The sequence below is a fragment of the Acomys minous genome (genome assembly GCF_964271855.1).
Source record: "Acomys minous genome assembly, chromosome: 17".
NCBI classification, from domain to species: domain Eukaryota; kingdom Metazoa; phylum Chordata; class Mammalia; order Rodentia; family Muridae; genus Acomys; species Acomys minous.
The window spans coordinates 27,340,431-27,407,888 of record NC_140500.1 but is presented as its reverse complement, the minus strand read 5'-3'; the positions used below and the strand labels follow the sequence as shown (position 1 = coordinate 27,407,888).

Genomic DNA, 67,458 nt, shown 5'->3' with positions numbered 1-67,458 from the left:
AGGAATCAGAACGAGCTATGTAAATGTTGCTCAGAAATCACGTGAGGAAGAGTGAGATCTAAAAGCCGGGAAGAGACTGGATATTCAGCCAGCAAGCCTGCCTTAGAAGTAGGTGGTCCAAGACCACCCGTCAGCTTTTTGGGCTTTCCACTGGGGCATTAGAGGACATCTGGGTAAAAGACATCCCAGCAGCTGCCCAGATGTCTTCCTCTGCAATGTTGTTTCTGTGGGATGCACCTCTCAGTCACCTCAGCCATCCACCTAAACCAAGGCATTCACAGAGGACAATAGACCGGAGCCAGTTGCCTACTGTCTGCCAGCCATAGTCCCAAATATGAGTATAAAGATGCAACAGAATTCTCTCGTAGCAGACTTGGAGCACGGCACGTCTGGATTTCCAAGATGAGACAAAGTTCTCTAAGGCATAAACAGAGGAAATATAAATGGCGTTCCACAGAAATGTTAGGTACCCACGATGCCATTTGGCATCTTCAGCACTTTTAGTCTGAGCCCCACATCTACTGTGTGCCCACGCTGTACTTGACATTTCATTAACAGTTACTGAGAAGTCCTCAGAAGCCAAGTGTGGCACCTGCCTGTAGACCTAGCACTCAGGAGGCTGAGGCAGAAGAATGCTAATTTTGATGAACTACATAGTAAGTCCCAGGCCAGCCTGGATACATGCTGAAACCCTATCTCAACCAAAAAGGAAGTTCAGAGGTAGAGCCTCTGGAATGTGCCTTCTAGCCTCATGTCCAGCTATGGAAATGTTTGGGCTTAGATTTTTCCTATGGACACTTTAAATTGCATGAGGACTATGAGGAAAAGAAGGAGACCTCCTCTGCAGTTTCTGGCATCTCAGTACCAAAGACAGGGTCTAACTGAACTTGTAAGTGGATGCATTCTGATAAAGTCTTCAAAAAGAGATATAAGTGTCCCCATTAACCAAATTCAAAACCACCCACCTCACACGGCACAATGCAATCCGAGACAGATCCATTTCCATCCACTCAGGCATTTTTCCTTTTTTCCTTCTTTGCTAGCTCCACAGATGCCGGGTCTCTGTCTCTCCTGTGTTTGCTCTCTTCCTTCCTTCCTGATCATACTTCAGGCCGAGCCACGCGCCTACTCTCTACTCCTTGGGAAGTGGGCATGCCTCCGGGGCTTTCATCTGAACCTGTGAATCTTTCACAAACTCATAGTTTGGCTCTTTTATCTCCAGAGAGAAAAATGAAAATGCTGAAGATAGTCTAGGCTGCGCCAGTTTTTCTTTTATCCACTTGACACAAACAGAAGCTCAGCTGAAAATTTGCATCCATCAGATCGGCCTGTGGCCTGTAGGCAAATCTGCGGGGGAGCATTCACTGATGTGGGAATGCCCAGACCGCTGTGGGTGGCACCACCCATGGACAAATGGGTTTGTGGTGTATAGGAAGTAAGTTGAGAAAGCATGGAAAACGAGCGAGTAGGCAGCTTTCTCGGTGCCCTCAGTTTCAGTTCCTGAGTCCAGGTTCCTGTCTCAGTCACTTTTCTGACTTCCCTTAGTGATGGTCTTTGATGTGGAAGTGAAAGTCAAACAAACCCTTTCCTCTAAAAGTGGATTTTGGTCAGCGTTTTACCACAGCAACAGAAAGAAGCCACTATAGGGGATTAGGTAGCAATCCCTTTCAAGATAAAACCTTCCACCTTGAAGCCAGGCTCCTTAAAACACAGGATGTTTTAAAGGTGAAACATTCCATCCTGCAGGGAAGCTGGCTAAACTCTCGGAAGTCCCTGAAACTGGCCAGACACACCACCTTCCTCTCTAAGCAAACATAAGCAATAAGGGCTGCTAAAGACATCCTTACAAAATCTAAGCTGCCTGGAAGAGGTCACCTACGTGATCTAAAAGAGATCATCTCTAACATATTGATCTGCCTTCAAGTTGTGCAGTGAGCTCCAGTTTTCACAAGCTGTCACCCGTGTTGGGGGTAGGCTTCTGGTGATGCAGCTAGCCTTGAGTCAGTTTTGCTCCTGTAAGCAACTCCAATAAAACTCATTGGTTTTCCAAGTTGGACTTTGGTGGTATCTTTACTATTTTGATCTGTTGTCAGTTCCCTATCTGGAGTGAGGCAACATTTGTTCGGGTCTCCCCAGAAGGAGTGCTACACAACACCATGAAAGGATTGGCTCCTTCCCTTAGGATAAATTCCTCCCATTCTCTTGACCTACACACGCATGCATGCAATACAGATACATATCACAGCCTTAGTGTTTCTCTGGGACCCAATGACCACAGCAACTCTTATGAGGAAACAGTTAATTGGGGCTGGCTAACAGTTCAGAGCTTTATCCCATTATCATCATGGCAGGAAGCACGGCGGCATGCAGGCAGACATGGTGCTGGAGGAGGAGCTGAGAGTTCTACATCTGGATCAGCAGAAAGCAGGGAAAGACTGCAGCACTGGGCCTGGCTTGAATATCTAAGACCGCATAGCCCACCCCCGGTAACAGTCTCCCTCCAACAAGGCCACATCTACTCTAACAAGGCGACACCTTCAGTAATGCCACTCTCTAGGGCCTTCTGGACCTGTGGGAACCACTTTCATTCAAACCCCGACATTCCATTTCCTGGCAACCATAGGCTTATAGTATATTATAACACAAATGCATTAGTCCAACTTCAAAAGTCCCCATAGTCTATAGGAGTCTCAAGCTTGTTTAAAAGTCCAAAATCTCTTCAGAGACATATGGCAGTCTCTTAACTATAATCCCTATAAAATCAAAATGAAAAGTAGATCGCATGTTCCCAACATATAGTAGCACAGGATATACAGTACCATTTCAAAGGGGAGGAAAAAGAACACAGTGAGGAAACCCTGGACCAAAGCGAGACCGAAAACCAGCTGGGCAAGCTCCAAACTCCGCATCGCCCTGTCTGATGTCTAAGCGCTCTTCAGTTCTCCAAGTCCTTTCAGCTTTGTTGACTGCAACACATTTCTTTTTCTCGATCTGGGTTCACTCCGTGTTAGCAGCTCTCCTCGGCAGATATCCTATGGCTCTGGCATTTCCAACAGCTTGGAATCCCCAAAGCAATCCCAACTTCACTTTCACAGCTTCACACAATGGCTTCTCTGGGCTTCCATGTAGTGACACCTCTGACATATTCCTGGCCTGGGTGGCTTTCCTTAGTTAGGGAGGGAGATTTCATAACCCCTTTATTTTATCCTTGACTCAAAAGCCAGAACCACATGGCTTAAGCTGCCAAGTTCTACTGCTTGCTGGGACAGGATCATAGATCCTGCGATCGAATACATCTTCACCAACTCTCTGTTTTCCATGGTTTCTTTCACTGCCTAAGCTTCTGTTCTGGAACTTGCTCTGTAGACCAGGCTGGCCGTGAACTCAGAGATCCAATGACCTCTGCTCTCCAAGTGCTAGAATTAAAGGTGTGCACCACCACCCCTGGCCATAAACTTTTCTTTAATTCTTTTTTCATTTTTTCTTTAATTACTTTTCACAAGTTAGAAGCATAGTTGGGTGAGGCCTTGCTCTGAAGTCACCGCTCCTTTTATTTCATTTAGTATCAGGCTTTTCTTAAGTCTGTTTATGCTTTCTGGTGCCCCTCTTTCTCCTCAAACTGTGCATTTTGTATTTTGGCCTTGCTCAGCTTGTTCTTTTTTATTACAGGTCTGCATTAGACTGGCCACCAACAACCATAGGATACAGTCAACACTAGGCTGTTTTGAAATCTCCTCTGCAAACACAGTTAATCCAAAACTCTTCAATTTAGCCTCAGGCAGGCAGACTTTTTGGAGAGGGGCAAAAAAGTAGCCACATTCTTGACCAAAATATTAGAAGAATGATCTCTAGGCCAAATACTAATATTCTTTTCCCCTGAAACATCTTGAGGCAGGCCTCCACAGTTCAAACTACCCTAAGCACCGTCTTCCACGTTCCTACTAGGGTAGCCCATTAAGTCCTACTTAAAATGTCCAATCATTTTTCTAGTTTGAAGTGTCAAAGTGTTCCATATTCCTCCAAACAAACACATGGTCCAGCCTATAACATAATACCCAACTCCTGGTACCACTGTCTATCTTAATTAAGGTTTCTATTGCTGTAAAAAAAAAAAAAGATGCTATGACCACAGCAAACTCTCTCTCTCTCTCTCTCTCTCTCTCTCTCTCTCTCTCTCTCTCTCTCTCTCTCTTCTTTTTCTGATACGAGGTTTCTCTGTGTAGTCCTGGTTATCCTGGAACTTGCTTTGCAGACCAAGCTGGTCTCAAACTCAGAGATCCATCTGCCTCTGCTTCCTGAATGCTGGGATTAAAGTCATACACCACCAGCATGGTGCAGTGGCCCATGCTTGTAATCCCAGAACTCTGGGAGACAAAGGCCTTAAAGTAAGTCCAAGACAGCCATGGTTACATGGAGAAACCCTGCCTCAAAAAGCAAACAAACAAATAAAAGGCATGCAAACAAATAATAGACCTAGCCCAGCAACTCTTATAAGAAAAACATTTAACTGGGGCTGGCTTATAATTCAGAGGTTTAGTCTACTATCATCGTGGACAGAAGCATGGTGGATTGCAGGCAAACATGATGCTGGCAAGGTGGCTGATAATTCTACGTCTGAGTCAGCAAGCAGCAGGAAGAGCCTGAACTACTGGGCCTGGCCTGAACATGGAACCTCAAAGGCCACCTCTAGTAACACTCTCCGTCCAACAAAGCCACACCTACTCATGTTAGACTGATGTATTTTGATGCTGATTAATAAAAGGCCATCACACCTGGGCAGAGAAAATGGGTTAGGTGTGGCTAGGTTCCTCGGGCTTGGGGAGACAGAGAGAATCTTGGGAAGAAGGGAGACTGGAGGAAAGGAGAAGAGAGAAGAAGAAGACTATCATGGGTTAGGAGGAGAAGCACGTGGCTAGTGTGGATGGAGGATTTGGCCCAGATGAAGAGCGTTAACAAGTATATGGGATTATGGATGGGAGGTAGCTTGGTAGAAATTATTAGAAGCAGATGGCATGGGATTGGGACAGGTAGTTTAGAGGATTAATATCTGCCCTGCCCCAGGTTAACTAAGGCTATTTTAAAATATAACAGTTATCTGTCTTGATTGATTGCTAACGGGTTAGAAATTACTGTTGTAATATTAATTATAGGCCTAATGATAAACATTGTTAGGCCATACTGGTAAATTAACAACAACATACTCCAACAAGGCCACACCCACTCTAGCAAGGCCACACCCACTCTAACAAAGCCACACCTCCAATTATGCCACTCTTTATAAGCCTATGGGGACCATTTTTATTCAAACCACCACACACAGGCACACACACATACAAATTTAAATCTAGAGTCAACATGTGAGAGAAAAATGTATGGTATTTCTCTAAGTTTGGCTTATTTCCTTTCCAATAAAGCCATAATTTCAACTTCTTTGCAGCTGACTAGAACCCTGTCATGTTTAGTTATTCATTCAATTATTATTATTATTATTATTATTATTATTATTATTATTATTATTATTATTTGTAGTAGTAGTAGTTTATGGTTTTTTGAGACAGGGTTTCTCTGTGTAATAGTCCTGGCTGACCTGGACTTGCTTTATAGATCAGCCTGGCTTTGAACTCACAGAGATCCTCCTGCCTCTGCTCTGTTGGAATTACGGCATGCGCCACAATGCCAGCTCCCTGTCATGTTTATGTGTCATAAAAACTCACTCTTTAATTGTATACAGCTGAATAAAGAGGGGCGTTTACTATATACAATATAAATGTCCTTCTGAGGGATTGTTGAAGGATATTGGATCACATTGTGAACCCTGAGTTTATAAACTGAAAAAAACTGTTTCTTGTGGTATGGCCAGCCCTAGCACACACCTTTAATCCAAGAGCTAAATGAAGTCAAACATATGTCAAGAGGTGGAGCAAGTGACCTTGAAAGGGAGTGAACATAAGTAAACATAAAGGAGGGACACTGAATTAAGGGTATTTGAGACAGCATCGAGAAGAAGAAAGGGACATCATTTTCCTTCTGGGACATCATTGGTTGGTCATAGGAAGGTCAATTGGGTGCTTTATCTGCCTCTCGGAGCTAGTAGGCGTTCACCCCAATATCTGGCTCTTGAGTCTATTGGTAAAAATACAACACTTGGGATTTTCTTTCTTTATAACAAGAATGAATGGATAATGAAAATGTCACACACACACACACACACACACACACACACACACACACACACACACACACTGGAATACTATTCTGCTGAAAAAGAAAAATGTTCCATGTCCTCTCTCATCTGAAGTTCTTAGCTCCAAATCCTCAGATGTGACTATACAACATGGAGTAAGTGCAAGAACTAGGAAAGGGAAAGAGATTGTGGGAGGAGGAGGAGAAGGGGAGGAACACCAAAGAAGGGAGTAGCAGGATAGGGATGAAGTTAGGAAAGAGATGGGAAGTGAAGGAGGGATACTTTCTTAGTTAGGGTTTTATTGTCACGACAACAGCAACGCTTACAAAGGAAGACATTTCACTGGGGCTGGCCTACAGTTCAGAGGTTTAGCCCGTTATTATCACGGCAGGAAGCATGGCAGCCCGCAGACAGACATAGTGCTGGAGAAGGAGCTGAGAGTTCTACACACAGATCAGCAGGCAGCAAGAAGGGACAGGCACACTGGGCCTGGCTTGAGCATTTGAAACCTCAAAGCCCACCCCCCAGTGACACACTTCCTCTAACAAGGCCACACCTCCTAATAGAGGCACTCCTTATGGGCCTACAGGGGCCATTACCCTTCAACCCACAGCAGGGGTGGGTGAGAGAGGCCAGTTTCAGTACAAGGCATGAGGATCCTCCTTTTGAGCTGTTGGTCAGACGATTCCAAGAGAATCTCCAAACAATATAGGCTGTTTTTGTCCCCCTTGGCTGTCTCTCCAAGGCTGAAGGCAAGTTCCTATATCTAAAGACACCACACATTTAAGACACAGGACTTGGAGGAAGAATGGAAGTGGATCTGTCTCAAAGGCCTCCTGACTGGTTTTCATAATACCAGAAGGTGCTACCTAAACTGCCAAGGGAGGAAAGCATTCAGTAGTGTTATCTAGCTGTGATGCCAATGAACCACAATAATGGTCAATGTAGCAAAGTATCCCTAAAGGTGCAATAGTGATACTTACGTCTGCGCAGTAACCAACTGCCGTTTAATAGAACTTAAGACCTGCTGAAAAGGAGGGAAGTCATGTCTGGTACTGACAACCTAGCCAACCACTGGTAGCTAATGAGGTCATAGATCATATAGGAGAGCCTACAACTGTCACGTCCCTTAACCAGTGTAATTCCTAACTTCATTCTAATTACTTACCCTTCTGCTCACAGATGCATGAATCTCTCATCTTTCACCAAGGAGGCTGTTTTGGCAACAGATGGAGAGCATTGCAGAAAGCTACAACTAGTCAAAATGCAGAGAACTGACTGTGAGGGGGTTACATCTATGACGTAGCCCCTCCTCCCAAAGCTCAGGGCAAGTTGCAGAAGAGGGAGTGGAAAGATTGCAAGATCCTGAGGACTAGGGTATCCGCTGGAAGACTGAGTCTCCCAGATATGTCAGGGAGGCCACACCCATGAAATCTCAACAATATGGCAGCTTAAACAAGACCTGGATGATGACAACACCAGCTGACATGCCAGCGTGGATGGGTGAAATCACACAGGGCCTCAGGCTGCTGAGAGAGGGAGAATGAGTTTACCCAGAGAATGTACATCCTAAATGGTTATCAAGCCCACATGGTCAAGTCCTGAAAATATGCAAGCAACACTAAACGGACTCAGTGGTCGAATTTATATATTTATTTGCTTATATATTTATTTGTTACATACTATACATATGTATGTAACAGTAATAATTAAAGAATAAGAGGCCATGTATTTGACACACCTCCTCCAACAAAGCCACATCTCCTTTAACAAGGTTCACCCATTCCAACAAGGCCACACCTCCCAATTCTGCCCGAACAGTTCCACTAGGTGGGGACCCAAGCACTCTAACATATGAGCTTATGGATGCCATCTCATTGAAACCACCACTGAGCTTTTAAGACTAGATTAGAAAACACATTGTTAGCTACATTTGGGAGGTTTTAAAAGACGGTCCTTTCAAATAACTTTCCCTGTGGAGTTAAACTTGACTGCAAAAATGTTCTTTTCCAAGTAGAGGAATTTTAATTCAATAACACAGCTACTTTGGCTGGGAGACAGACAGGACTTTAGCACACACCTTTAATCCCTCTGGCTGGAATACAGGCACACTCTTAGTATGCACCTTTAATCCCAAACAATGAAGGTAAATTTAGTTTGTAGAAAGGGAGCAGTGAGGTTGGAGTTCATTTGTGTGTGAGTCAGGACAGGTCGGCAGAGGCAGTTGAAGACAGAGAATGAGAAGGAGCCAGAAGATTAGGACAAACTGCTAAGAGTTAATTTGAGGCCAAGCACAGCAATTCAGTCAGAAGCAGAGAGAAAACAGTTTGACTCAGTCAGCTTGGAGAAGAGTTTGAGTCAGAACAGCCAGCCAGAGTTCAGGAGTAGCTAGAAAGGGTAAGCTTATTCAGAAGTCAGTCTCAGAGGCAGAAAACATTGTGGGCCTAGATTGGATTGTATGGTGGTTAGAAGCTTCCAGGACTAGGCCTCAGTTAAACAGATAGAGGCAATTACTTCAGGTGAATAAAAGTTACTTTAACATTTCTGCTCTGTGATATCAGCCCTGAAACTTACCTACCCTTAACTCCCTTTTAAATATTTTTTTTTTTCTGAGTGTGAGTGTTTTGTCAGCACGTATGTCTGCGCACGTTGTGCTTGGTTTGTGTCTGCACAGGCCAGAAGAGGCCACCAGATCCCCTGGGTTAGAGTTACAGGTGGTTGTAAGCTACCATGTGGGTGCTGAGGACTGAGCTAGGATCCTCAGCAAGAGTTGCAAGTGCTCTTAACCGCTGAGCCATCTCTCCAGCCTCCAGTCTTGAAATCGTTTCTTTTTAAAGGATTTATTTATTTATAATGTATACAGTATTCTGCCTGTATGTATGCCTACAGGCCAGAAGAGGGCACCAGATCTCATTATAGATGGTTGTGAGCCACCATGTGGTTGCTCGGAATTGAACTGAGGACCTTTGGAAGAACAGACAGTGCTTCTAACCTCTGAGTCAGCACTTTAGCCCCAGGCTTGAAATCTTTAACAAGGAGAATCAAGTGGACCAGTGATAATTAATACTAAGTAGAGCCTCAGCTGTTTGGGAGGTTCCAGAGGACTTCTCCACACACGGGCAGGTTGAAATTACTCTGCAAGGACCTTTGCTTTCTGCATCATCACATGTTAGGCAGATACTAGTTAAGGAGGGGAAATGACAGGAGCAGAACTAATGAAAAGCTCTAGTAGGTTTTCCTAAACTATTACCTACACTTCTGCAATGTGCCTCCAAGGCAGAACTAGACAAATGTTCAAACCTGCACTTACAGCCTAGGATGATTAATCAGCTTGATTTGATCAGGGGTCAACTAAGAGATACGCTGCTTGTGGATGAAGCTGTGGGCTAGGTGGCACCAGTGTAAAGAGGTCTAAGGGGAAATCAGTACTGCACCTACCTGTCTGCCTTCGCTTCTTACTGGTGAGAGCACTGATCTTGTTGCTGTCTTCTGCTGACATTGGACCTAGGTTCTTTTATGTTTTGTTTTCGAGACAGGGTTTCTCTCTGTAGCCTTAGCTGTCCTGCACTTGCTTTATAGACCAGGCTGGCCTCAAACTCACAGCAATCCTCCTGCCTCTGCCTCCCTGAGTGCTGAGATTAAAGGTGTGTGCCACCACGCCTGGCTTTGGAGCCGGGTTCTTCAGATTTTCTAAATCAAATAAAGACCCACAGCAGTTCCAAGCATTCTCCAGGCCTTCACTGTCAGATCTAGCCTCGTGGAATGAACGGCTGCTGGGGGCTCAGCCTCTCCGTGTGAAGACAGCCATCGTTGGACTACACAACCCGTACCATGTAAGCTGATCTAATATCTCCCCCATTGTATTTGTTCTGTTTCTCTAGAGAACCCTAATGCATTTCCTAGGGGCTTCTCATAGCCAGCACTCCATTCTGCTGCTGCAGAAACCAAGATGGTGGGAAAGTTTTTTTTTTTAATTTATATATTCACTTTACATCCCGACCTTAGCCCCCCTCCCTCCTGTCCTCCCAGTTCCTCCCTCCCACCCTCTTCCCCCTATTCACCCCCTTGTCCTCGGAAAGGGAGCCCCTCCCCCAACCCACCCCAGCACATCAAGTTGCATCCAGACTGAGCTCCTTCTCATCCACTGAGGCCAGGCCCGGCAGCCTGACGAGGGCGAAATGATTGAAAGCAGGCAGCACAGTCCATGTCATAGACAGCACCCGCTCAACTCACTAGGGGACCCACATGAAGATCAAACTGCCCATCGGGTATATATGTGTAGGGACCTAGGTCCAGTCCACGCGTGCTCTTTGGTTGGTGCTTCTGTCTCTGTGAACCCCTACGGGTCTAAGTTAGTTGACTCTGTTGGTCTTCTTACAGTGTTCTTGCCCTTACAGGTCCTTCTGTCCTTCCCTCCCAGTCTTTCACAGGACTCCTAAGCTCCACCTAATGCTTGACTGTGAGTCTCAGTATCTGATTCCATCAGTTGCTGGGTGGGGCCTCTCAGAGAGTGGTTAAGTTGGGCTTCTGTCTATCAACATAGCGGAGTATCATTGATAGTGTCAGGGGTTCCCCCCCCCCCATGGGGTGGGTCTCAGGTTGGGCCGCAAATCTCGGACCCAAAGAAGCTAAGTAACAAGGAGGTCCCAAGGGAGGCCATCTTTGACTCTCACTCACCTGGGGAAATAGAATAGACAGTGGAAGAAGAAGAAGCAGAGAGAGAACTGGAAAGGAGAGGGTGTGGGGAGGGAAACGAGGGGACGCTGTAGGGAGAGCAGGGAGGGGAAGCTCGAGGGCCTGCAGAGAAAAGGGAAACACCTGTGTACCTCATCGAGCTTTGCCTACAGCTGCTCTTTCTCATTACCCTCTTCTCCCGCCTTCCCACTCCCGGGTCAGCTAATTTCTCATGAGATTCTGTTGCTCTCTCCTGCTTACGTTGCCTTTCGTCATGGCAGCGTGGAGTCCTGCCTCTCCGATGGCCCTCAAGGAAAGGAACCTGGCAACACCCTACTTCACTTAGCCTACTCTCTGACCTCACTCCAGGGTATCAGCTCCACCACACAAGAGATCTGACTTACTGCTTATTGGTGGATGAACAAGTCAAGCCAGGTGTGGTGGCGCACGCCTTTAATCCTAGCACTCGGGAGGCAGAGGCAGGTGGATCGCTGTGAGTTTGAGGCCAGCCTGGGCTACAAAGCGAGTCCAGGACAGCCAAGCCTATACACAGAGAAATCCTGTCTCTGGGGAAAAAAAACCACTCGAGTTAGATGTTACCAAGTAGGCTATGTCACAGCAATTTAAGCTCCCCTTTAGAATGTAGTCCTCTACCAGAGACAACGTCAGTCCACGTGGCTGATAGCACATATGTTGAGGTGGTCTTTTTGTGTACTGTGTAAAGCTTGTCTCTGTATTATTCAAATGCTGAATTCTGTACCAGCAGAGACCTGATTACAGGCCAGACTTTGGTATTGTTACTTTTTGTCTGCATCATACTTTGTAAACACTCCCTCCAACACCTTCTGATTGGTTTAATAGATGACTGGCCAGTGGCTGAGGCAGGAGAGAAAGGCAGGACATTGTCAGAGATCGGAACTCTGGGAAGTAACCTGAGGCAGACAGTCACAGGGGAAGAGAAAGTGCCAGGACTAAGATTGAGAGGTAACAGGCCACGTGGCAGAACACAGATTAATATAAAGGGTTAATTAAAGTTATAAGAGCTAGCTCGGAACAAGCCTAAGCTAAGGCCAAGCTTTCATAATGAATAAAAAGTCTCTGTGTCATTATTGGGATCTGGTGGTTCAAAACAGCCCCATTATAACTGACATCCCAATGGTTATACATATACAACCTGTCAACTAGCTAGCCCGGGAAACAAACACAGAGAAGAGACAGGAAATATGGTTTTGGAGTGCACGCATGGCTTTAGATGTTCATGACTTTGTACTTGACTTAGAGTGCCACCACAATGGCCAGAGCATTAAGTGGCTTTTACACTTCTATTTCCCAGAAAAAGGACTATTTCAAAGAAGGAGGACTCTGCCAAAAGGGGTTATGTTGAAGCTAAACAAACACACAACAAAAATGGCAGTAGCAAACTATTACACTAACAAAGAGACTTACCGAAAGCAACGGCTAAGGCCAAGTAACTCCACAGAGGATGAACCTCTAGTGGGATTCAAGGAGGAATCATAAAACACACATTTAGACTCAGAAGAGGAAGAATAAGGGAAAATCTGACGGTCTTTTAGATAACGTGAGGTGCCCCCCAAGGGAGTGGCATGGTAGCACCAGATGGTTTGAGATAGATATTAGCTACATTCTCCATCAGCTTCCTCACAGTGGACCCTGAATGAAGGCAGGCACGCCATGAGGACCTGGGTCTGGCCCCGCTCACTGTGGAGTGGTCTGGGAGTCTGCATGTGCTGCAAAGACATGGCTTACAACAAGATCCTGCCCAGGTGGCTGAACTGTCCTGGATGTGGCCAGCCAGCGGCAGGAAGATTCTTACCTCTAAACAAGATGCTGGGGACAAGATAATGATAGTCAAGTTACGGAAGAAAACCAGTTCCATCCCAGTATGCTCTCAAATTATCTAAAGAGTCTGAAGGTTAAAATGTGCTTGTTGGTGGATCTGACAAATACTTCAGGGTTCTAGGAAAGAAGTGACATAGAAAAAAGCAGGAATCAAGTTGATCAAACTTCAATGTAAAGGAATGATGAATGCCCTACTACTGAGAACACTCATACGTCTGTGTTTAATAACAGAAGCCCACCTGAACTTCACCCATGGCTTGAACCAGACTGGCTTCCTATGTGTGCCTTTTTGGTGGAGAAAATGGGTTGGAACATCGAAGCAGCAGTTGCTACATTTGTGCCAGCCAGACCAGCAGGAATCTATAAGGATGATTATTTGAAGAAACTTTTTTTCCCCAATGATTTATTTATTATTATGTATACAATGGTCTGCCTGCATGTACACCTGCACGCCAGAAGAGGGCATCAGATCATATTATAGATGGTTGAGAGCCACCATGTGGTTGCTGGGAATCGAACTCAGGACCTCTGGAAGAGCAGTCAGTGCTCTTAACCTCTGAGCCATCTCTCCAGGCCCTGAAGAAACTTTTTCATCACTATAGTGATATAGAAGAAAGCACCACCTTCACTTGTATTGCAAGATTGATGTTTTGAGGATGATGATGATGAAGAAGATGAGGATGAAGATGGAAAAAAAAAGGACAAAGGTCAAGGGGCTCCTTTGGTAAAAGGAGAAAATAATGATTAAAACTGGGTGCTGTTTTCTTGGAAGGCATAACTATTAAAGGTGTAACTCAGGTAATAATTCAACCAAAGTCAGGAGCAGTACAGTAGAAATGTCATCAGTTCTGTGCCTGGGAAGGGTCTGGGTTCCCTGGAGCACAAGAAGAGAAGAGGTAAGAGAAATATTATACTTGTAGAACAGAAGCCATACAGAGTAAGCTGGAAAGCAGACAGTGCTCATTACATGATGGTGACTGATGGCACGAATGAAGTTTTTATGATTGACAGATAATTCAGTGTTTCACGCTTCAAATCTGGAATTTCCGTTTCGTAAAGATCTCCACATGCACCGGGGAAATAATCATTGATAAAGTAAATGGACAGGCCATTCCAAAATATTTTGATAAACAACATAAGTAAATTCAACACACAACCAGTTGGAGATGGCAATTTTAATAATCATCTAAGGATACTGAATGTGAAATTATAAGTTTACAACATGAAAAAAAACGAAGACTGGGCCAGTTGACAAAACGCAGGAATCATTCAATTTTTTTTTGACAGTATTTCAAGAAAGCTCCTGGAAGGAAATTTTGCCAAAGAAATTGGCCACGAAATGGATGGACTTAATTTTCAGCCTATTGGGAAATACAAACTGGTCAATGTGGTGACATTTTGAGACGGAAACCTCCCAGTCTGGACTCTGTGCACTTTCGACTTAGGATAACAAGAATGGGAGAAGAAGGGCTGCTTCCACAGGATGCTGGCCTTCTCTGTTGGAGGTTATGAAAGACCCTTTGCACAAATCAAGGTGACAAAAGAACTAAAACAGTATGGACAACCAGATTATAGAATGCAATTTTGAGAACAGCCAGGTGTTCATGAGACAAAGAATGGGCAAAGGTTTCCCAAACGCCTACGACACAGCCGTGGCTGTGTGCAATAGCATCTCCAACCCTGTTGTCACCAAGGAGACGCTGTCTGAGTTCATTGACAGATAGATGTGCAACAGCTGCCCATGGACAGATGCGAAAGCATCCCCTGCACCGTGACACAGAGCTCATGCTACACCCACCGCCCAAGAGACTACACCGGCTGACCTAGTCCCTGCCTCTGACCTCATGCTCAGGGGGAAAGAAGAGTGAGAACGCTGTTGCCTCATTTTCTCAGCCAGAGAAATTAAAGAGACATGTGTGGCTTGGTACTGGCACGTGTGTTTTAAGGAATGACAGGTAGCCAGGCTGTATATATTTGGTACATTTGGCTTCTTAGAACTACAGTACATCCTGGACTTAAACATTTTATTTATACCTGATAAATTCAGCCTTACCTGATGGAGTCCGCAGACTGAAGTATCCAAAGGTTTGAACCAGGTTGAGGTCAATGAAATAGAGGTCTTGTTTGTATATGAACAGATAGCTTTACATTTTATTCACAACTAGCAATCAGAAACTGTGAGCACACAGAGCTTTTTAGAAGTTAGATTTTATTATTTTCCTATTAAAAATGTAGGCAGTGGCGTTAGACCCTTTCACTATCACTTATCATGGATTTCCTATATTTCTGAATTTTCTATATTCTGAACAATTACAAGGCCAATATTATGCACATTAAACAGTTTGGTCTGGATATATCATTTTAAGAAGGGAAGGTTTTGTTTTGTTTTGTTTTTGTTTTTGTGAAGGTGGGATGAAAAAGTAAAACAGTAACTTAGCTCTATCTTTTTAAAAAAATATTTTTTATTAATTTATTCATATTAAGCTCCATCTTTTTTTTTGTGTGAGTTGTGCCCTTTCTCTATAAACTACTTTGAGTATTTTACCATTTTTCCTGTTCGAACCACAGTGTCAGATGTGTGGTGATCCCATCCTGGCAGTGGTTCTGAGTCACCTTGTAGCACTTACATACAGAACCCCAGGTCCTTCACGTGCTGCTGTCCTGGGAACATTGCTTCTTTCACACACCTTCTGCTTTACCTCCGTGGGATCATCACACACCACTCACTGTGATCTCTGGGAGCACTATCAAACCCAAATGGTGTTGTGTCACTTCCCTCAAGCAATGCATCAGAAACAATGGCAGCTTACTCCTCTGGTTAGAAGGTAATGTCAACTGAAGGAGGGGTTGTCTCTAGGAAGAATACAGCAAAGGCACTGCAGTGGCTAAACGTGGGTGAAGTGAAGATGTTGCCCACACTGCTATAGATGCACCCATGTTGGGAGACAGTATCTTGGTGAACACTGCTACAGATGCCCCCCTGTTGGGAGACAGTATCTTGGTGAACACTGCTACAGTTGCACCCGTGTTGGGAGACAGTATCTGGTTGATGGAGCTGTGTTATAGTGTTTACTATACATAGTAGGCTAAATGGCAGCTAATGACTCTTGCCATTGTAAGAAACTGTTCTGATTAGTTTGTGGGGAACACAGAACAAGCTACTAGCAAGCAGCTTAATGTATTTATTTTTAGAGACATTTTTTTTGTCGTTCTTTTATTAAAGTGATTTATTCAGACTACATCTCAATTATTATACCCTCACTTGTATCTTCTCATTGTTGCCCCCCTCTTTCACCCTACCCCCCTCCCTGAGGCGTGTGACAGAAGGGGACCTCCTCCTCCACCATATGATCATAGCCTACCAGGTCTCATCTGGGTAAAGACACAGGTTTTAGGTGTATGTATTTAGAACAGATTGTCATGATCTGAGTTTTATATATGTATAAGCATATATGGGAAAGTATATGCAACCCTGTATATATTCTTGTACTGATTCAACCACAAGTGAAAACTCAAATGTGTTCCTAGCAGGCTAAGTTTCCGATGGATCACCTAAATGTGGTCAACATGGACCAGATCCTTCTAAACCCAGGAAAGGATTGGACTGAGGCAAGATGAAAACATCCAAAAAGACATGGTTTCTCCAGGCCTAAGTCCTCTGTGACAAAGATGAAAACACTCAGACACTTAAAGGGACCTTAATATTTTTTATTAACGAAGTTGACAGTTTTCAAGATAAATAGCTTCATTATGAAATATCAAAGATGTTGTTTTTCCACTTCCCAACTGAAAACTGGTTATTATATTCAAGCTGTAGAATGTACTCCTTCCTCCCTTACCATTCGCTACGTCATCTGTTATGGGCATCCTGGTACAGGGCAGAGCTGGTGAGGTCACAGTAGCTAGAGTGGCCTCAGGCTGTGGTCTCCCTCCTTACTGCCTGCCTCCGTTCCTTGCAATGCCACTACAGCAAGATGTGTCTCTGGTCAAGTCTCCCACGCCTAGGCTTCAGCTGAGAGGTCTCATTGGACAGGACTTGTAATCTGACATGTCCCCACAGCTGCAAAATCATCTCGTCCCTTGCCACCACACATGATGCCGTGGTCCCCAAGATAAACTGCAATTTTTCTTAAATGTTCACTGCATTTGTTTCCCTAACACTGGAATTGAAGCTTATCTCAAGAGGGCTACTGGCCTTGCTACAGGGCATGGCCATGTGCACAATTAACCATTCTCTACATACAAAATAGGGTTTCTTATGACCTTTCCTAAGATATTCCATCCTGTGGATGGTAGCTCCCCAGTGAAATGGGGATTTCTTTGAAACTCAGCAAAGGTACGGCAGCAAGAGGGACTTCCCGCGCATGCTGGGAGCAGAGGCCAGGGTGGCCAACCTGCACACTGAAGAGTGGGGCCCAGGAGCCTGCTCCTCATGAGCTTCCTCCCTATATGTTGTTCACAGCCAGAGAAGTAGAGAGGCCCCAAGCCTTCCCCTCCAGCCCAGGGGAAGCGGAGTATGCTATGTAAACATGCTTGAAGAGGTGATGGGCCCTGGTTCTGTCTGCCTGGGAGGGGATGCTTTCTTTATACAGTGGTAAGTATGCTTCCCTCCAGTTCTTTGACATACGTAAAAGTTACCTAGGACCTGCACTCCGACATATTTAGCTAGTTCTCTACCCCAAATAAGCTGGCCACATGGCGAACAAGAGAGGAAAGAATTCATGGGAGATGGTATTTTTTTTTTAAAGGGGAAAAAACAGACAGAGACACACGACCCTCACAGAGTCTACGCCCTTCGGAAGCTTCGGCATTCTATTTCCTTCTTTCCAGCTGTTACGGTCCAGACTGCAGCAGGAGAAAGCGAGGGTTGGCAAGCCGGCCTGGCCTGGAGTCTGGCCTTGAAGGGTGAGGCAGTCACTGGGTGAGAACATGTGAAGTCTGTGAGTACACACACGTGCGCACTGGAAATGACTCAGCACACGTGGTCACAAACCAGACTAGAGCTAACTAGGGTTCGCCACTGCCCCTGGATGGAGGAGCTGACTGGCCTCGGGGAGCTCGTGGGATCCCAAATACCAAGGCTAAAAAACAGAAGTAGCAGCTCTGTGAAGCTTTGCAAGGGGCTAAGAACAGTTTTCTCCACTTTCTGTGACGTCTGTTCATGATTATGCAGATTAAAAATGTTAATAACCAAGAGATTACTGAGGTTTCAGGCAATTAATAGCTAAGAATTCCAGAGAACTATCAACCCTGGCCACTGCTTTGTTCTAAGGAAGGTCACCTGCTGCAGGGAGGAAGCCAGTCAGTCCCCCAAACACAGGGTTGACTACTGTACCACACACATCAGTAACATCCACCAAGAGCCACGTGCCCTTCTCTATTGCTCTTCTACCATTACTACAGAATTCTGTTACATTTTTACTATATGCAGAAACGTTTCAAAGTCAGCATCCTGATTTTTTCAACCAGGAAGTTAAAGAGAAAAAATTGACACATTTTATGATTCATCATTTATTTACACAACTGAAAACGATTTCCTTAGTCACCTTGATTACAAAAACAAATCAACAAGGTATGGTTTAATCGCCTTAAATGGATCTTACAAACTTTAATGTCTGACAGATTGCTACTTCACACTCAGTAATATTTATACGTGGTAATTTCTGCATATACGTAGATGAAAAATCTGTCTGATAGCGCTAACAAGTATGGGTACTTTTACAAGTATGGGTACTTTTATATCTCAGGAACAGACAGACAAGTGGTTATTGTTAATTTCCCACAGATGAGCCAGCTACTTAGACTTGGAGCTCTCAGCCCTTGAGAGCTTAGTTTCTGTAGCAAGTCACTATGTAGGCATGTTGAATAATCTGAATTTATCCTTATTTTTCATTTAATAAAACTATCATTAAGCACATCTGAAAAACAAAAGGGTCCCATGACTAGAGAGATTTATTTAAAAAAACGTATCACAGTGTATTTGAAAAAAAAAAATGGCCTAAACTAAAGCCATAGTATATGCCTAAATAAGCATTTTTCATCTTTCTGTCTCGTCTGGCTGTGTGTGCACACAAATACCACATGGACTCCGTAAGGCTCTATCTGGTATACTTATCGGAGCATTCTCACCCACATAAAATGCCACAATTTTATTGTTTGTGAAATGCCCATAAAATAAGAGTATTTTACTATGACTATTTAAAAGTTCTATCACAGTGCTTCAAGTCTGGAGACCAGGCAGTGTTTTGGTAATGTGACCTTTTCCTGGAAAGTGACAGCCCAGAGACTTTGAAGAGCCTTCCCCCTAAAACCTTAGAGGAGTGTGGAGCCTCGTCTGTGGCTACAAACCGTCAGCACACAAAGACAAGATCCATACATGAGTGATTCTTGGAACGGAAGAAACCAAAACACGTGCCCTAGCAGCATAAACGACAAACAGGAAGAGTTGATCCATGTGCCTTTCACATGAGCTCTATAAGAGCCAAAACCTTGCTCTCTCACCTCAGTCGTTATCAGGGCAACTTCTAATACAAGCAGCTGAACTGTCCTTCCCTCTGGGGGTGAGTTAACAGGGTACCAATTAAAGTGAGACAGACCCACCTGTGCGCGTGCTCGGGCGATGCGGAGGATGGGCACACTCTTTGGTGGTGGGGTGTACTGGAGGATGGTGTGCTGGGGGGAGGGCAGCATTTGTGGCTTGAGGCCTCCACTGCCAGCAATTCTGGGCCTGAAGGCCATGTCACTCCACATGTCCCTTTCTTTACTCTATCCTGGTCAGGTAGCAGACACTCAGTGCGGAACGTGTGAGAAGGGTACAGAGAGCTCACGGGGTGGGGGGGGGGGAATACGTCTCGTGGGGCCACTTTTTTCAAGCTGCCTTCGGCATAGCAAGGGTTAACACCAAGAATCTCCATTGTGCTAAATCTAAGAGCCATTTAACCACGACTGAAACAAAACATTTCCTTAAGAAAAGGCTACATGTTAAAAAAAAAAAAAACACTAAAAATCTATATTGAGGATGTCACATGCTGAGCCAAGGACTACTTTGAGGCTCCCTTCTCCGCTCCAGCCCTGGTGGGCTTGGATGCAACTACTCAGATCCTTACTGAGCTTTCATTCTAAACAAGGACAGGTCATCCTGGCCAGGTTTTTCAACTGATGTTGTTTGTATGTGTGCTTCATGTTGAGAAACGTACGTGTGTGTGTGTGTGTGTGTGTGTGTGTGTGTGTGTGTGTGTGTGTGTGTGAGGTTTTTATCAACCAGTAAAACCAAACAGTTCAGGTACAATTTCTCATACAAGTGGTGAATGGTAGACTGTGCACATGTCAACACAGAGCTCGTGGTGGCTACTGATGAACAGACCAACAGAGGTGCTACCCAATGTTTAAAGGGAATGCGGACCTAACCAGAGACTAGGAGAACCCACCCAGTGGGGCAGGCGCGCTAGGAGGGGGGAGGACCACAGGGAGGGAGGGAGGACCACCAGCTACTGGAAGTAAAACCACTTTGGAAACCAGCTAAAACAAACTACAGTAAACAAGTCTGCCCCCTGGGGCTGGTCTTGGCCAGTGTGATGTGCACAAAGGGGCCGGTGGGCTTGGTGCTCTTGGCATGTTTCTTCCCCTTGGGAGTCCATTACCGTTCACAAAGAAATGTTAGCTATCAAATGTGTCCATTAATTTTGCCGCTGAGGGTGAAACCATCCAGTTAGCATATACACTATCATTTGCATATCTTGGGAACCCAGTGCTAGTGCCATCGGCTCTCGTGAGTGGTACAGGACTCTCTCCAGGCCAGTTCGGGTCTGACATGCCTAAAAATGAAAACAGATCATTTGTTCTGCACTGAAGAACTCAAGACTTCATGTGCAGACAGTAAGGCCTTGGCAAAACTCCCTTTGACGGTTAAACCAACTTGTGCTATCAGTGCCAATTACATTAATGGTTCTGCATCCTAGGTTTCCAAAAACACTCTTCTACTTTGGGCAATTCTCACGTGCTCCTGTAAAGGTTAATTTAGCGGACACTACCAATCGCAACCGTCTATGAGTTTCCAGTCTCAAATCTGAAATAGATCTGGTGACCCGCTTGGCTGTTCTCCTAGGACAGTGTCAAGTATCAGCAAATGGCTGCACTAGAAGTTTCTTTAAGGTAGAAGTTGTTTATCTGTCTGTCGCTCCAGCTACAATGGAGGAGGGAGGCTTCCTTTCCCACAGGGGGCACACACAGGCTGCCCTGAAGTGCTGTCAGTACTCATGGCGTGTAGCACTACACCCAAAGCCAATGAGGACCCCGTGACTCAGGAAGCATGCAGAGAGAACCTACCTTAGCTCGAAAGTGCTTGACAACTCCAAGACTTCAAAAAGGATCAATGATGAAGTTAGGAAGCGGAAAAAATTTCAAGTATTTAATCCAAGACAAAGAAGGAGTTTTGGCAAGAACCGTATTTACTGTCCATTGCAAGGCCACAGCACCACAGACTACGTTCTTTCAGAAAGCATTGGCTCAGTGTTTAGCACTGGCTTTGTAAGTGACAACATCGTAATGGGGGTGGGTGGGGGGTGGGGGGTAGGGTGCAAAGGATGTGAAGGCAGCAGCCTGGTGTCTGCCCGAGGCCCATGTGGTTTCCCCGCAGCCCCACACTGCATGGCGGTAGACAAGTAGCTAGGAGCGGGAGTATGGAAGGCTTTCGTGAGGCACACGCCAGCCTAGGAGCAGCTTGGGTGTCCCCCCCTAGCTACGTTAGCACTGCAAGCTGAGGGGATGCCAGCTTCCCTTTGCTAAATTTAATCCCTCCCCAGACCAGGTAAATTAAACTAAGTAACGAAGTCAGAAGTACTGTTGAGTTGCTTCCCAATGTCCCCTGAGAATTCTGCTATAATCTGCTTCTCCCGTGTCATCTTAAGTTGCTGGGCCGTGTGGTAATGACACTTAATGTTTCACATCCTTTTAGAAAGACATAGCTGCAAAAATGCCTGAATGTAAACTGGATGCAAAGTCAACATATTTACAAAGAAAAGGGTTCAGAATAGGCTTTGGTTTCGTTAGGATCAGAAACACTCTTAGAAAGCATTACAGAGAGCTGGGGTAGTGCAGAGGGGACAGCGTTGCTAGAATCTAGTAAATGCATGTGAAATTCTACCATAGAGTTTGTTTTCAATCCATGTGGAAGGGAGGGAGCGCGGGAGGGGAGCACTGTTACAGTCCACCAGGGGCGTCTCCTCCTCTGAGAGGCCATCGTCATAAAGCAGTGAGTCCGAAGGGGTGGATGCAGCCAGGTCCAGGTAGTCCTGCAACAGAGAGAGCGAGAGAGAGAGATGGCCAGTCACCTTGGACCCTGTGCCATTCCTAAACACACTCAGGGCCCCTTGATGTTCACGGGGCAGAGCATCTGGCTGGACCCTGCCCTGTACTAGCTATCTCTTGGCCTCTCCGTTAAGACCACAACCCTCCGTCAGGGAGGATGGCACTGAGGTACACCACTGGGGCTCCTGACTCCAACCAAGAGCAGGGGGCTAGGGAAGCGGCTTCTTTGTATGATCCTGGGCCTGAATGCGCTTGCTGCGGTCACACTACGCTTGCAGAAGCGCAGTGTGCCAAGTGGTAGAGTCAACCCAATGGGTGCAGCAGGACCTCTGCTGTCTGGGAGGATTACGCCAGGGCAGATACTCCCATGCACAGCAGACGTCAGGTGCCTGCTGCTGCACCGCTTAACTATGTAGCCAGTTCCACTGTTATCCTGGCTGTTTTCACAACACTGCCAATTTGACATCTCTTGTTACTTCTGCCCAGGACAGGCCTGTACCACAGATCTTGAAGAATTTTCTCAAGAAACAACGAAACTGCTGATGTATTCAAGGCTGTTCCCCACTTTCTCATCTGTCAGACTCAGGGTATCAATTTTATGTTGAGGTCCTTGATCCATCTGGAGTTGAGTTTTGTGCAGGGTGATGAAGCATGGCCCTGTTTGGATTCTTCTACATGCAGCCATCCAATTTGACCAACATCATTTGTTGAAGACTTTTCCCCCAGTGTATTTCTGGTTTCCTTTTCAAAAAATCAGGAGTCGGTAGGTGTGTGGGTTTATGCTGGGCCTTCAATGGGATTCCACTGATCAACAGGTCCACTTTTGCTCCAATACCATCACTATTAACTTTGCAGTACAAGTTCAAACAGGGGATTGTGAGAACTCTAGAAGTTTTTATTGGTCAGGATTGGTGTGTGTGTGTGTGTGTATGCGTGTTTTCATATGAAGCCAAAAAAACCAGCCTTTCAAGATCTGTGAAGAACTGTGCTGTTATTTTGCTGGGGATTGCACTGGATCTGTAGATCGCTACCACTATATTAATTCTACTTATCCATGAGCATGGGAGGTCTTCCCGTCTTCTGATACCTTCTTCAGATATTTTCCTTCAATGTCCTGAAGTTTTTATCATCAGTTTTTCACTTGCTTTTTTAAAGGTACCCTCAAGATATTTTACATTATTTGATGCTATTGTGAAAGGTGTTGTTTCCCTGATTTCTTTCTTAGTCAGTTTGTCATGTGTGCATAGGAGGGCTACTGATTTTTGTGGGTTAACTTTCAATCTCGCGACTTTGCTGAAAGTGTTTGTCAGCTGTAGGAGTTTCCTGGTGTGATGTTTCGGTCACTGGTGCATACGATCGTTCCACCTGCACATCCAGGTCCTTTGGCTTCTCCCTCTCCCACTTGCATCCTTCTGGTCTCCTTCAGTTGTCTTATTGCTCTAGCTAAGACTTCATGTACTATATTGAACAAATACAGAGAGAGGTGATAACGCTGTCTTGTTCCTTATTTTAGTGGAATTGCTTCAAGTTTCTCTCTACTGAAGCTGATGTTGGCTACGGGCTTGCTGTAGGCTGCCTTTACTATGTGCTGAGGTATGTCTCTCCTATGCCTGATTACTCCAGGACTTTTATCATGAAGAGGTGTTGGACCTTGTCAGAGGTCTTTTCTCCATCTAATGAGATAGATGCTCGTTTGGTTTTTGTCTTTCAGTTTGTTTATACAGTGGACTACATTTGCCCATGCTGAACCATGATTTCTGGGATGAGACCTCCTCGTCGTGGTGCACGCTCTTTTTGATGTGCTCTCGGCTTCAGCTTCCAAGTATTCTATTGAGAATTTCTGCACCTGTGCTTATAAGGGAAACCGGTCTGTAGTTCTGACTCTTTGTTGGATCTTTACATGTTTTAGGTTATCAGGGTAATTGTGGCCTCACAAAATGAATTGGGCAATGTTAATTCTGTTTCTATTTTGAATAATAATTTGAGCAGTATTAGAATCAATTCTTCTTTGAAAGTTTAGTAGAATTATCTTCTAAATAAAACCAACTGGCCCTGGGCCTTCTTTGGTTGGGAGGTTTTCAATGACTGTTTCTATTTCACTAGGGGTTACAAGTCTGTTTAAACGGTCTGATCTTGATTTAACTATAGCAGGTGGCATAACTGAGAAAAGTATCCATTTATTTTAATTTTTCCAATTTAGTGAAGTATAGGCTTTTAAAGAGTGTCATTATGATTCCTAGACTTCCTCGGTGTCTATTGTTATGTCCTCCTTTTCACCTCCAATTTTGTTAACTTAGATAGTCTCCCTCGCCCCCTTCGAGCTAATCTCTAAAATACTTCCTTAACTATCAGCACGGGCGCTAAGATAACAATTAACAAATGGGATGAACTGAGAAGCTTCTGCACAGCCAATGACACTGTCATTCAGACAGAGCAGCAGCCTACAGAACGGGAAGATTTTTTTTACAAACTACACATCTGATAAAAGGCTAATATCTAACATTTATAAATAAGCAAACCCCCTGCATATCAAGAAAACAACCCAATTAAAAATGGGTACAGATCTAAACAGGATTTTCGAAAGATGAAACTCAAATGGCTGAGAGAAATGTTCAACACCCAATAGTCAACAGGGAAATGCAAATCAAAACTTCTTTGAGATTTCATCTTGCACCTGTCAGAATGGCTAAGACCACAAATGACAGCTCATGCTGGTGAGGGTGTGGAATAAGGAGAACACCCACCCATCACTGGTGGGAGTGCAGAGTTGTACAGTCACTATAGAAACCACTGTGGCCGTTCCTTGGGAAGATGGAAACTAATCTATCTAAACATCCGTCTACACCACCCTTGGGCACACACACAAAGGATGCTTCATCCTACTACAGAGACACATGCTCAACCATGTCCATTGCTGCTCTATTCATAACAGCCAGAAATTCAGAAATTGGATACAACCCAGATGTCCCTCAACAGATGAATGGATTTTTTTAAAAAAAAGTGGCACGTTTGCATAATGAAATATTCCTCAGCCATTAAAAGAAATCAAAATCATGAAATTTGCAGGTAAATGGATTGAACTAGAAAAAAAAATCATCCTGAGTTAGGTAACCCAGATCCCAGAAAGATAAATATTGGCACATTAGTCACTTATATGTGGATGTTAGCTGTTAAGTCAATAGTAACCAAGCTAAAATCCACAGAACCACAGAGGTTAGGTATAGAGTAGAGACTCTGGGGACAGACAGATCTCTCTAGGAAGGGGAAATAAGAGTAGTTATGGATAGGCAAGGGTGGGGGCTGGACCAGGAGGATCAAATGGGGGAAACGGAGGGAAGAGTAGGGAATACAGGAGAGGAGCTGAAATGAAGGACCGCTAGAGGGGCGCCATGGAAACCACACCTATGCATCTATATGAAGGTAGTATAAGTGAAACTACCATATAATGGGGGAGATGGAGCCCCAGGTGGACATCTTTTGTCATCAACTGAAGCTTCCAGTACTGGGAATGGGTTACATCCAATCTTGTTGGCCAAAGGGGTCCCATGGGAACCCCCGAACAACCCAGGCTGTTGCCAAGGCTACAGGCTGCTCTTCGCACAGTGTCGGCAAGGCTCTGCTGCTTAAGACAACTCAAGCTGGTGCCTGCCTAGTGCTTTCTCCCCTAGATGCTAGTGCTCCTGATACCAGAAGGTGCTCTGCACACTACCAAAGGAGAAACATAAACACCAAGCCAGCTACATAGGTCTTCCATCTACAGTTGTGTTCTCCTAGCAAGGATGCTAATGTAATGGTGGCAACAAAGCTTGCAGAAATAACCAACCAATATCTGACTTAACTAAAGTGACCAAGAACCTGAGACTAGATAGCCCTGGGACCTAGGGGAAAGCCAAATACTACTCTTCTATTAAAGGAATGTAGCAATAAAATGACCCCGAGGACAGTGTGCTATAGTCATAGGTCAGTGCCTTGCTTAGCCATCATCAGAGAAGCTTCCTCCTGCAGTAGATGGGAACAGATACAGAGACCCACAGCCAGACAATATGCAAAGAGAGAGAGAGAGAGAGAGAAATCTTGGAACACTCAACCCCAAGTGGGACGTCTCCATCAAATCCTTCCCTTCAGGGTTCAGAGAATCCTGTGAAAGAGGAGGCAGAAAGAGTGTAAGAGTCAGAGGGGATGGAGGACACCAAGGAAATGGGGCCTTCTAAACAAAGAGACTGAAACACAGGATCTACACCGGTCTGCACTAGGTGGGGTCCTAGAACTGAAAGGAGAAAGGACGTTAAGTGCCCATCCCTAACCCAGAAGCTATCTCCAACTAACGAGCATTTGCAAATGAAAATTTAGTTTTTTCAAGGGAGTCTAGCTAAAGAAACAACTACCCAAGGGTAGGCTGCATGCCTAGCAGAAGATGTCCAACAGATGATGGACCCACCCACATCTTTGGAGGCTCCTTGTTGTGCCAGAATGAATACATATATAATATATATGTATAATATATTATATATATATAATGTATTTTTTTGTCTTGTGTTATGAGATTCCTGAGTGTGTGAACAAATGTATTTCTGTTTCCCGTGATTTTTCTTTGGCTATTTTCCTTTTGTTTGTTTTGTCCTACTCTGATTTATCTTATTACATTTTATTTCACTTTATTATTTTCCCTTTGATGCCTATTTGTTTTCTGACAAGAGACAGAAAGGAGGTGGGTGTGGATGAGAGGGGAGTTGGAGAGGAACGGAGGAAAGCTGGAAGGGAAAATCATAATCAGAATATATTGTATGAAAAAAACCCTATTTTTGGCCGGGCACGGTGGTGAAGGCCTTTAATCACAGCACTCAGGAGGCAGAGGCAGGTGGATCAACGTGAGTTCGAGGTCAGCCTGGTCTACCCAAAAGCAAGTCCAGGACAGCCAAGGCTACAAGGAGAAACCCTGTCTCAAAAAAACCAAATAACCAAGAAGAGACTTGATACCCTATGAGCATATACAGGGGGAAGAGGTTCCTCTCAGTCACAGTCATAGGGGAAGGAACTAAGGGGAAAATGGGAGGGAGGGAAGAATGGGAGGATACAAGGGATGGGATAACAATTGAGATGTAGTATGAATAAATTAATAAAAACATTTTTAAAAAACCAAATTAATAAATACATAAACAAAGAAATAGAAAAAAGGGAAAAACCTATATTCAATAAAAGAAAAGGAAAAAAACAAAACTACTAAGTTTATTGTTTTTAGCTTGTTATTGTGAGAATGTACGTGTATGACTGTGGTGTATGTGCACATCTGCGTGGGTGCATGACACATGAGGATGACATGCTGTTCGGCTACTCTTCACGTTGGTCCTTCAAGACAGGGTCTGCCATTGAATCTGGAGCTGGTTCTCGGCAAGTCCCAGGAATCCTCCTGTGTCTGTCCTTGGCCTTCACAGCACTAGCCACACTTGGCTTTTTACATAGGTGCTGGGCTTTGAACTTAGGTCCTTATGATTGTGCAGCCGGGGCTCTTATTGGCTAAGTCATCTCTTCAACAACAAAGCGCTACATTTTATCCCTGGGAGCCTGCACTGTGTACTCTTTTGGAATCTGAAGGAAGGGGAACTTTTAGAACTTTTATTAAAGATGAAGACAAGGCTTCTGTGGAAATAGGTGTGACTAGGGACGGCTGTTCGGTCATGTTTACCCGTCTCCCTAACATCCGGAGCAAACAGTTGCTCAATAAATATTAGGCAAAAATTATTCATCCGTCTCACCAAGGCACAGAGGCCGACTATACCCATGTGTTTTGTTTGGCTGACACCAGTGTCTACATGAGCAGTCAACTAAAACTGGGGGACAACACGAACTTCTTAAAATTCAGAAGACTCCTCTTCCTGCAGGTCACGTGTCGACGGCATGATGCCCTTGGAGGGACACTCACGTTCCTGGGTGCCAGAGCGCCAATTCCAGTCACTGTCCACCTCCAGGTACCTCGGAGCGTACGCATTTAGGACACGTGCTTCGACTCTACTTCCCAACACTCCCATTCCATTATTGCAAAGGCTTCGCTTTGGTTCTGAAATACTCTCCAGTACTTGCCTGTGAAGACCTAGTAGCTGAAGAAAGCTAGAAACCAAGATGCTTCCGCTATTGGAAGGCCCAAGAGGACTGGCTTGCGGGGAGCGATACCGTGTGCTGCCTGCCCTGGGGATAGCGTAGCCATCCCATCTGGCCTTCAGTGGGAACACAGAGAACCCCAGGGCTACCGTCCCATGGGGAGCCTTTGGTAGGGACTTTGGGACTCACTCTGCTCTGGACCATCATCTTCTCCAGATCCTTGCTGATGTCAGCAAATACTGGCCTCTTGTCTGGCTCCTGCTTCCAGCACTGCAGCATCAGGCGGTACCTGGGGGGGGGGGGGAAGAGCAGAGGCAAGTGGTGATGCCTTGGGCAGGGACGCCACACCCAAGGTGCCTCTAAAAGGCCACTGTCTCATCTCCAGGCTCTTCCCAAACCATTTGCAAGGCTGAGCTTCAGAGTTGGACCCAAGGGCTGGACACTGACACTGTGGCCCAGCCCCCTCTGGTGGCATTCTCTCCAGAGGGGTTCACTGTTCTTTCCTTAGGCCAACGTGAGTGAACAGTGTTTATTTAGACCCTGCACCCACTATGGTGGCTGAGTAGGAAGCAAAATCCTTAAAGTCTGTAGAAAGGAGGAGCTGACTGAAGACTCTCAGGGGTGGAAACAAACACAATGTCTGGTTACTATACTTTCTGATTGGATGTGAGGGAATTCCAAGCCTGGTTCTGTAATCCTAGTCAAAATCCCACCTCTCCCCACCCGCCCATACACATTCACACACATCAATGCATCAGTTTTCACCCTCCCATCCAAGGTTCAGCAAACACCATGGAAGAGGAGGCAGAACAAATGTAAGGTCTAGAGGACAGGGAGGAGCGCCATCTTCTGGTCTTGACATGGCTGTTACACTCATGAACGCATATAGCTGTAGTTACCTACACATGACCAGTAAGATTAAGATGGCCCAAATTCTGGCACATATGGGGCAGATGACCTCTAGGCCCCAGCCCTTACTGAGGGGCTACTGGCAGTGGATAGTTGCTGTGGGAGGGAGACTCATTCTCCTCAGAGAGTGTGGCCACTGAGAAGATTCCCATGTTGCAGTGGATGACTTCTATACCAGTGCATGCATGGGTATGTCTGGTCTTAGCTGGTCTTTATGGATTATCCAGAAATAAGGCATGAAGTTGGGAGGAAGACGTGTGGCAGGGATGTGGGGAGCTGGGGGATGGAAACGGGGTTAGGTATGATCGTGTTCCATTCCATACTTCGATGGGATTCTCAAGAATTTAAAAGCTTAAAAATCAAGTTTATGCTGGGTGTGGTGGCATACATCTTTAATCCCAGCACTCAGGGAGGCAGAGGCAGGCAGATTGCTGTGAGCTCAAGGCCAGCCTGGTCTACAAAGAGAGGCAAGGACAGGCAAGGCTACACAGAGAAACCCTGTCTCTGGAAGAAAGAAAAGAGAAGAGAAGAGCCAGGCATGGTGGCACACGCCTTTAATCCCAGTACCTGGGAGGCAGAGGCAGTCGGATCTCTGTGAGTTTGAGGCTAACCTGGTCTACAGAGTGAGTTCCAAGACCGTTAGGACTGTTATACAGAGAAACCCTGACTTGAAAAAAAAAAAAAAAAGAAAGAGAGAGAGAGAGAGAGAGAGAGAGAGAGAAAGAAAGGAAAACAACAAAACTAAAAAAAACAAAAACAAAAAACAAAACAAAACACCAAGCTTACGTGGTTACCATTCTTTCCTCTGTCCTGAACCTCTGCTTTCGCAGGAGCTGGGCGTGGCCAAGGAATCTGGGGGCTGTGACATAGCTGCTATGTTGGTGACTGACTGCCAGCCCCACGCTCAAGGAGGCATCTTCCCAGCCTGATGGGCCTCACCTTGCTCTCAGGTAGGCACTGGCTATGGCATGGATGTACCAGCACATCTCTATCCATCTCTGTCTCTTTAACCTGGTCTCTGGACCATCTCATTAGCTGTCTAGTGCAAAGCACAATGTCTCTGACACTGGCTGAGGCTGTGTGTCTGTCCCCCTTTTCTACCTTACTTCCTGAGCACTTGCCTTCCCACACATTTTACAGGAGGCCTTGGGTGCTTGCCAGTTCCATCAACTCTCAGAAGTTGCTAGGAAGCCCACCAGCCCTCACAGGGCCAGGGGTTGTTGATGGCCGTCTGGGCTCAGCCCCGTCACTCCCCATCACCCGGCTTATGCAGAGTTGGTGGCACAGGGCTCTTGGGAATGGGAAAAGAATGCTGAGTGTTTTGCTTCCCGTCCGGGGCCAGGGTATGAGTGCCCGGGGCTGGCTGGGCAGGTAAAGGCCACTCACATTTCCTCGCTGCAGTTGTCAGGCCTCTCCATCCTGTGGCCCGTCTTCAGAAGGTTGAAGAGTCGTTCAGGGGGAATTCCGGGGTAGGGGTTGCCTCCAAGGGTCACGATCTCCCATAGCAATACCCCAAAGGACCACCTGTGGCAAGGGAGGGAACCAGTAAGCAACTTCTTGGCCCCTGAAGCCTCTTGGTGGACCCCAGATGTCTAAGTCCATAACTAACCTCACCAGGAGCCAGCACCCAAACGGATGATGTGCAAGGATTTTCGCCTGGCTCTGCTGTACAGGCAGGTGAATAACGGAGCTGGGCAAGCGCCACCTGCCGACCTGGACCAGACCCTGGGATAATCAAGTCCTTCCTAAGCTGCTGCCATTGGAGCAATGGACACTTAAAGAGCTGACATCCTACCAACAGAACTCAGGCTGTGATGTGAAAGTTTTGCAGTCTTTTTTTTTTTTTTTTTTTTTTTTTTGGTTTTTTGGGGCAGGGTTTCTCTGTGTAGCCTTGGCTGTCCTGGACTTGCATTGTAGACCGGGCTGGCCTCGAACTCACATCGATCCACCTGTCTCTGCCTCCCAAGTGCTGGGATTAAAGGCATGCATCACCATGCCCAGCAAGTCCTCGAACTTTTATAGAAAATATTTACTAATAAGAGGACATTATGGATGGGAATAAAAATATAACTAAACATATATACCATCCAGTGATAATGTATGTATAGGCACACCACAGAAGGTATGTGAAGGGTCACCAGGAGGGAGGGACCTAGTGTGATTCAAGGCTGTTCGTCTCCTAGTATATTTTCTTTGCATTTTCCAATTCTTATAAGTCAACTTTATGTTATCAGAAAACCGCTGTTTAAAACTGTTTAAGAAAGAACTCTATCTTCATAGCTCGCTCTATTCAAGATCTGTACGTCTGCAGACTGCAGAACACTTCAGAAGCAAATATTTTGTCTTTAGCAAAGCAAGTCATGTTTTGTCATCTGTGTGCAAAACCAAGTATGAGCTCCAATCTTTTTTTTTTTTTTTTTAGGATTTATTTCTTTATTTTATGTATATATATGAGAGCTCTATCTGCATGTACACCTACAGGCCAGAAGAGGGCATCAGATCACATTACAGATGGTTTTGAGCCACCATGCGGTTGCCTGGAATTGAACTCAGGACCTCTGGAAGAGCAGACAGTGCTCTTAACCCCTGAGCCACCTCTCTAGTCCTAGTCTCCCATCTTTTAAGCACTTTGGGATACAGCAGTCCACAAACTCATATAAGGCTATTGGCAGTGGAGCGGCCCCTGTAGCCAGGTAAACATCACAGGCCACCCTGTCTGAGTCATAGTTCTTCTGGCACTCACGGAAGAGGAGTCCTACCCAGTGGAGAGGAAGGAGGTGTGGAAGAATAGGCAGGCAGTGGGCTATGGCTGCCCCACCCCTCGCCTGACTTCTACACAGTCCACTGTGGTTGGCCGACCTGCTGCCTGGGCCCAGCCATTTGCTGCATGAATGGCTGCTGACCTCTTAGCCTGGGCTCGCTGTGGAGGACTAACATTGCAGACAGGTACTTGGAACTAGCAGTTCCAAGAGAAGGGCATCATGGTCCAACCCTCCCACACCCTAGGATGGCAACTCCTGTACTTACACATCACTTTGAGTGGTATAGATGTGATCAAAAAGGGACTCGATCGCCATCCATTTGACAGGAATCCGGCCCTAGGGGTGGTGGAAGAAGGCATCAGTAACCAAGGTAGTCAGTCACGTCCTCTTAACTACAGCTCTAGAGGGAACGTGGGGTACCGTCTCTCAGGGACAGACCAGCTGTCCACATGCTTGAAGGGGCCACAGCTCCAGCCTGAACCTTTGGCTTTGTTAAGATTCTACAGGGTAATGACTCACAGACACGGAGGGCAACTTTCTATGCGCCACAGCCCTGCAAAGAAGAAACCTAAGAAATCCACTTACGGTAAAACTGCCAGGGCTCTGAGGCACTCTGGGTGGGAACAACAGTGCTCCCTCAGGGCAGAGCCAAGAACTAGCCCTGCAAGGTAACTTTCTTTCTAGTACCCCAAGAACACATCTGAGAAGCCTTGAAGGAAGAAAATGTTTGTGTACCAAAGCTGAATTTCCCTTCTCTCAGGGTTTCCCCCAGCATCTCAGAAGGAGCACCCTCTCCCCTCCCCCCACCCAGCAGCAGTGCAGGCACCTGTTCTTACAAATCCTTTCCAACAACAGAACGGACAATTTTAACAGGCATGTCCTGTTCTTTAACATCACCATTTGCCCCAGATGGCTCAACGAGGAAGTCTTCCCCCTGCCCCCCCAAGACAGCGTTTCTCTGTGTAGCCCTGGCTGTCCTGGACTTACTTTGTAGACCAGGCTGGCCTTGAACTCACAACAATCCGCCTGCCTCTGCCTCCCAAGTGCTGGGATTAAAGGCCTGTGCAACCACGCCCAGCCCGAATTTATCACTTTTAAAAGCACATATTCGCAGTCATTTCTATTTGCTTGAACACGTTTCCTTGTGCTTATGTCCTTAATGATGTATGATTGTGCTCCTGACAATACTGTCTGTGGAGCCCTGAGTCAGGCCTCCCTGAAAGATATGTATATGCACGTGTGTGTGTGTGTGTGTGTGTGTGTGTGTGTGTGTGTGTGTAGAAGGATCTGTCACACCCTCTGCCTTGTGGCACAGCAGCCCCTTCTACTTCCTTTATGCAGTTCTGAGATCTGCTATCACCACAGAAAGCACAGAACACACAAACACAGCACTCATATCCTGTGGTGACCCTTACAGCAAAGCTATGCGTGTGCTGCCTCAAATGCCTCAGCCATCAGGAGCCCCCTGAGCACTCCCATGAACTTCTTCTGCCTGTGTTGTCAGTTGGGGCCTTCAGGAGAGCAGACGCCAGGAGACAAGGCAAGGCAGTCACCATGGGAACAGGATGATGTCAGTGAGTCAGATGTCCACAATATTGCTCGGATTTGGAGGAATGTCTCAAGACCCCTCAAGTGCATCCCTGGGCTCAGTTTTACCCAGAGATCCCAGTTAGACTCCTATGTAAAGCAACAAGTCAAGGACCATCACCCATACAGGCCACTTCACCTTCCTAGGAGCAGAGGAGCAGTTACACAGCCGGGTACCATGCAACTCAGAGGAACGGTGGAGAGACTAGTTCTATGGTATGGGGAGGTCTTGCAAGGTGACTAAAACAAAAACAAAAACCAACAAAAAACCCCAAACAAACAAACAAACAACACAACACCAGGGACCTCAGGAAGATCATATACAGGAAAGCTAGTCCTAGACACCCAGCATGGGATAGATTTCTGCTTTTCCGGCCATTCTAAGGGTACCAACCCTCCCCTGTCCACATAGCTGTGAGCCCACTGCCCCTCCTGGAGGGGACTCACTACCACCCTCGTGGCCTGGTGGTACCTTGCTTTTCTTCACATACGAATCTTCTTCATAAACATCTCGGGACAGCCCAAAGTCAGAAATCTTCATCTTCCGTCCTTCAGCCACCAAGATGTTCCTGGCAGCCAAGTCCCGATGTACAAGCTGCCGAAAGAAAGCAGCAAGACCCCATCAGAAGCCATGGTAGGCAGGGGCTGAGATGGGCACCAGGGGGCATTACGGCGCCTGCGGCTCTCACCTTCATCTCAGCCAAGTACTGCATACCCCTTGAGATCTGCCAGGCGAAGGAGATGAGGTCACCCATGGTCAGTACCCGCTCATCCGGGTGGTCTAGAGAGCTGGAGTTGCGGCTGCCTCCGCTGCCCACGTAGCCAGGCCCAATCTTGCGGCTGTCGCGGAGGAACCCACGCAGGGAGCCATATTTGGCATACTCCACAATGAGAAGAAGTGGCCCTGGGGACAGAGAGAGGCATCCCTGGGCATGGGGTCAGGCCAGCCACGGTAAGGGGAAGCTGCAGGCTCTGTCACTCCACGAGCAAGTGGGAAGGTGCGGCCCTGCTTTGGGCAGCTAGCAGTCAAGGCTCTATGGATCACAAAGCTATGGAAGGCCAACTCACTCCTGGCCCACACTGACTATGTGGGCATCAGCTCCCTTTCAGGTACAGGAAAGCTTTCCCCATGGTGCCCCAGTGGGTGGACACTGCTCTCGGCCTTACTCTGTGAGCTACCATGCCGTAGACTAGGATTTTATACCCTTTTCCATCCTTGATCTGCAGAGGGAAAATCTACAATGGCAGGAAGGCCTGTGCACATCTCACACCTCAGTCTTGGCCTTAGCCTGGCTCTGCAGCAGTCCATCTCCTGGAACTTGCCTGCCCTCAACGATTCCTAGGGGGTGCAGTCAGGCCTAGAGCAAGAGAGCAAGAGAGTGCGCGCGAGAGAGCGCGAGCGAGAGAAAGAACGTGCTCGAGAGCAAGACAGACAGAGAGACAGACTTGATAATGGTCCTTCCCAGCAGGGCTGGGTTTGGGGGTCACCTGTGGGTAACAGCATACTCATTATTCTGTAGGCCCCCAGGATGCATTCATTTTCAGAGCTCCCCACAGTTGGTGCTAACAGACCTGTGCTCAGGAGGCCCAAGGAGTGCTACTAACACAAACCTCTGCGAGGTGTGCCTGCTCAGCTAGCAGACACAGACACTCCACACCAGGAGCGGAACCAGAGCCCTGCTTCCAGAAAGGAGAATTAAGCGGAGTGGGAGAAGGACAGCAAAGGGCAGACGAGGGATCCCAGCCTCGCGCTGGCAGTCGCCCGCCCAGCCACCCTGGCATCTGGCTGGCCTTACTTACCATCCTGGCTGCAGGCCCCGTACAGCTTGATGACATGTGGGTGGTTGACTTGTTTCAGGAGGTTGAACTCAGAGAGCAGGTCTCGTAATTCACTCTGGGAGGCGTTTTCTGAAACCCAGCACAGAGAGCCTGGATTTGCCTCAGCCCTTGGGCTTCCCTTGTGACCACGTTGAGTAGGGAACAGACTGCCTCACAGACATGGCCTAGATTTACATGGAGGTGCTCAGCACCCAACTGGTTAAGGCTCCTGACAGTCCTCAGTGTCAAGTCAACAATGGCTTCATGTACCCCTGGGTAAAAGCCTACAGAGCGACGTCCGTGTTAACAGGGTCACCGCTTGTACAGACGGCAGTGCATCTCTTTAGCTGCTCCGTTCAGCAGGGGAAAACCTACAGAGACTCTCTCCTTTAAAAAAAAAAGTCTTTCCAGAAGGACAGTGGTCTTGCCTATATCCCCAAACACTTGCTTAGACAGCTAGGTCTTGCAGAAAGTTGAGGACCCTACCCTGAGCCCAGGTCTTCCATTCCACTGTCTGCCTGACACCAGCGTGGAGTCCTGCGGCCTAACGCGTCTACTGTGTGCTTGGAACTTATGCTCAGTTACTGTGAGATCCTGCATGAACGCACCAGAGTGAAGGCAGCGTTAGCATTCTGCAGCACACCACACACACCAGGCCTGCGTTTTCCCAGTGAGGTAGAGGCCATACTTCCTTTGAGTGCCTAATTCCATCTGGCACACCGTGAAGGTGACCCGCTTTTACCCAAGTCATAGGAAAGCATATTCTGAGGGCAGCCGGGCTGGCTCTAGCTCTCATTAGGTACTTGAATACGAAGGTACACAAAGTGTCAGACATGTAGCCATCCTGGTTGGCTAGCTAGTGGTGACACGCTGTTGCCTCTGGTCTGCAGACTGGTGTGGGATGAAGGACGGGCATAGTTGGGAGACAGGTCTAGACAGACCAGGAGTCTGAGGGTTGAACCTTGTGTGAGGGTCTGGGGAGGTACCAGGAGCACTCTTCGCTGTAGTCCCTAACCACAGCACTAGGACGCAGCTGGGCACCAGCAGTTCTTCACTGCAGTCTGGCGGCGGCCACAGGGCCCTCAGCTCATGAGGCTGGAAACATGACCACAGTGAGGGCTACCCACCCAGGACAGCCACAGCCTCTGGCCGGAGTCACACCCCTGTATAAGAAAGGTCTGACTGCACGGTGAGAGCCAGACCAAGAGCTTGACTGGACACAGGAGCAGAGAAGACTCGGGGATCACTAGGATGGGGGGGGCCAGTTCTTACGGACAGGGTCTCTTCACTAGGACCCCAGAAGCCTCACGGATTAAGGGAATGAATGGAGCAGATGGGGTGCTGACAACTATCAGTTTAACCCTAAAGGGCTTTAAAACTTTATAAGGCCTGGGCTCTTCCCTGACACAGTGCAGAAGCGGTACCCAGAATCTTCTACCGTCACCATGCGTCTTGAGGGACACTGCTGCGCGTCCATGGGGGTGCTCGGATTGCAGCCATCACAGAACAGCATTGGGGGCTCTTAGGGGGGAGGTCTCATCAAAGGAGGGTCGCAGCCACCCACAGCCGTGGGCCCTGGAGGTACCTTTCAGCATTTTCACGGCCACCGTGGTGTACCCTGCCCGGCCTTTGAGACGGAAAGCTGTGGCCTTGACGACCTTCCCAAACTCGCCTTCTCCCAGGGTTTTCCCCAGGACCAAGTTCTTCCGCGGGAACTCCCACTTCGGATCCTCCTACATTGGAGGAGAGACGGGGGCCATTAGCAGAGCTGAGGGGAAACTTGCAAGGGGCAAAGTTGAGCAAGAAAGTAAGGTATTAAATACTAACATTTAATACCTTACTGCCCTGACAAGGACCAGCATGCAGGGAGCTGGCCATTACCCAAGCCACACCTAGCATCGCACCGCTCATCCACTGGGAATGCAAAGAGACCTTAAGTGAGGCTTGGGGGGCGGAGGGCCTAGACTCAGTTCTTGACCCCAACCCTCTGCCCCACGCGCCACTGTGCCAAACAACTCAGGACCAGTCAGGCTCAAGTTCTGAGCCTCAAGGCCAGCTGGGTCCAAAAGGGCTGCTTGTGCTGACTAGACAGCAGCCCAGACCCAAGTTTTCTCTGACCCCACCCACCCAGGGGCCCCTAAAGGGCTGAATGGGCACCCACAGCTCAGGATAACTGTCAGCCCAGAATTTCCCCACAGTGGAAACACTCAAGAGCAATCTCCCTGTGCAGCTGCCTGCAAAGAGAGGCACCTCTGCTGGGGCCTGGTGGCGCACGTCATTAATCCCAGCATTCGGGAGGCAGAGGCAGGCGGATTGCTGTGAGTTCAAGGGCAGCCTGGTGTACAAAGCGAGTCCAGGACAGCCAAGGCTACACAGGGAAACCCTGTCTCAAAAACAAAACAAAACAAAACAAAAAACAAAAAACAAAAAAAGAGAAAGGCACCTCTGACTCCTGGGGAAATGCCCACCCTGAAGCATGAGGTAGATGCCCCTCTATGGCCTGGCCTCTGCACCCCATTTTGCTACACCCTAGCTCCAGCTCTGGTTGGCAAATTGCCTTCCCAGCATCCCACTTGAGTCCCTTCCACGTATCAGGCCTAATCACTGCCATTCTGGATACATCCCCAGACTCTCAGCAGGCAGGTACAATCCTGCAAGGAGCCTACCCTGCGGTGCTGGGACCACACTGGATGCCCATTAACCCATGTGTCCTGACATTTCTGTCTGCAAGGCTCTTTCAGGCTTCCCTAACCACAAAGCTGGCCCAGTGAGCCCACATGGGCCCAGGTCAAAGGTCATCCTCTGACACATACACACATCCATGGCATGTGGGGATAGCCTCCTTGGAGCACACAACCACACATTCTAGCTGACCTGGGTGTTTTCTAAAGCTTCTGGGTGTGAAGAAAGCTTGGGCATCCCTAGTGTCACAACCCTACTGCCACACCGCTATTGTGGGCATTAGAAACATATCTGAGGCATTTACCAGAGATATGCTAAGTGCGTGAAACTGGTATAAACCTGCTCCTTTAAAATTCTAAGAAAAACCAATATCCTTACTGTTTCGCTTGCTTTGTTTCAGCCTCATCTGGCCTTGAACTTGTGATCTTCCTGCCTGATTTTCCCAAGTGCTGGTATGACAGGAATGGACCGCAGTACGTTTTCTCTCCCTCCCTCCCTCCCTCCCTCCCTCCCTCCCTCCCTCCCTCCCTCCCTCCCTCTCTCTCTCTCTCTCTCCCTCCCTTTTCTTTTTTTGGTTTTTGAAGACAAGGTTTCTCTGTGTAGCCTTGGCTGTCCTAGACTTGCTTTGTAGACCAGGCGCACAGCAATTTACCTGCCTCTGCCTCCTGAGTGCTGGGATTAAAGGCGTGCGCCACCACACCTGGCAATTCTCCATGTTTTATGTCAGGGACCTCAGGGTAAGTGGTGAGTCGTGGGCTTGCATCTGGAGCTGGTGGGTATAGCTTGAGGGTGCCAGGTTGACTCTGAGAATGGTACGTCTTTACCCTTGGGGACATTAGTATAGTCTTGCTATGCAGCCCCTTGTGCTATCTGGGTTACGGACAGCTCTGGCGGCTTACTCTAGGAGCCTGCTGTAGGTCCCAGCTGCTGCCCGGGACAGGGACCACACACTAGGAAACAGCAGTGGCACATCTAGGGGAGGGGAGGGTTGGGTGTCACTCACATAGGCCCTGGGGGAAGCAGGCCTTCTTAGCCACCTAAGGCCACCTCGCAGCCTGAAACAGAGACGGCAGAGGGCCACGGCCACTGTACTGCCACAGGTGTCCACATCCCAGCTCCTCCACGGAAACCTGTGGCTTACCCTGCTCATACCCCCTTGTCTCAGAACACTGTCCCCTAGCTGAGCCCAGAGCATCCTGGCTTCCGAATCCTGGAGGGATGAGAGCAGGATGGGGAAGAGGTGGCATCTACGTGGACATGAAGGCCAGAAGGCAGGCATGGCAAGGCCAGACAAGCCCAGGACTGGAAGGCTTCGGTGGCAGCACCCAGGGAAAGGTCCGTCCACCTGTGGAGTGGCTGGGGCTTTCCTCTGCACCCTCAGTGCCTCCTCCCTCCATGCCGGGGTACTTGCCCTGTACACTGCTGCTGCCCTGAACTCTGGACACCAGCACTTCATCATGATCCCCATACTCTCTGCCCGCCCCCATCCCCTGCCCCTGCCCCCCTCCCCCCGACCTCCAGCCATCCCACTTCTCAATAGAGATGCCTGATGAAATGCCATGGAACACTGGGCCTCTTCTACTGTTCCTACACTGGGATAAAACACGTGTGTGTGTGTGTGTGTGTGTGTGTGTGTGTGTGTGTGTGTGTGTGTGCGCGCGCGCATGCGCATGTAGGACTTGCTGCTCCCATCCCTTGGGGCTTCTGCTCACACCTCCCCCTACTATGTAGGGCCCAGCCCATTCTCCCTGGGAGCTCAAGGCCTTACACCTCATCTAAATCAGTCCCCGCCACTTCCTGGACAGGTTCCCTTCACAGTTCATCTTCCCACCGGAAGGTGACTGTCTGAGGGCAGGAATGTCCCTGCTCTTGGCCCTATGCGGCAGGAGATATAGGCAATGCCGTATTGACCACCTGGGGACACCCCGAGTAGCAAAGCAAGCCTGTGTGGCCAGGTATCCCCCACCACTGTCCACCTACCTCTTGGGGCCCCTTACCGGGATCTTGAGAGACTCCACAGAGACTTGGTTCTCCATGGAATCCAGTGAGGGCCGGCGGGTGCCCGAAGAGGAATAGCTGATTGGGAAGCCCTGGGCCGGCCTGCAGAAGGTCATTTCCGCTGAGGCGATGGGTGGCTTGTGCGCATGCTTGTGGTAGCAGAAGAACATGGTCAGCATGACAGAGATGACTAAGCAGCAGACGATCACGATCATGACCACTGTGCGGCACAGCTCATCGCACAGTGGGCCTGTGGTGGGGGCACGGGGACAGGTGTCAGCAGCCTTGCAGGTCCTGCACCGTGGCGGTCCAAGATGGCACTGACCACCAGGTACAGGTACTGCTGTGCTGCCTCTCCTAGACAACTGTTCACTCTCCTCTCAAGACAGAAACAGTGGCGCACTGTGGCCTGAGCACACTGCCTGGGTCAGATAGCAGAGGCAGTGTGCCAGCTGCATCAACTGTAGCCCTAGTCATGATTGTATGAACGGGTAACAGGCCCCGAGGGGCAGAGGAGCCTCCTGGCATCTATCTGCCTCCCCATAGTCTCTTCCCTTGGTGGATCTCACAAATGTTACTTTAAACTCTCTTGAGGGTTTGGGGAGTTCAGGGAGCCTGCCCAAGGTGTGGAGCACCCCTTTACCCTGACTATCCTCTGGCTCGCAGAAGCACTTCTTTTCGTCAGGGAAACAGTTGCAGACGCCATAGCCAGCTTTGATCCCCCGACGCTCCCCCGGTTCGTGGCCCCCAACAATGCTGCCACCTGAAACAGAAGCAGCCTATTCAGTCTCCTGGTGTGGCCTGACATATCCGAGTCCTCCGATTGTGACTCAAGCCAAGTGAAGGGCAGAAGCCTCAGCAGCACTTCCACCTGGGCAGGGGGATTAACACGATGCTTGGGTCAGCCTATTGTTACGCATTTGTTTTCTTTGGCGCTGAGGTTGAGCCCACAGCCCTCTGTAAGCTAAGCTCACGCACAGGCATGAAGCAATGCCCTAGGCCAGCATAATGTATCCAAATGGACAGATGTAGCTCCACACCAAGTACAGGCAGGGACTAGGGTTTTCCAAGCTGTCTGCTGCTACTAGCTCCCTTGCCTCTGCCCTTCCCTGTACACTGATAAAAATGCATCACCGCAGGCCTAGGGTGGGCTTACGGGGGAGACAGTCCTGGGGGCAGATGTTGACATCCCGGCTCTCCACAGCATCACAGTGGCCATCCGGGCAGGTCCTGGTACTGGGTGAGCAGGTGGAGAAGTTCCTGGTGATGCCTGTGATGGAGCACACAAGCAGGCTGTTACCCCGACACGGGCAAATTCCACCATGGTCAGTCTGATTCTGTCATGGTCCTCTGGCCAACCCTGCCTCTCTAGGGACAGGGAAATGAGGGACCACATGAGAGTGACAACTACACACACCTGAGATACCACCCGAGGAATGGTGAGACAAGGGGGTCCCCCCCTGAAGGGCTGATGTGCAGCCTCAGGACTGCAGATAGCGTTCCTTTCAGGAGGCCACTTAAAGGCAAGGATCTGTTTAAAGCTAAGCAATGGGAGCCTTCAAGGGCTAGGCACACCCGCAGGGTGGCAGTCACACCTCCTGGCTGTGACTTTCCAGAAGAAAAACTGTCCCCTGTACATCCCAGCTGGCACAGGCCCTTCCAAACCTAGAGTAAATCCAACTGAGGGGCCTGAAGAATCAAGGTGGCAAGAGCCCTGTGACCCCAATGCCCTGTCTTCTCTGCTGATACTGGTTCCGCAGGAGGGACAAGGCTCAGAAGACAAGAATTAGGGAAGCTCACTGCAGGGACCTTGTAGGAACCCTTATCAAGTGGCCACCCTCACTCCTGACAGCAGCCAGCACGGCCCCCCCTCCACCCCCCACCTTCCCAGCCTACCTTTGCCATCTCCTTGACGCCACTCGCACCTGCCGGTTGGAGAGCCTAGGCCACCACACTCCTCACACTCGGGTCGTCTCTTGTTGACTGCACAGGACTTGGGGCAGCCCACTTCTTCAGCAATGGCTGGGAGTGACAAACAAGCCAAGGTCACCAGGGGCTGCTTGTGGGCCTAGTCTCCAGACCTCCCCCCCCCCCCCCCCCCGTGGTCAAAGCGTGACAACAGTTCCCCTGCCTCTGTAGTGAGGCTCTATGGGTCCTGGGCTAACTAGAGAGAACTGTATGAACCAGAGCCAGAAGCAGATACTCATCATCCCACTGTCTGAGAAGCAGACCAAGACAAGAAGGGTAAGAGGGTGACCACGACATAGGACACATAGGATGCTGGTCGCACCAGAGTTTCAGAGACACGGCAAACACGCGTTCTCTGTGGTCGTTCACAATGTCCCTGCCCCTTCTGTGGAGCCCGACACTCACATGTCCCCTCCACTGTAACGAACAATGAAGCCTGGGCCTGCCTGCGGGTCGGCCGGTCAGTGGCCACCACAGTGTACTGAAGCTCGGTACATTCAGGGCGCCGCAGGGCCTCCGTGTCGTTTACAAATAGGGTCCCCGAGGTGTCCTCGGCTGAGGTGACCACACCCAGGGCACTGCAGTTGGTGGCGGAGGGCTGCAACTTGTACTGGATGTTGATGCCGCTGAAGTCCTGACAGTTGTCCACACAGACCTTCCCGATCTGGGGGAGGGGGGGTGTGAGGGATGGGGAGGAAGGAGAGGATGAGGAGCATGGCACCCGTACCCCTTAGCCAGTAGCTGGAGAGGTTCTTGGGTGGACCAAGTTGCCGGCTGCTCCTCAAGTACCCTGGATGGCAGCCTGTCTCAATGCCCAGTGTTCTTAGAACCTACAAGCCCACCTGCCTGGCCAGCCTTTGGCTTAAGGGCATCAACTCACCAGACAGACACATCCATTGGGAGTCACATTGTGACAGCCATAATCCCTGCGTGTCTCTCCCGACTGTTAAGAGCACTGTACTCTAGCTGTGTGACTGCAATGTCATTTGCCCACCCTTGAGGTCAAGAGGCCTCTTTAGGGGTTCTGGAAAGAGAACCCTTCTGGGGATGCCTGACTCGGGAGCCATCTTCTGGACTTTTACCTTTCAGCTACTCCAGTGAGCTAGGGCTGCTGAGCGCTGCAGAAGTGGTCATGGCTGCAAATCCCTGTCTATAGGTAAAAATAGACCTACAGGCCAGCCTCCTAAGACCCAGGGCAGGGCTAGGCATGTCCCCCACAAACCACACTGACACCCCAACAAACAAGCCTCCTATCTGCTTCACTTTCCCCTACAAAGAACGGCCATTTCCATCTGCTCAGAGGATCCTTAAAACCATCCAAGGCCCGGTGTGGTGGCGCACACCTGTAATCCCAGCACTCAAGGAGGTAGAGGCAAGGGGATCGCTGTGAGTTCGAGGCCAGCCTGGTCTACAAAGCAAGTCCAGGACAGCCAGTGCTACACAGAGAAACCCTGTCTCGAAAAACAACCAAACGCAAGCCCCAAAACCAATCCAAGGTCCCTGACCTCACTGTGGTCTTCAAAGACTATGGAGACAGTAAGAAACTAGTCACACCTCAAGGACAGTGACTGGGGCTTCTGAGTCTGTTAAATGCAGGTGGCTCTGCCTCCAATGGATGCCTCTAACGCCACCTCAGGCCCTGGCTTTCTCTTCCCTCTCCTGACCCCAGAGAAGGGCCAAGGGACACAGGTGAGGTCCCTTATTGTGCTGGCGACAGGAGTAATTGGGGATCTGGAGCTGACTGTAAGAACTGGAAAGACCACAGGGACAAGAGGAGACAGTCCTAAACACGCACCCTGAAGACGGATCAGCCTGCCACCGTCAGTTAAGCCATACACACCAACCCGCAAATAAACCCAGAACGTGCTGGAGAAAAACCGAGTTAGAACTGCAGCGCATGCGCTCACTGCTGGTTAAGGGGTGGGTGAGGGACAAATCCACCTCACTCCTCACCTGTAATGAACACCACGGCTCACTTCCCGCTCCTCTGATTTTCCTTTACTTTAGGAGTGCTGAGGGTAGAGCCTGGTGTCTGCTAGGAAAGTTCTACACCACAGACGGAGCCATGGCCCTGGTCTCTTGCTTTTCCATTTCAATTAAGACAAATACAAACATTACACTCTTATTAGCTTCTCCAGCAAACAAACTTATAAAAGTAGGTGTGACCCCCACCCTCTTCCCATGGGGCTCTTCTGCTAACGACAGTCTGCGGTGTGCTCGGAATCTCCCCGATAAAAACTTGTGCTTGTGGCCTGATGGAGTCACCGGAGAAGAATGGTTCCTCAAACCTCTTTCCCCACTGAACAAGTCCACCAGGAACACCTTTCCAAGTAGGCAAGTAGGCTTTGTGTTAGTGGGAAAATATTTTATCAAAGAGATCAAGAGAGGAAATGGGTAAAAATGGAGGAGGTTGCTCCAGGAACTCAGAAGGGGCTAGGAGCCCTGTCAGAAATGTACAAATGGGCTCAAGGATTCACCCTGGAACCTTTCCTGGCCCCACCTGTGCAAACTCTGCACTGGGTGGGCTAGGGAAGAGGTGCCACCTCCCCACAGCCCTGCCTGCAGTCTTGGGACCCCCTCTACCCTCAATCCGGGCAGAGGGGCCACAGGCTCACCTGGGCGTAACGGCGGGCCCTTCTGTTCACTGGGAAGGAGTAGGAACTGCGGAGGTTCAGGGTGACAGGCAGCACAGACACGTTGAAATGGAGGAGGAGGACGCCCGTCCCAGGCCCCTGGAAGTCCGAGTCATTGACCAGGACCGCCAGCTGCAGGGTCCGGCTCTCTGAGATGGGGAGGGTCCGGTTGAGAACCAGCTCTGTAGGTGAGCACACAAGGAGACAAAGGCAGTCACTCAGCTTCAGTAGCATGCTCTATGCCACATGCTACACACCCACTCCAACATACAACCCTGCACACACATGCAGCTTTCAAATATGTGCCTAGGTAATAGGCCTGGTGGGCAGTCTTACAGTACTACTGGTCATTTAAAAGCTGGACACTCTACTGAGCTGTATCTCGTGTGTGTGTATACATGTGTGTGTGTGTGTGTTTTGGAGACAGGAGGTACACATGGTATGTGTTTATATATAGGATACCACGTCCTGTGATTTGATAGTTATACAGAGTATATGTATATTTATGAGTGTAGTGTGCTATGCAGGTATGGACTGTGTGAGTGGTGTATTTATTTAATGGTGTATCTGCATGTGTGTGTGTGTATGTGTGTAGAATTAGCATGTGTAAATGGGTTTGTGTACAGGGTGTTTGTGTAGTATTTGTATACACAGATTGTATGTGGCTGGGATGGGTGTGCTCAGTCAGGTATATTTAGGTGTGTATGGAATATGTGTATAGTGTATGAGGTTTTCATGTGGTATGTGTGGCGTGTGTGTGTGTGGCGTGTGTGTGTGGCGTGTGTGTGTGGGGGGGTGTACTGAGCATCCTGAAGCTCTGAGAAGACATCACATCGCTGGCTCCTTACTGTAATTGTGCACGGTTGCCCGCACGGAGTTGTTGTTGGCCTGGGCCATCGTCTCATTGGGTGAGTGCTCTACCCGGAAGGTCTGCTGGGCCCAGGGGTCCCCTGAGAGAAGTGCGCTTGTGTAGCGTCTCACCAGCTCCCCAGATGCTGGCACCACATCTGCATCAAACACTTGCAGAGTGGCCACCACAGTGCCCTGCAAGCAGCAGACAGTGCCATTAGCACAGGCATAGTCAGAACACCACAGGCCCTAGCACAGCCTAGAACTGTCCCAAGTGTGTATGTCGTCAGAACCATCCCTAGGTGCAGATGATCTGAATTGAATGTTTGTCCCCAGGGCCTCAGTAAGAGTTGTGAGCAAAGCCACAGGGCCTCTGCAGTCACTTCTCTGGTTGCCCAATCAGACATTGTCTCCCTTCCCCAGAGTCTCACTCCCTAGGAATCCTGTGTCTGGTTCCCCTAGGAGCAGGCTGCAGAGCGACCTGATGCCCAGCAGGTGGCAGCAGCACACCACCAAGGCTGGTCAGAAGAGCAGCCTGGGTGAGGGCATCCTCCTTACAGAATTATCCCCCAGTCTCCTGACTGCTTCAGAGACTCTTGTGACAGGTTGCCTCGCTGCCAGAGTGAAAGAGTAACCCCCTTTTTTGCCAGGTCAGGTGAGCCAGAATGTTCTCCCCGATGCTCCCCCCTGGGAGCCTTGGCCTGATTACAAAGCACCCCCCACCCTCCCAGGCTCAGGCCTTCACAGTCAGAGCCCAGTGCAGGGCTGGCTATCTGGCTGGCAGTCAGCCAAACAGACAAGACAAAAAGGACAAGTCGAACGCCATGTGACCAGATGGCTAGCGGAACAGCAAAACAGATTACGTATAAACCACCGACGGAGACAAACACCGAACAGGCACCAGGACGAGACAGACAGACAAGCGCACGCGTGGACAAACCTCTTTCCGCTTGAACTCCACCAGAGCACTGGCGGTGTCCACGCCTCCGGAGAAGGTGGGTGCCGAGTCGTCCTCATCATACACCGTCACTGGGAAGGACATGGTCACCTTCTCCTCCTTAGCACTAGTGTTCACGATGCACTCCGCCTCCAACACATACTTCTCCTGAAGCTCCCGGTCAAGGGCCCAGCGAGTGCTCACCTCTAGGTCTCGGTTGCAATGGAAGGGCAGGTTCTCCCCTGTCACCAAGCAGAAGGGAATCCCGCATGACTGCCAGGTCGGGGGTGGGGGGGAGTGGGGGGGGGGAGTGGGGGGGTAGCCTGCCTCCTTTATGGTTCTACCCAGAGCGGAGGGCAGAATGGAGGAGGACTCAGCAGTAAGGGGTCCGGCACCCTAGTGCCTGGCTGTCCCTCTCTGGCTCTGTGGAAACGGAACTCAATAATCCAACTGTAGGCTGCTTGAGGCTTATGTTTTCTAGTCTGTGTCTGTGTCTGTGTGTGTGTGTGTGTGTGTGTGTGTGTGTGGCTGGAGCCCTCATTTACGCACTTGGGCAGACATGTAGCGACAGAGTCAACAGAGTCAGGTCTCTGCAGTGGGCTGGGTGGGGGAGGGGGCACAGGAAAGTAGCAGCTATAGGTGGGAGAGTCAGCTCCAGGTACAAGCTGGCTTAGGAATGTCAGCTTTTTTTTTTTTTTTTTTTTTTAAATCACAGCCAGTAGTTTTTGCTCATTTTAGACAACGTGAGAGAAACATTCCAGTTCTGTGACTTGAAAACAAATACTGGACATCCGGGGTAGGAGACTGACTTTATTAAAACAGTTGTTTCTCTATGTGGTATCTGCACTCCTTCTGTCTACCTCCCGGGGGTGTGCCCTGAGATGGCTCTCTTGGGGTTTCTTCTACAGCAGACAGGACATCAAAGGGTGAGGTCCACTTGTCCAGGAGGGCCAGCTCCCCAGCAAGATCTGCCGTGCTTGTTGTCACTAGCAGGGTCCTTGGAACTGGGCTCAGCACCTCAGAGCCAGTTCAGGATGAGTCAGGCCATCCGGGTCTCTGTAGGAGTATGCCAGGCGGTTCCCTGACTCCATGCCAGCCCATCCTCCTACTCAGGGGTCCCTCCTGGTACCACATACCTCCCTAATTCACCCTGACCCTGAACCATGCCCAACACAGGAATCCAACTAAGCCCTATTAGACGCAAGTGGAGACTTCTCCTACCCCCGGACCCCCACCTTCCACCGCTCCCCCTGTTCCAGGGAACGAAGCCCTCAAGTGTCTCCTGACATGACTAGCCTCTACCTGTTGCCCTCTGCTCCTCCCAGTGGCTAACTGCATTCCAGCCACAAAAGGTCCTACTTTAGAACCCTCTGGGGCTAGAGCCATTTGCCACCAACCCACCTTGTTTCATGGCCGGCCACCTTTCTGTTCTCTCGGCTTCTCTTTGCTCCGAATTCCTTCCAGAAGCCATCCAGCTTCCCTGACACACTCGTGGACCCTATCCCCTAGATGGCCGGAGGCTCCAGGCACCACAAGATGCCACACTGATTGCTTACAGTTGTAGCCTAAGCTCCTTCAATGGTGTCTGGCTAATGACAGACACGCAAGAGGTATCTCTGGAATATTGAACGGTGGCAGAAAGGACCTGTGGCTCATCCTAAGGGCTTACGGCACTACGCCTGCTGTGCAGCGAGACAAAGGAACAGCCCCGCGAAGCTGGAACTCACCTTCCAAGAGCCTGTAGACCACACTGATGTTGGGGCAAAGGAACTTGACAGGCAACAGGTGAAACTGATAGAAGGTGCCAGGGGGCCTGTTCTCCCTGATGCGGAAGGACAGGCCTGACTCCGGGAGGCAGAGATCCCGGGACCTGAGGGTGCTACAAGCTGGGAAGGAGTCATTGATGAAGGAGAAGTAAACTCGGGCACAGCCTGGCCAATGGCATTCACCCTCTCGCTGGGCTGTGGACCCCAGGAAGACCTGGAGGAAGATGGTGAGCAAGGGGAAGCCGCCATCTGTAGAGAAGAGAAGGAGACAGCCTCTTTTCAGGCAAGAGTGAAGAGGAAGGGCCAGGAATGCCAGGGCCCAGCATGGTCCTCAGGCCTCAGCTGCTGCCTGCCCACCTCTGCTGCAGGGCGCTGAGGCCTAGAGGTCAGCGGCCCTCTTCTCTGCTTCTCTTGTCTTTTGGGTTTCTGTTCAAAAGGCGCTTCCTGACAGAACTGCTCAGGCCCTGGGGCTAATGTTCCTGGTCCCTCCAGGTGTGTAACCTCATAGTGTAGTTCCTGCAGGCTCCTGGCCAGCAGCACTCCCTGCCTTCTAATCATAAAGTGCTTCCCCCTCCCCACGCCCCCCCCTCACAGGCACACCCCTTGCACAGACTTCATTAACTTGCAGAGGAAGACTTTTTTCACTTAAGTTTTACCGCTGAGGCAACCACATCCTAGTTTAGTGCAGTCCAGCGCTGACTTGAGGCAGGCATTCCCCAAGACCTCCACCTTAGGCCCTGCTGGCTGGTGGCGACAGGGTTCTGTTTGCCTTCCCTTAGCCTACACTGCATGACAGCGATCCCACTACAGTTAGTGTTCTCTGAACAAACTTTCCGGATGGCTGTGTGCCTCTCCTGACTGGAACAGGCAGTGCCCAAATACTAAGTGGTGTAGGTCCTCAGGGAACTACAGCTTCACAGCACATCCTACCCTGGCCTCCCGCCAAGGGATTCGCATTCCTCAGTTTCCCAATATGGCTCAGGAGAAAGAACATATACGAAAAACAAGGCACATCTCAGAGCACTTCCTCCAGGAGCTGTGTAGACCAGTGGTTCTCAGCCTCCCTGATGCTGAGACCCTTTAATACAGTTCCTTGTGTTGTGGTGCCCTCCAACCATAAAATTCTTCCGTTGCTACTTTGTAACTCTAATGTTGCTACTGTAACAAACTGTAACATAAGTAAAATATCTGATAATGCATCCCGGTCCTGGGCGTCTCTGGGCGTCTCGACCCACATGGAAGGGAACTGCTCATCTCGGACAGCCTCCCATCTTACCATCCTGGCTGTGCTTGTCTGACAGGTCAGTTACTTTACACACTCTAAGGATGCTGCTCACTCTGTATTCACAGGATTCTACGCTGCCTCTTACTTGTGGGCAGGAACTTAAGGATGAGTGAGGCCCCTCGCCTCAGAGGTGGTATTGGGAGGTGTGTCACCACCTCATGTCACACAAGCCACTCAGGTCTTCATTCTCCCCACCAGGGCTAACATCCTATGTTGCCTTGACTACAGCTCCAACCTTAGCTTTGTGCTGCTGGCTTGGCTGGGTCTCCATGTGCTCTGCCTCTGTCCTGGACACCCCAGCCAGCCTGTTGCAGATGGGGAGACATGCTTCCTGGGACCTGGTAGTCTTTAGCAAGTTGAAGGTCACTAGCTAAATTAACCCCGTAGGGTTATCCCTGCCCCCTCAGAATCTCTCACACAACTTGCACACCCTTATCTCCCCATTGCACATAGACTCTGCTCCACAGAAAGGGGGAGGGGGAGGGCGCCAAATCATTTGCATCATTCTCCCAATAGCCTCAGGAGGTCCAGAAGTAATTAGTGCCCCCCAAATCACGTGGGTCCCCCCCATTGGGCTGGATACAAAGCAGCTGCCTTCGTCCTGTGCCTTACACACCCTTGCCCACAGCAGCCATCTCAAACCTCAGACTGGCAGCTGAGACCAGGGCAGCTGGAGGGCTAGGCCAAGGTAGAGTGGGGATGGGGTACCAGGCCATTAGCTTACTGCGGATGCTGAGCTGTTCCCAGGAACTGTGGTCCAGGCTCTGGTTGAGGTAGAGAAGGCCAGTGTCCTCGTGGATACGGATCCAGTTATTCTCGTGCAGCCGCGTGCGGTAGACGCCGTAGAGGTACTGGCCCAGGCGGAAGCGAGGCACTTCTCCAGGGGCATCCCGTAGGGCGTGGACATAGAGCAGCGGTGTGCCAGCTGGCTGGTCCACGTACAGCTTCTCCCAGTAAGCATCCCTTGAGAAGTAGAGGCCCAGTGGGGCTGCAGGAGACATGAGAGCATGAGTGGGGGTGGGAGAGGCAGCTCCTTCATGGACAAGACAAACAAAAACAAAATTCTAATCTTAGCAAGAACTTCTCGCCTCTAGTCCAAAGGATATTAGCATGGCTTAACATAACCCCATTACAGCAAAGAGAAAAAGATGGACCACCGCTACTCATGCTTGCCCAGATGGCCTCACAGACATCCGGTCCAGCTGAAGCAGTCAGGCAGAACTGGGTTCTCAACGGGTTTCAGGTGATTAATCGGGGCTGTTAGGTAGGTATAGGTGGAAGGGAGCTTAGGGCGATATAAATAACCTGTGTCCGTATGAGACAGATCATGTGGGCATGATCCAGTTCCTAACACTGCACAGCTAAGATGGATGCTTTCCAATCTGTGATGGCCCATCTTGGCTGTCCACTTCGTTGATTAGCAAGCACCTCAGAGCTTAGTGATGCACACATACTCTGCGTGTGTCTGTCAGGGCATCTCCAGAGAGGTTCGACTGAGGGGGAGGGCAGGGGGGAGGCGAATCATCGCTGAATGTGGGCTGCACTGTCCCATACGTAGGCTGCGGCCTGGATGGCTTCCCAGGAGAACGAATGAGAGCCAGGACTCAGTCTCTGCTTCCTGTGCCCACCATGATGTGGACTGTCCTGCGCCATCACGCCCTTCCAGCCAAGATGGACTTAAACCAGGGCCCAAACTGTTTCTCTCCTTTAAGTTGGTCCTATACATTCATTTGGTCACAGCTATGGAAACTACCACCAGGCAATGCGACTTCCATCTAAAAGGATGATGTACCAATTAGAGAGGGCTGCAGGTGTTGGCCTTGGCTAAAGCTCATTCTGCTGTACTGCTGGCTTTGTATACGCCCTATACTTTTTATGATAATATTTTAAATAGTAAGAGCTCTTCAGAAGTCTTGTGCACACTAGCGATCAGAATGTGAAAAATAGTTATGGGTGCTCCAGAAAACATGCGGGTCTATCAAATGACTGATCACATATTCCCCCAATAGGATCCAGAAGTTGCATCTCTCAGTATCATCCCCAAAAACTTAAATCCCAAAGACATTTATACATCCATCTCACAGTAGCACCAATCACAACAGCCAACGTTGGAGGCATCTTTACTGCATATGGGTGAATGGGAACACAGAATGTGCAATGGACAGCACAGGCATCTTCCAGCTTTAATTTGAAGTGAAAAATATTCTGATGCTGTGCTGGCCAGTTTTATGTCCATTTGAACCAGCTATAGTCATCTGAGAGGAGGAAATCTCAGTAGAGAAAGTTCCTCCGTAAGAACTTGGCTGAAGGCAAGCCTTAGGGCATTTTCTTAATTAGTGATTAATGGGAGAGGTCCCAGTCCATTGTGGGTACCACTCCTGGGCTGGTGGTCCTGGGTTCTAAAAGAAAGCAGGCTGAGCATGCCACCAGGAGCAACACTGTAAGTAAGCATCCTCCTCCATGACCTCTGCATCAGCTCTTGCCTCCAGGTTCTTGCCCTGTTGGGAGTGCCTGTCCTGACTTCCTCCAATGACTGACTACGGTGTAGAAGTGTGTGCCAAACAAACCCTTTGCTCGCCCCAACTTGTTTTTGGTCAGGGTGTTCCATCATAGCAACAGTAACCCCAACTAGCGCAAAAGGGGCTGGAGACATGGCTCAGCAGTTAAGTGTTGTTTCTTGTCAGGCACATAGTCACAGCGACAAGAAGACAACACAGACCTAAGCTGCTTGCTCTGAGTCACTTGACTGTGGGCACAGGTGGAGGCCAGTGGGGCTTTCCTAGGAAGCATGGAACAGGTGACAGTGTCAGCCAGGTCAGGGGTAGCCTGGTCTGGGGGACAGAGAGGGCTGAAGAAGATGTTAAGTTCAGGAAAGAGAGAGCCAGAAAAGGCAGACGCTAATAATTAAGTCTAGCTTCTCAGGGCTAAGAGACCATGACTGCAGAAGGCCTGTCAGAAGTGACAGGTTGCACCAGCTTGTGGATTCCAGGCAAGACCATGGACTAAACCTGGGGTGACAAAGTGCACCGTATTTGATAGAGTGGGAGCACTGGCTTGGGCAAGGGCTATACATTCTTTGTTGGGAGCAAAATTCAGCTGATGGACATGATGTTCTAAGAACACTGGCATCATCTCCATCCCCACACCTGTATCTCCACTGTCTACCAGCATCATCAGCACCATAACCACCATCACAGTCTTAACCATCACTTTCATATTCTCTACAGATAACTAGCATCACCTGCAGAGCCATCTTCAGAGTCTGCACACAGTAGTACAGCTTCAAGTCTGGACCCCTACCGGTGTACAACAAAGGATTCAGTGTTTGGGACCGCCTTAGTCACCTGTCTTACTGGGCCTCCACAGTAGAGTGGCTAGTAGCCTTGAAGAGCTGCTGCACAGAAGAGGAGACACAGTGTGGGGTGGGGCTGCTCCTGGCTGGAGAGGCTCTGCTCCCCCTGCATAGGCAGGCATGGGACTCACATGTCTCATCTCCTGAGCTTGCGCTGTAGGACATCACCTCTCATAATCACGTTGGTACTGCTTCCAGGGCTCAGCCCTCAAGTCTCAGAGCACCATCTACATTTCCCTGCTTTGGGTTGGGGCCGGGATCTACTGCCCAGCTGAATTTAGGGGTTAATTGGGCACTGGACTAGCCAGAGCCCCGAACTGTCCTCTATACACAAACCTTCTTCTTCTTCTTCTTCAAAGAACATGGGCACCAGGCTTTACCCAGAATGCACTGCGGCTACCACCTGCATTTCCATGCCCACCCAGACCAGCTGCAGTGGCGCCTCCCTGAGATGAAGGATGCTCCCACCCAAATGTGATTTCCCAGCTGCTACAGACTTAATCTCGGGTCTTGCTGGCAGTTCCTTCCGGTTGCTATACAAAGGAAACTGCCAATTAGGTAACAATTAATTTCTTTCCTTGGGCAAAGCCTGGCCACCCAAGTGGCCTGTGGGTAAGCGTGTATGAGTGACCAGGCCCCTTTGACTCACGGGCTCTCTCTAGTGCTTTGTAGCCCCGGTTATCTAACTGCTGCAGCAACTGGGCCAAGGCACTAGCGTCTCTGACCCTGATGACTCAGGACTGTGCAGCTGTTCTCCACACAGCCAGCAGAGCACTATGACTCAGACCACGGCTCCACGCTGAGTGACCACCCCACATACCTCAAGCTCCATTTTGACACTCCGTTCCAGCACTCTGTGTCACCTTCAATATCCACCAATGGGATTTCCAACCTGCTGTTTTAAGCACGTCGGAAACACTTAGTGGACATTAGGCTTCCTCTCTCACTGAACAATAAACGGAGACAGAAAGTGGCCCGAGGCCACGGAGAGTGATTTAGGACTCAGCCAGAGTCTGGCCCACGATCCTTGTTCAGTGACAGCTGTTCATATAGTGCTTTGGAGAAACGAGGTCACAGAGTCCCAGGACTAAGGGTCATCCACTTATATGCCTGCTCCAGGCTGAAAATGGCACTGTCAAGATTCACCCATGCCTTCCCAGTTTCTCCTCAAAAAGGCTGATGGCCCTGCAAGTTTCTTTGGCATTTATAAGCTGGCTCTTTAATATTTCAGTGAGATGGAGTCGGGGCAGGAGACCCAAAACAGACGGAGAGCTCAGAATGCTGAAGCCAGGTGGAGTGTGTGCGGGACAGGGTGGGGGTGGGGTTCCAACACATAAGGAGCACCCACAGGTCCAGAAGCCATTGTTGGACTCTCATGAGCCCAACTCATTGGACAGAGTGAGGACTGACTGAACACTGTAGAGTCCTCCCTCTTATGGCCACAAGGTCCCGGTCCCACTGAACATGTCAGACGGTGGAGGCTGTGGTCAGATACGGAGCCCTTCCTGCTTCTGTATGGGTGCCTCACCTGTAACCTACAACTTGTACAGAAAGAAGGACAGCCCCTGAGGGAGGTGTGCCCACATGTGACAGTCCTGCAGTGTGGCTCTGTGTGCCCATACTGTGAAGATCTGCCCTGGGCCAGGGAGAAGGTATTAAATCAGTTGGCCATCCATTGTGTCCAGACCGAAGGTGCTGCAGCAGCAGGAAGGAGGCCACTGTAGTCTGTGGAGCAGAAGCAGCGGCCGTTTCTTGGGATGGGGGTGTGAACTGGCTGGTTTTGAGTCAACTTGAGCCAAGCTAGAGTCATCAGAGAGGAAGGAGCCTAAGTTGAGACAATGCCTCCGTGAGATCCAGATCATTTTCTTAATGGTCTATGTGATCAATAGAGGAGGCCCCAGCCCACTGTGGTGGTGCCACCCCTAGGCTGGTGGTCCTGGGTTTTGGAAGAAAGCAGCCTGAGGAAGTGAGCCAGGAAGCAGCACCCCTCCATGGCCTCTGCATCAGCTCCTGTCCCCAGGTTCCAGCCCTGCTTGAGTTCCTGTCCTGACTTCCTCTAATGATGGAGCTTGATCTGGAAGCAGAACTCGAATAAACCCTTTCCTCTCCAACTTGCTTTTTGGTCATGGTGTTTCATCACAGTGATAGAAACACTAACTAAGACAGTGTGGGCAAATAAAGAAGTCCCAAGCATCTGCTCTGGAGGGATAAAAGCTGGGAACCTCACAGGAGCCCTTTCTGGCCCCATAAGGACCCGGAGCCAAACACACTGCAAGCCTGCAGTCCCTGGTACGGCAGAGCAGGCCAGTGCTTGAGGCCCATCACTCCCTCATACCTGGACCTTGGACCCTGTTATCTGTGGTTGCAAACCTTGAGCACAGATGCAGGAGGGAGGCCGTTGCCTCCGTACAGGCTACCGTCCCTGCAATATGGCTCTGGCCGGCAGCATGACATCACGGCAGCAATTACTGTAATCAACTTAGACCAATCGGCCCGGTTATTTTTAGTCTAGCTGGAAGCAGAGCAAGAGGGCAGCCCCGGCTTCCCAGCCTGCCAGTCAGTTCTCTTGTTGGGTGTGGGATGGGTCACTGGTCTCCAGCATCCTTTCTCAGGGAGGTCCCAGGACATCTGCTCCTGCCCTAGCTGCGATGTCTTTGTGAAACATGTGCGCTCGGTGACATATGCAAGAGTCCCAGTCTCCTGAGAAATGCAGACACTCAGTTGGCAGTGGAGACTCAACGTCTATCCGTACAAGGACATCACTGTCTTCTCCAGAAGACTCCCCTCAACTGACTGATGCTACAGGATGAAGTAGCCTCTCAGCCAAGCCTGCAGGGATGACTGGTCCAAGGCATTGAATTTAAAAATGGCCAAAGGTGTTCAACCCCGAGAAAGGTATTTGTATTACAGTCTCCAAGGTTCAGGAACACTGTGGAAGAGCAGAAGAGCTGGAAGAAAGGGAGAAGGGCCCAGAACTGTTATCCTCAGGGCATCACACAGCCACTGTTCCCTGCATGAGCTCACCGCAGCTGCGCATGCCCACACTGGAACTGCACAAGCCTACATGTCAAGAGCCAATCATGGGGTGGGCTCAAGGGGCCCTAGGCGTCCCTGTTGAGTAAATTATTGGTTCTGATTGGTTCTCAGAGAGACAAAGTTCCTGTGGTAAGCCCACAAACTCCAATGGGTAGCTCTAAACCCACGACCTCACAGAGTGTCCTGGTTAAAATCATTTCATCACAGAAACAAAACAAAAAGACAAAAAAGTCTGGGAAAGGGACCTGTGGAGGGTTGTGGTGACAGGGGTGGGTAGGAGAAAAGAGACGGTAGTGTGTTAGTAAACAGAATGCGCTTATAAGCATCTTAATACAAACAATGGTCAAAGGCACAGACTCTTGTCCAATAATACACACAACTGGCCAGTTAGTGTGTAAACAGATGCTCATTTAGTCTTAGAACTAGATCACTACTAATCTCCAGGGGAAACTCAAACCAAAACCACAATGAAATACCACTCTGAGCCCACTGGGAAGGCTGGGATGTGAAAACAGGAACTGGTTAAAGGGTTTGAGAAGGTGTGGGTGAAATGTAACCTTTGCTCACAGAGGCTGAAACTGACGCTGCCTAGGAAAACTGAAAACAAGTCTTAAACAGGAGGCTTCAGAGGTCAAGCCCGGAAACATTGTTCCCGGTGGAACAAAAACACCTCCGGATCAAGGGAATGGATACATAAAGTCGGCCGGTCCAAAGAAGAGTTGTTATTCACTCTTAAGAGACGGGCATCCTGGCATGCGCTACCATGAAAATAAACTCCACAAACACTGCACTGTTTACATGAAACGCCCCAGAATGGTTAAATCCAGAGATGGACGTCCACTGGCGGTGACCAGAGACAGGGGCATGGAAAATGGGGTACAACCGTGTGGAGTGGGTATCCTTTGGGGGGGGCGTAATGAGAGTGTGATGTCACTATAGAGGTGCCACCTGGACACCTTGGGATAGCCTAAATGCTACTGCATTTTTCTCTTAAAAATATTTACCCATGTCAGTTTCATTTAAAACGTTTTTTTCAAAAGACAATTTCAACAAACCTTCACTTCCGTTACCCACAGCTGTGGGGCCCAACACAGGCTCCTGCAGAGCCACCCAGGAAAATGGGCAGAGAGACCCACTAGGAAAAGCTAGTGACAGGCTCTGAGCTTGTCAGTTTAGAGTGTGTGTGTGTGTGTTTGAGAGGGGGGATTTGAAACAGGCTAGAGTGATCTGGTAAGAGAAAAACCTCAACTGAGAAAATGCCACCCTCACATTGGCCTGTAGGCAAGTCTGTGAGGGAAATTTCTTGATTGACAATTGAGGGGAAAGGACCCATTCCACTGTGTGTGGCGTCATCCCTAGAGATATGGTCCTAGATTGTACCTGAGCCATATAGAAAGCAGAGCATCTGCTGCCCACTACTGCAGATACAGGCTGACATGGCTAGGGAAGAAAACGCCTAAAATGTACCTCAGTGCAGACTTTCTAAGGCCATGTGGCCATGGACCTATTGTATTAATCTTTTGCAAAAGTGACCTCCAGCTGAGCACCTGTGCTGAGTCAGAAGCCAGGTAGGGCCCTCATGAGGTCAAAGCCCACTCAAACCTGCCTTGCCTGCGAGGTAAGTAGCTCCCAGAACCACTGCTGCTTGGATGGGGGTGGGGTGGGGCTGAGATCCACTCCTGCCTTCTACCATGCTGCGAATGCCCCCAAGTAAAAAGGTAGAGGAGCACAAAGCAAGAGTGGAGAAGACAAAGCCCCAGGTCCCCCAGAATCAGCCCTATCTCTTCTAATCACACTGGCCAAATGTCTAAGGAACTTAGTGAAGCCTTCCACCATTCACCATGAAGCCCACAGCTTGCTCTCTTATCCACTCATAGCACATATTTCCCCAGCATTTTCTGGTTTCTTAAGTTTCAAGACATCAAAAAAATCCCCTCTTAGCCAGGCGGTGGTGGCGCACACCTTTAATCCCAGCACTTGGGAGGCAGAGGCAGGCGGATCGCTGTGAGTTCGAGGCCAGCCTGGTCTACAAAGTGAGTCCAGGATAGTCAAGGCTGCACAGAGAAACCCTGTCTTGAAAAACAAAACAAAAATCTCCTCTTTTCCTTCCCAGAATCTGTGTGAAAATGTCAAGGGGCGTGTGAGGGAGTGGAGTCAGTGACAATGAACACTGTGCAGCATGCCCTGTCCCCTGCTCTAGGGTCACGCTGCCCTTGAACAGTCCCAAAGAACACAGACATCAGCACTCCATGTCACAGAGGAAGTAAGACCTGGGAGCACAGCACCTGCAAGCTCCTGAGTTTGGAAGAAGGGGCTCCATCTGCTGGGGTCTGGGCCACTGGCCCCTCTTGCTGTAGAGCCCACTGGGTAACTAATGACACCAAGGAGACAAGAGTCCATGGCCAGCTCACCAGGCAGGCTCACGCCCAGTCAGGTGAACAGTGAACTTGCAAGTAGCATCTGGGCCGCTCTCTGCTTAGTGGCGCTACCCATGAGGCAAAAGCAAACACAAGTGTTTGCTTGTGGCTGGCCACCTGCTCTCCTCGGAGCCCAGGTGGTGTCCCCTCAATGGCAGCCCTCAAGGTCTCACCAGCCACCTTCTGAGGGGCCACCTGGGTGCCTGGGAAGGAGCTGGCAGAATACAATAGTATGCTTCCTCCTCTCACCCCACACGACTAGGTCAGGACTTTGTGCGACGGCTCAGGGGTCTATTGGCTGGACAGATTTCAGTCTCAGGTGGAGGGGATGGTCCCCAGAGCCCCCTCCCATCAACCACACAACTGTGAGGCCCGTTCAGGCTGTGGAAAAACAGGAAAGCAGGTATCGGGGGAGGCAACAGCTAGGGAAAGAAAGGAGGAGGAGGGTGCAGTGCACAGGGACCCTTTGGGGTCCCAGAACCTGTCAGGAAAAGATCTGTGTCCTCTGAGAGGAGTTGGAGGCCTGCAGCAGGAGGCACAGCCTCCCCTTACTTCCAGGAAACAAAGCCCTGGCTGCTCTTATGAATGGGCCAGCCTGGAGTCAGCTATACCAACTCCACAGCTTTCTAGGGTCAAACACCCTATACCAGGGGGCACAGAGGACAGTCCTCATAGACTAGACAGACAGGGACATGCCCCACCCCCCACCCCAACATCACTTCCTCTGTGGTCATGCCCAGGGCGCCCTGCCAGGCCACCCAGTCCTTACTACCTTGTCTCGCTGCCAGCGGCTCACCTCTAACTGAACCATACGGGCCCCTGCCCCCACCTCCTCCATCTCCATTAACTATTACGTGTGTCTTTTGCTGTTAGTTCCTCCCTGCAAAGCAGCACTCAAGGCTCTGATTAGCACTACACCAAGCCATGCATACGAAAAATAATGGGAAAGGAGGAAAAGGAAGAAGGCGCAGTCTTGATGGAAGAGGACTGAGGTAAGAGATCAATCAGCAGCCAGGCAGGCTCCAGCCCTCACCCCAGAAGCAGACCCCACCAATACAACACTGCTACCCCCCCCCCATAGAAGGAAGGAATTGCTGGGTGAATGGAGGGTAGACTCTTAGCTAACTTTGCCCTTTTTTTCCTGGGCATGAAGTGGGAGTTTTCTTTGATTGGTCTTTCCCAGTGCCGTAGGGAAGTTGATTCCACCTGGATGAGGGCACATAGTTGCATCCCTCCCCTAGCATCATCATAGCACTGGGGTTAAGGCAGCAAAGGTGCAAAGACAGGTCTCCTAGAAGTGCCTTCTCCCTAGCAGCCCTCTGGCTATATACAAACATGACTTTTCTTACCATGCCTGGAGCACACAGGCTCCCTCTCTGGGAGAGCTCTGACAGAGCCAGGCCTAGTGTTCATTCCTAGCCCATCAGACAGACCCCTCACTGTCAGCCAGCCAGTAAAAGCAAACATCTCGCTGAGAATTCTGCTCAGCCCCAGAGAGGCCCGGGTCCACTCTATCTCCAGAGCACCCGCTGTCATCCGATGGCTGACTTGCTGTGCGTTTTGACGGGCGCGGACGTCTTCGTTTCCTGGGTTCCTCTTCATCTCTCCTCCTGGTACCAAGCTGCACTGGCCTGGCTAGAATCAAGAGTCCTGGGACCTGGAGAGTGTTTAGCTTTCCCTGCGCTTCGGGATCTACAGATTGGGAGAGCCTCAGTTTGTTCATCTGTGAAATGGGGAAAGAAGACCACAAACCTCACTGGGTCATCAACAGGACAGCAAGAGCTAGCTAGCTATTGCTGGTGTTCGCAGGAAAGGGGACCAACAGAGTCCTCTGCCAGGCTGTAGAGAAGATCCCGAGGGAGGTAGCCACTTCCAGCTACCCCTTTCCCTTCCTATCCCAGGCTCCATTTCAACAGATACTATAATTTTTAATTAGTTTTCTCCTCCCCTGGCTAAAAGGCCATTAGTACCCCATTAGGTGAATGTATCCCATTTTCTTCACACCAAGGAACTGGCGATTTACTTAGCCCATTCCTAAAGCAATTCTGCAAAATCAAAGCAATCTAGTGAACGGCTGGCTCGGCCACTTCCCCACTTGCTGTCTGCTTTCAGCCCCACCCTCAGGAGTTCCTGGCTGGCCCAGCCCTGAGAATGGACACTGGGGCTCAGCAGTTGGAAGAAGAAGACATCGAAGGGCCCAGGCGAGCCTGGAGAATCAAGACAAGCCTCGAGGGCCCCCTGAGCTCAGTAAGGGAAGGGAGGGAGAAAGAAAGAAAAAAAGAAAAGCGAAGAGATGAAGCCTTGTGTCCCAGTCCCCAGGCGCTTATGAGAAGCTCTTGCTGGTGTAGACAGATGTGGGTCCCTCACACTCACAGAAGGGCTGTCCAGGCAGGGGCCCTCCCATGACATGGGGCCAGGTCCTTTGGCTCTCACAGCTGCAGGTGCTAAGCCAGATGCCAAGCCAAGAAGATGGAGACGTGAATATTACTACGCAGTCTGGTGGTGGTGGGGGGAGGGGCACCAAGGTGCCCTGGGACATGCATGAGAGATGAAGATGTGGAGATTTAGTAGTCTCATCCACCCAGCCAAGCTGTATCTGTATTGAGCAGTGAAAAGCGCAGAAAAAAAAAATTAACGAATTACAGAAAGTTGTCATCTCTAGTTCCAGGACACTGGGCCCAACAGTCCTGAGACCATGAGGGAACACGTGACAAGGCACTGTGTATACGTGGGGTGTTAGGAGGAGGGTGAGAAGGGAAGGGAGGCAGGCCACGCTGTGGGAGTACATGAGCTCATGAGTTCGTGAGAAATGGGGGAGCATGTCTTGTTGATAACTTGAAATGGGTGAGTCTCCTGAGCAGGGCCCCCTCACTTTCTACAAACCCACTCAAAACCGTGGACAACAGGCCCAGCAGCTAGAACACTGTATCCACAAGAGGGCGCTGGAGGCCACGCTGCCCCCTAGCCTCATACGCTGAAGAACCGCACCCGAGATCTGTAGTGGCAGTCTGAAGCCCATCAATGAATGACTGCTGCTCCAGAGGCCAGGCTAGCCGGTTTCTCAAAACAAACAAACAAACAAACAAAAACTTCCTGGGTATGAGACCGCTGCCTTCTCTGTACCTCTATCCTGTTTCTTGGTCTTCCAGAAAAGGGTGGGTATTAAGACAGGGGCTCATAGTCCCTGGACTCTATAAATTGTCGGTGGCCACCTGATTTTATGGGCCAGAGGTCTCCAACAGAACGCTCCCTTTCTCCCTGCCAAATGCCACAGGCCAGCTCTTGAGATGTTTGGGTTCCTAAAACGGCTGGGGACCTCACTTCACTAAATTCAAGGCTGGGAAGGTTCAGGAAAGTTGCCAAACACGTCTTCCTAGTTTCCCCCCCTGACAACACAGCTGCGACTATGACGTTTAAACCCAAAGACACTGGAGAGCTTCAGAGTTCACAGGTTCCGTGTTTCATGCCTATGACCCCCATGCAGCACTGTAACCCCAGCACCCCAAGACCTAGAAACAGACTGTCCAATCCATTTTTTTCATCTCAGGAACGATTGATAGGGTCTTTATCCTATTCCCCTCTCTGCATATGTACCCCCGCTGCTGGGAGGCCCACATATGCCGCCCTGGGGTGGTCTGTAAGCCCAATCTTTGCAAGACTTGGAGCTAGAAACAAGGTGATCTTTTTCTGTTTCTAAAGGGTGCAAAGAGAGAGAGCCCTTTGTAAGGAATGGGAGGAGGGTGGCCTGGGCTCCATTCTGATATCAGAAGAAAATCTGGTATGTATATATATTTCCGGAGGGAACCAAGTTAGGGTAGGTTGAATGGACACTAAAATGCGCAGCCAAGGAGGTCAACATCCTGTGTCCTTAAGAGTTCATTTGGTCAGGGTATAGGAGCGAGGGCAGTGACCAGCCTTTGAAAGGCCACACCTAATAAGGGACTCCTATGTGCGCATGATGCTGGCCACACATCTCATTCGGCTCCTGAGTGGCCGTCCCCAAAGTGCTGGGTAAATGTCAGCCCCGGACCCTATTGAGCCTCCAAAAGCTTTCAGGTGCTCCAGCCGAATATAGGGGGACACAGGGCTCCCAGCTGCCGGGCAGGACTCAGACCATGTCGTACTCTCGGACGAAGATAACGCCAGAAAAACACAGGCTTTTAGGTTTATAAAGACCAGGGCGGCAAAAACACACAAGAGAAAAATAACCTTTACTGAAGAGTCTCAGCAACCTTTAGCCAGAAAAGCAGAGCTACAGAAAGTGCGGGAGTGAAACCCGAAAAGAAAATCAGGGCGCAGCAGTCTCCAAACGCTGGCGCAAGTCGCGGGCTTCCCGGGGCTGCCTAACCCTGTCCTCTCGCAGCTGCTCCCCAGTGGCAACAAGATCTGTCCGCTTCGCCTGGGCACGCGGCCGCGGCTGGAGACGCAACCAGCTTAGGATGCGCAGCTGCGGCTTTGGTTGAGCACCGACCACGCTGCCCGGCCCTGGGCTCCCACCGACCCGAGCCCCGCCCAGCCGCCGGCGGGAGCGCTCTGGGCAGAGCAGCCACCGGGTTCCCAGGCCCCGAGACTGCCAGCCGCGCAACCGCCCGTTGCCAGCCAATGTAAGCGCGCTTCTGCGCGCGTCAGCTCCCCGGCTTGGTGCGCAGTGTTAACTTCGCCCCGGCCGCTACCGTCCCCGCCACCCGTTGGACTCACCTTCGCCCAGCAGCGGCAGCAGCAAAACCAGCTTCAGCCCCAGCCCTGCCGCGCCGGACGTCGCTTTCGCCATCGCCCGTGCGCGCAAGGGCCGCGGTTGAAGAGCGGGCGGGTCTCGGCGGTGGGGTGCGGCGCTCAGCCGGGCCTCCCCATGCCAGCTGGGGCGCAGCGGGCACTGCGGGCGCGTTGCCTCGGGACGCGACTCCTAGGTGCGGTCTCGGACTGGCTCTCCGCTGCTGCTTGCGCGGCTCCAGTTGCGGTACTGAGGGGAGACTTGCGCTGCCGGCGCCCCGGGAGTGGACAGGGGCAGGGCAGGGTGCAGAGGGAGGGGCAGGAGGAGGGGCGGGACCAGGGGTGCGGGTGTGTGCGAAGGGGCGGGGCTCCAGGTACAGCGTGGGACAAGGTGGGGCGGCACCCGACTGCTTCGAGACCCGCGATTTCCTCCCTGGCAGAGGGCGAGTCGGAGCTGGGTGCTTGTGGTTATGGCGCGGGTGCCGGTCGACTAAAGGTAGCCTGAATCCATGGTCATCTGCTGGCATAGCCACTTTCTCACCCTGTGCGCCTGCTTGCTGTTTCTGCGTTTGTCCTTTCCCGCCCAGAAAGAGCAACACAGAAGATTCTGGATTCTGGGACGACTGATTGCCTCTGCTCGCAAAGAGACCAGAGACTAGACTGATGTCCCTCCAGTCTCCGGTCGCGGAGAGCATCCTCCGCCATTTATTACGGGGGCGGGAGTGGGAAGTGCGTTTGGAGCTTGCAGCTTCTTCTGGGGCTAGAGGCGGGAAGAGGGGAGGAGCCCTGACCAAGAGAAAAAGCCTGCTTCCAGTGTATACTATATCCTGTGGAGGAGAGGGTGGGAGCGCCCTGTGGGTCTTGTTTTTGATTCCCAGGACAGGTAAAACCAATAGGACCAAGAAACTGGCTAACTGCACACCTTTCAAAGAGACCTGCTGCTGTAGTCCGGTGGAGTGCTTGGAACTGTAGGCTCTTACCCCACCAAATAGAAGAGCTCTTAGGATGTGCACTGCCAGACTAGGGCAGCGGTTACAGGGGTGTCTTGGGGAGAGTGAAAGCAGAAGTTTTCCCGAAGACCCTAACCCCTCTCCCCAAATTATGCCTAAATATAATTACCCTTGATATGGGAGCCTCTGGGCAGGAAATGGAAGGCCACATGTGGATTCTAGAGCCCTGTGGGAAAAGCCCAGCTCTCCTCACTCCCAGCTGTTTTTTGAAGCCTGGCTTTACACCTAGTGGTGGAAGGAAAAGAAAACAGACGTCTGTGTAGGACCTTGGAGTGAACAAACAGGTCCCCCAGAACCTGAGCCTGGGGAGGGGCTCAGCTGCTCTTCTCCTGCGGTAGGCACGGAGCCCCACCCTCCCGCCTGGCTGAGCTCAGGGCTGAATAAGCGATCTGTACATCACTCTGCAGATATGAAGTCAAAGTGAAGTCACCCTCACAGGCAGGAGTAGAAGCTGCCAAGACATAGGCTGACTTGGGGCCAGGCCAGCTGAGATGTTATTCAGAGCTTGCCGGCTGGCGGGAGGGTATCCAGCCTACTAGCCTGCCAGTCCAGGAGTGGCACCCTGAGATCACTGGCCTTTGGGATTATGGGGAGCTAGAGTTAGCAGTAGCTGCTAACACACCTGACTCCTGAATTATCACTTGAGCCTGTGTCTAAGGATGGGACCTGCGTAGGAAAGGTGGAAGGGAGCTACTTCTTGGCTACAAACAGGTTCCTTTGGCTGTTTTCCAATAGAATGCGGAGAGAAAAAAAAAGTCTGGTCTACTCTTCCAACCAGCCTCACCCTCATGCATCCTTCACTGGCACAACACTGGGATGAGCTCTGGCCGTTTTAAACACCCGTGCAAGAATTCATTCCTGTCTGCTCCTCAAGTTTTTGCACTCTCAAATGTCCAGATACCACAGTGGGGACATTTCTCTCTCCCCAGAAGATCTTGAGTGGACTCTTGTGTGAACCCCCCCCCCACACACACTAGTGTTGGGATACATGGATACCTGTGTACTTGAATGCTTATTTTACCCTCCCTGGTGCATGTCCAGGTTGCTGAGCAGAGACAGCGGCGTCTAGATGGGAGGGAAGTCCTGGACCTGCTGCCACTGACATTAACTCAGTGTTCAGAATCTGAGCGTAGGAGGAGGGAGCTTCCTCTAAGGGAGTGGGCAGGGTCACTGTCCCTAGGGTTAGGCCAACCTATGCTTCACCTAGGAAGCCCCATCCTTTGCTCCTTTCTTTTTCCCTCCAGCCCAGGGGGAGGGGAGGGTCTGTATAAAGCTCTACTTTTTTTGTTGTTTTTTTGCTTTTTGTTTTTTCATACTTTTCCTAATCTTACTCAGAGCCTCATTTTCCCCAGCTGTAAACTTACTCTATTAAAAAGGGAGTGCCGGTGTGGATGGAACTCACTGTCAGCACGGAGTACATGCTTAGTAAGTCACAGCCATTGTTTTACTTAGATTCATCCTTGACCTTGACCTTGACCCTCACTGAAAGTCACAAGTGCACTAGAAGTTAGAGTTGGGATGGTCTGGTAGGTGCTAAGCTTCACCCATAGAGACACTTTTCTATTTCTTTCTTTAAAAAAAATATGATAGCGGGCACGCTAGGCAAATACTCTGACTAGCCACTGCTCATACACATTCTAAAGAAGACGGATCTCCAAGAGGTTGTGAAGCACACTGCTGCTTTGGAGTAACTTAACTTGAGTTTCGATCCTGGCACTTCTGCAGCCCTACCTCTCCCAGCCTGTTGTGGAATCTGCTGCCCAGGGGAAGCAGACTGGGTGTGAGGTGACTGAGTGGGTGGGCAGCTCGCATGGTATCCTTGCAGTAAGTGGGATTGTAAAGGCTGTGTGTGGCTTCTGAGCATGCCAGGCCCACCTGGAGTTCCTTGGGTCTGTCCCCAAAACACAACCCAAGGATGAGAAGGTGGAGGCCAGGCAGAGATCTCAGGTGGCACAGGCTTGCTGCGGTGGAAAAGAGCTACTTCTGGATAGGACACTGGATGGGGTGTCTGGAAGATGGAATTGTAGGTATAGGGTGTCCAGAGGTATCAAGAAAGCAGGGACAGAAACGTGGCCCTTGGGGTCTTAAAAGAGGTGTCCTAAGTCCGGAAGTCCAGCCCAGGCTGGGAAGCACTGGAAGGCTAGGTGCCTCAGAGTGGGCATGGCACTTCTTCTGCAGGCAGGTAGGACACAGTAGTTGGAAGCACGGATTCTGTGACCCTGTGGGGGGGGGCGTGGGTTGTCACTACTTAGCACTCTTCCCCAACTGCCCTCTGCTACCCCAGTGGGGTGTTGAGGTGGGGGGAGCATTTTGCTTTTCCATAGTTTCCCTCCCTGCCTGCCCTTGGCTGCCCTCCAGGGAGTTGCAAGAAGAAAAGCATGCCTGGCAGCTACCTCAGTCGAGGCAAGTAGGTGTGCCTCCTAAATGAATATGCTAAATTATTAGCATAATCACAGGCTACCTGGCTTGGGCTGGCAGAGTATAGCCAAAGGATGTGCTTTGTATGGCTTCTGGAGATCCTGCCTGGCTGCCTGCCTCACCACCCACTGAAGACACGTGTAGATGGGACTTGAGTCTGTCTGTGAAAACAGACATTCCTCTTACACCTGACTGGATACCGGAGGCCCGAGAGCTCCTGTCTCATGAAGGAAAGCAGCAAGGACAGGGGACTGGACAGAGCCTGCCTTCACAGGACTGACTTGACCTCATTTCTTGCCCCAGCTTTCCAGATGCTTCTCCTGCGGGGTCTTCCAAGTTTCTCCCTTTCCCCTTTCCCTCCCCTCTTCCCTCCTGCCATCTCCCTTCCCCTGGAGGAATCCCATCCCCTCCCCTCCTCCCCCAGCCTATGAATCAGGTTGACTACATTGCCCAATATCTTCCAGAAAGGTCTTTGGCACTGGCACTGGTCTATCGAGATGTAGGGGGGGGGGCGGGGGGAGGAGGGAGGGAAGGAGAGATAGATAGATAGATATGGTTGGTCCTATCAGCTATAGAAGTATGAAGCCAAAGGTAACAGAAGCTGTTGCTAAGGTGGCATGCAACACCTGATGGCCCCTCCTCCCAACTGCCTGCTTCCCTCTGCTCCAGGTTGCCTACCTGCCCGGGTAAGACCCGATTGTGTCAAATGCAAGCCTGCCTGCCAGAGCTAACTCCTGTTCTCCACCTTCCTGGCTTGGTCATAGGTGCCAGGCCTTCTGCCCCACAGGTGTGTTGGGAGGAAAGAAGCCCCTGGCCACTTCAGACTCTTCAGCCGAGTTTCAAGAGTGGTAGGCGGAGCCATGAGTCCACCTACCTGAGCTCCTGGGCTCATCCTGTGTCCTGGTAGAGGCCATAGCTGGCCACTGCAGAGGCCTCGGGCTTGACTGTGTCTTGATGCATCATCTGGAGCAGTAGAGAAAGCTTTCTGGCTCAGAAGCAAGCCATGGAGAGGGCAGTGAGCACAGTTGGCAAGTCCGGCAGAAATGGCCTGAATGCCTTTTAGAAAAAACATCTCCCAAGGCAGTTTCACAATCTGCCTTGTAATGCAGATTTAGACAACTTTTTTTAAGAATGCACTTTTTAAAATAGGTCTTAATGGATCCTTTGCAGTAGTTACCGTCCATTGTGTAAATGCAAACAG

General features: G+C 49.7%; 1 protein-coding gene and 1 pseudogene across 2 annotated transcripts; one reads left to right on the top strand and one right to left on the bottom strand.

Moving 5' to 3' along the window:
- The first annotated feature begins 12,616 nt into the window (after window positions 1-12,616).
- LOC311588205 (mRNA-capping enzyme-like) lies at window positions 12,617-14,545 on the top strand (annotated as a pseudogene). Its single transcript has 3 exons — window positions 12,617-13,135; window positions 13,321-13,857; window positions 14,006-14,545. The product of its transcript is annotated as an mRNA-capping enzyme-like (transcript).
- A 6,566-nt stretch (window positions 14,546-21,111) lies between these two features.
- RET (ret proto-oncogene) lies at window positions 21,112-63,143 on the bottom strand. Its single transcript, XM_084765443.1, has 19 exons — window positions 62,818-63,143; window positions 50,039-50,302; window positions 47,991-48,278; window positions 46,267-46,505; window positions 45,326-45,521; window positions 44,460-44,659; window positions 42,250-42,508; window positions 41,773-41,898; window positions 41,033-41,146; window positions 40,520-40,639; window positions 39,876-40,126; window positions 36,782-36,929; window positions 35,179-35,286; window positions 34,068-34,282; window positions 33,851-33,973; window positions 32,057-32,127; window positions 30,416-30,553; window positions 28,310-28,409; window positions 21,112-22,008 (listed from the first exon to the last, which is right to left on the bottom strand). The coding sequence occupies exons 1-19, from the start codon at window positions 62,888-62,890 to the stop codon at window positions 21,829-21,831; spliced, it is 3,213 nt and encodes a 1,070-aa protein (XP_084621569.1). The 5' UTR covers window positions 62,891-63,143; the 3' UTR covers window positions 21,112-21,828.
- Window positions 63,144-67,458: the final 4,315 nt, after the last annotated feature.

Bases quoted from the DNA above. Each gene is read 5' to 3' on its own strand.
- RET (XM_084765443.1), bottom strand. From the start codon at position 62,890: ATGGCGAAAGCGACGTCCGGCGCGGCAGGGCTGGGGCTGAAGCTGGTT. The intron at 50,303-62,817 runs GTGAGTCCAACG...TGTCTCCTGCAG, and splicing joins GCTGCCGCTGCTGGGCGAAG to CCCCACTGGGCCTCTACTTC. The intron at 46,506-47,990 runs GTGAGTTCCAGC...GCTTGGTGACAG, and splicing joins GGTCTACAGGCTCTTGGAAG to GGGAGAACCTGCCCTTCCAT.